Source organism: Monodon monoceros, unplaced genomic scaffold (genome assembly GCF_005190385.1).
Source record: "Monodon monoceros isolate NGI ecotype Baffin Bay Population unplaced genomic scaffold, NGI_Narwhal_1 Super_Scaffold_22, whole genome shotgun sequence".
Lineage (NCBI taxonomy): Eukaryota > Metazoa > Chordata > Mammalia > Artiodactyla > Monodontidae > Monodon > Monodon monoceros.
The window spans coordinates 97602620-97674708 of NW_021703779.1; the positions used below are offsets into that span (position 1 = coordinate 97602620).

Genomic DNA, 72089 nt, shown 5'->3' on the forward strand with positions numbered 1-72089 from the left:
CTAGAGAATCATTACCCCTTTGGCTGGCAGCAAGGAAATCTATGTAATTGTCTTTCCTAAGTATGTTTTACTTCCTAGGATTGAATGAAACTTTTTCAGAAATTATTAATATTTTGACTATGGGTGTAGTCAGATTTTTTTGAATAAAGTGGTTGTCTGAAACTATAAACTTTAAAGAGGTAATTCATAAACACACATTTACTATGAGAGGATTTTTCCAGAAATATATTTCTTTTTCCTGTAGGTAGACTAGTAGGGTTCCTTCTCTTATACTTTCAGCTGGTGAAGTTTAATAGGGTTCTTCCAGCTGAAGTCTAGAAAACAGTGTGGTTACTCAGTAAGGCACTGGGTTTGTGAGATTGTTCAACTGCCTTCTGATTTGTGCAAAATTTTCACATCCAAGTAGCTAGAAGAAAGCCTTAGATAATGATACACTTTTATACTTAGTGACTAAAAATAAGATCGAAGGGACTTCCATGGATAGTGACATAAATTTAATCTCAGTAAGAAGGGGAAAGAATGTGGGATATAACTACTGGATCAGTTTTTATTTTAATGTTTCTTTTCCTGGACAAAGTCATAGTTAGGAGCTGATTTTTAGTTGCTAATGACTTACTACTAAATAAATCTTTAAAATTCTGTCAATGATTTTTTTTTTTAGGCTAAGCAGATTCATGGCTGAGGTATGTGTGTCCTGGAGGAGACGGCCCATAGTTTAAAGTCCAGCATTGCACAACTTGATGCTTGAAGGTCATTCATCATAATTTTGAGGTGTTTTTGCACAACAAAAATGAGTGTACTATGTGTGATTCCCAAGTTTACAATCACTTTTCTATAGCTTACCAGACCATGGTTTAGGCCTGGATTTAAAGGCACGTGAATGGTCACGCTTTCTCTCTCCAACTTTATTTCTAACCCCAACAAACAGATTTGTTTCATGTTCTCCCATACTATGCTCATTCCTACCCTGTGACTGAGTTTATGTAGTTTCGTCTCTCTCGTGCCTGTAACTGAGCAGGACCCTACAGGGCCTTCCTGGGACAGGTCTTTCCCCCATATCCTCTGCTTTAGCTCCTCTCTGAAGTACCTAGATAACAGTATTTAATGCACATTTCCTGAGTTGTTTTACAGATGTGAAAACCCCCCACCAAATGGAAGATGTCAACTATTTGATGACCATGAGCACATGGGCCCAGGCCTAAGGACTGATAATGTTAACCTTTGTGACACAGTCCTGTTACCTCACTAACAGCCAGTCAGAGAATTGTGCACCAGCTGATCACATACCCCATGACCCCCCCTCCCTCACCTGGCTTTTAAAAATGCTTTGCTGAAACTCGGGGGAGCTCGGGGGCTTTTTAGAGCATGAATCACCCGTCTCCTTGCATGGCCTTGCAATAAACCTTTCTCTACTCCAAACTCCGATGTTTCAGTTTGTTTGGCCTCACTGTGCTTCGGGCACACGAACTTGTGCTAACATTCCCACTCAATTTCCACACTTCTTTCAAGTGCCAAATAAATAAAAGAATTCACAAACACAGTTTGTTCATCAGTTAATAAGTCAGACCCCCAAAGAAGAGAAAATGGGCTCCTGGTATTTTATTATCTTTTGGGGATGGATTCTAGACCAGTTGTCTTTTCCCTTCTTTGACCACAAAGTTATTAAATGGCCTTTTCTGAGTCAAATTTTCTAATAAACATTTCCTGAGTGCCTGCTCTGTGTCTGTTGGGTTTTGTGCTAGGCGTTGGAAATACAGGAATGATTAAGACAGTTTCCCCGCCCTCAGAGAATTTGCAGTCTAGAGGACTGTAAGCAAATAATTTCACACAATGTAAAATGAGTATTGAGTAGCATAGGAATCCAGAGGAGAGGCATCTAAACCCAGTTTGTAGTAATAGAGGTGCAACCATTGTGGAAAGATCTGGAGGAGGTAACACCTAAGCAGAGTCTTAAAGGATGAGTTAGCCAAATGAGGATGAGTTAGCCAAATGAGGGAGGCAGGAATTTCCAGAAGAAGACACAGCATGAGCAAAGGCACAGAGGTGAGTAACAACATGTATGTGCATGCACAGGAAAGGACACACAAGCTCAAGAGTTTGAGGCAGAGAATGGCAAGAGATGATACTGAAAAGGTAGGAAGAAGCCATGTCATGGAAAGCCACGCATGGCCATGGGAATAATATACCCGAAGCAAGCAAGTAAACAAACCATACATTCTCTAAAATACCTTGCATCTTAAATTTTACACCTCTAAACTTTCAAAGTTGTTAGAAGCTTCTCTACTGTATAACAGGCAGGGAAAATTGCTGGTTGTTTCCTCTGCTTACCACCTACCCCTGGGATAGATAGATTCCTAGTCTCTATTCCCACGGTTACCATCTGTTTCCAGTGTCCCATGCAAACAGAACTTTGATATGGGACTTTGATAGTTTGGTAAATGCTATTAGATTTGCTTTTTAGCTCATTCTTTCATAAAGAGGTTTATAAGTCTTCCTTCCTCTCTTCTCTTCTGTGTCCAAGACAGGCTAATGTAATTCCTTCGTTTTAGCCTTTAGGTCACACCAGTAGCATATAACGCTAATCGGTCTATGCACGTGCACGTGCACACGCGCACACAGACACACACACACACCAGCCTGTGCTGTGTTCAGGACAAAATTAGATGAAACTTGCTGATACTTTCTCCTTACTACCTTCCCATTTCACTCGTGGACTTTCCTCTGCCTTACCTGCTCAGATTCCCCAGGGCATATTTGTACTGCAAATGGAAGAACAAAGGACCTGCAACATAGGATACAGGATTTGGCTGTAGGCTGGTTCCTCTGCACTGTGCTTCATAGAACTGCCGTCATCTTTTATCTGTCTGATCGAATTTAAATCCTTTGAGTTTTCTGATGAAAAGCTGCTACATTGGTAAATAACATTATAATAATACTTTCCTCCCTGGCCAAGCTGGGACGCTTTCTCATAGTTTACTTTCTAGGCCTCGCCTTTCTTGCAAAGTGAAGTCTTTGGTTAGGGTTAAAATTTCCCGTAAACCTGCTCAATAATTTGTTTTGTTTGGCCTCTTTGAAATCAATCCCTGTAAAAGACAACGTTGTCCTGAAGGCTGAGAAAGGTGCTGGAGACATGGACTCAAAAGTTGCTCTTTTCAGGCAGAGCCAGCTGAGTAATCTTATCTCAACTGGCTACTTTTCAAAGTGCCCGGTTCAGGAGCTCTCCCTCTGGGAGCAGTGTTTGCCCCAGGGGATCAAGTGCTTTCTAGTGAGGGGCAAAACTTTGGGAAATCCGGGAGCCCAGGACAGTACAGTCTGTTCAGGAGAATCTTGGGGAACGGAATGGACCCCACAGACCATGCCCTCCCCACCTCAAGCCCCGGTGGAGATCAGCACTTGGCCTCAGGACAGAGACCAGACTAAGAGAGGAGGTTACGAGGAAGCAGGGAACCCCAGAAAGGAGGTAAGATTGCGAAGGCACCTGCGCGGCTCTGAGTCAAAGGCTGTCAGTCATCTCGGCTCTGACTGCTCTGTTCTCTCACAGCCCAGCCCTTTTCCGGGGCCCGGGGCAGGGGATTGCTACATGCCAGCTTGCCAGGGGATAAACGGGAGCCTCACTTTAGTCCCTTCCAGTAATTGACACGACAGGGTGCTCAGGCGGGGGAGGAGAGAGCTTACCTCCATAAATGGCCCCACCCCTGGGCATGGTGGCTCACTCTGGCAGGTAGCGACGGGGGAGTGTGCACCTGCCACCAGTCAAGCTCCGCCAGACTGCGAGACCGGCAGAGCAGCCCAGGGAGCCAGTGAACCATGGACAAGTTGAAGTGCCCGAGCTTCTTCAAGTGCAGAGGGAAGGAGGTAGGAATCTGGGAGCTATGGGAGGTGTGGAGGGCTTGGGAAGGGAAAACTTAAGGGGAGGCAAGTCTCAGATTTTGCTCTCTGCAGCTGTACCCTGCTTTCCACATTTCTGTTCAGCTGCCTTCATGTGTGCCCAAGATGTCCCCATAGAGTAGAGGAAACATAGAACAGTTCTTACTCTGGTGGCTAGATGTCTTAGGGTCACCTCATCCTTTGCCTTGGGTGTGCCCACCACCTTGTGTTTTCTGTCCCTCTCCAGACTGTGTCCATATGCGGGAGGGAAATGAGAAAATGTACTGTCCTTATCTGACCTGAGGAACTCTCCCCTGTCCTCTGAAGTGGAGCGAGCATTGCTCCACCTGGTGGGACAGAAGAATTTGTCTCTGAATATTATTTTGTGGCTTTCAGAAAAGCACTGATTTTACTCTCCAGGATATGGAGAGAAGTTAAACTTCCCTGACAACTCCAAACATCAAAACTACCAGCCAGTATGAAAAAGAGTCTATGAATTTTTTTTCAGTAGAAACTATATTTCATCCTTTTTCTCAAATATCTCCTCTGATTTCAAGAGCGTTGATTTTACCTAATTCATCTTTAAGACTTTTGTATTTGAAATTTTATTTTCCCACCTTCATTTGCCCATCATGCTGGGTGCCACATGTACCCTTTCCACCAAAATTTGGATGATCTAACCCGAAGAAGTAGTAAAAATATCCACCTACAGAGCTTTTTTCATTTCATGGGATAAACGTTGTAAAGTAAAAGCAGCCATCCTCAGAAATCTCCCCAGCCTTGGAAAGTGTCCTCCTTGGCTATGGTTTTCAGGGTTCATTCTCTCAATCTCTCTCTGTCTCTCTGTCTCTGTCTCTGTCTCACTGTCACTCTGTGGTTTTGTGAAATTATGCGTCTGTGGAATTTTTAATAGTAAAAAAAACCCAAGCTGTTGATATTTTCCCTTTTCTAGAAAGTGACGGCTTCATCTGAGAATTTCCATGTTGGTGAAAATGATGAGAATCAGGACCGTGGCAACTGGTCCAAAAAATCGGATTACATTTTATCTATGGTTGGATATGCAGTGGGATTGGGGAATGTGTGGAGATTCCCATATTTGACCTACAACAATGGCGGAGGTATCCCCCCCCCTCAGTTTATTTCCTCTTCAGTTTTAAGTGTGGTGCTTTATGGCCTCTGAGGATATTATAACAACTGAGGAAAGGTACATGATAATATGGGTTAGTGGGAGGATGGGAAATGAGCATACTGCGTTTTATTATTAGACTATGAGTTTCTAGCTCACGTTGGAAAGCTGGCTTCACAAGATGTTCAGATATAAACTTGATAAAAGTTGTATATTTAGCACTTCTGAGCTTCTGATCTGAAATCCCATGTCATCTTCAACTATGACTTCGTCTTCTTAATTTACACCTTCCTATGATAATCTGTTCACACTCAAGTTGTGTTTTGCCTAATTTATAGCTGAACCTAAGCAAAAGGCAGGGAATTCTCGTTCTCATAAGAAGCTCAAATAAATTGTTTGCTTAAATAAAATAAGGCATTACATTTTGGAAATTTAAGTGTGGAAGGAGTTGATTAAAAAGTAATTAAACGTTTTGTACTTTAAGCTGCAATATTCAGTTACATGTATTTCAAATTGGATTGATCATGTAGAAGGTCCTTTGAAAATGTGATAGAATGTAGATCAAGGCTAGGTGTTTAATTTCTGCAAAATAATGCAGTTTATACCTCATAGATCACTAAGGAAGACTCCATTAGAACAGGAGAAAAAAATAAGTCTGAAGTGACACACAAAAGGAAACAAAATGAATTGTACAATCTTCTAGTAATGTTGAAACCACTTTTCACTTACCATATTTTATTTACTTGTAATTACAGGTTCTGTTAGAAGTGTAGAGGTGACATCCCCTTATATTTCATAATTGGTTACCAGTGAAACGATGTCACTATAAGTATTCTTCTTGGTACAATAGGATTTTGTGTGGTGATATTTCAATCTTATATTCCTTATTAATTGGTTATATTAAACATTCGTACTGGCCTTCAGAGAGTTAAGAAAGGGGCTCTGTTTATCAAACACTTTAAGTGTTGGTGACATAAATTACCCTATCTAGAGCATACATTGTTTAATCATGGGTTTGGTATAAATTTGAGCTGGAAGATGACTCAGGAATCGCAGTCTTTTTGGTGTCTATGTCCTAAGGTCCGTGTAGTGGAGAGAAACATTCAGGCTCCTTTCCAACTTCTTATGTTCTAATTTAGAATAGGAAATTCCCTGTGAGTTGACATCATACATAGGCCCAGTACTTACTATAAATTTCCAGGAACTATATTAAACTTGATTTAATAGAGAATTCTTAAACTTAGCTGAAATAAAATGGCATTATTTATTGTATGCTATTACCTCTTTCACCACTTCCTCTAAAAATTAATATATCATATTGGCTCTCAGTTTTTAAAGATCACATCATTTGGGTAATGGATGATCTAGTCTCTCTCAATTGCTTCTTTCTCTTTTACCCAAGGGTAAAAGAGGAACATGAAATTCAAATTTGTCAAATGTTAATAGATTAGATTTTAAATTATGGTCAGGCTTGAAAGACTTGTTAAAATCTGGAGTCATTTTTATCTGTAGGAACTTTTTAACAGTTTATGAAAGAGGAGTATCAGACTACCTTAGGGTCTAGGTCAGCAGGACTAACAATTGGTGACCACTATACTGGACTGATAATTTACCAGTTATGGTTGTTATTAATAATGAAATAATATAAGGGGTGAAAAGCCTTATACAGCATTGAGGAAAATCCTTTTTTGTGTGTGCCTAAAAACCTATTTACACTGGGCTAGCAAAGCGTTGCTTATTGTTGTGTTTAAACAGGGATATTTTGTATTACTTTTTCTTCATATTTATCATTGGTAGGAATTAAACTTCTATTAATCATAGTAATGATGGTATGTACATTACAACATCTATAAAAACATATTTGTCCCTATGTTCTGGTGACTAGTATGTAACAAGTACTTTATTATCTCCTAATTTTTAAAAATTAATTAATTAATTTTTGGCTGTGTTGGGTCTTCGTTGCTGTGCTTGGGCTTTCTCTAGTTGCAGAGAGCAGGGGCTACTCTCCGTCGTGGTGAGTGGGCTTCTCATTGCGGTGGCTTCTCTTTGTTGTGGAGCATGGGCTCTAGGCATGCAGGCTTCAGTAGTTGTGGCATGCGGGCTCAGTAGTTGTGGCACACAGGCTCAGTAGTTGTGACTTGCGGGCTCTAGAGCGCAGGCTCAGTAGTTGTGGCGCACGGGCTTAGTTGCTCCGTGGCATGTAGTATCTTCCTGGACCAGGGCTCGAACCTGTGTCCCCTGCACTGGCGGGAGGATTCTTAACCACTGCGCCACCAGGGAAGCCCGGTTGTCTCCCATTTTTAGTAGAATATATTTTTAGGGTTAGAAAAAATGTAATTCCCAGGTATGATGTTATAGTACCATAATGGGAAAAATATATGAGGAAAAAAATGTAACATGGCTATATGAAATGTACATAATCCAAAGCCTATTTTTATTCACTTATCTCCACATTTTTTTATTAAACTTTGTTAAGACTTCTAGAATGCTTGAACAGTAAGCTTAATATTCTGTCCCTGCCTCTACCAAAAATCTGGTCATAGTTCTAATGAATAGTATTATGCCCTAAAAGCGGGCAGAAAAAAAGTAAAATAATAAAAGGTTTAAAACAGAAACCAAAAATGGGCCTGAATAATGTAAACGTAGGAGAATTAGTCCTTATGAAATTGAAAGTTAATTCTGAATGCATCTCAATTGTTCAGATTCTTCTACCAAAAATAATATTTCTTATTAACGTTGAGTGAAGACCCTTATGACTATTTGGAGAATACTGAACTTAGCTGTAGTAACTTCCACTTTGAACCACATTTAACATTTGAACCCTAAGTCTTAAAAACTGTTTATTTTTTAAGGAGAAAGGAGGGAACTTAACTTTGAAAATATACTATGTGCCTGCCCATTTCGCCAAGTGTTTTCACATAGGCTCTGTGATTTAACCCTTACCACAAACTAATGAGTTGGCATTGTTCTTCCCATTTATGAGGAACCCAAGGTTAAGAGGTCAGGTAAACTGCCCCAGGTCACATAACTGGTATATGATGGAGCCAGGATATAAAGCTAGGGCTACCTGGCTCCAAAGCCTGTGATCATTCAACTTCTCTGGATTGCTTTTTACGGGCTATTGTTTTTAATAATCACAACAACCTCATTAGGTAATACTAGCATCCCCATTTCATGGATGAGGAATCCAAGATTTAGAGAGTCAACTATTTTCTCACAGACAGTAGTAAATTTGGAGGCTAAACCCAGTACCCTCTGACTCCACTATACCAGAATGCTTTCAAAATGTTGTGCTAGTTGTCAAAGTGCCATCCAGATTTGGGCATATAATAGTGCTTTGGTTCTTTTTTTGTGTTTTCTAGGTGCCTTCTTGATACCTTATGCGATTATGCTAGCACTGGCTGGTTTACCTTTGTTCTTCCTAGAGTGCTCACTGGGACAATTTACTAGCTTAGGTCCAGTTTCAGTTTGGAGGATTCTACCATTGTTTCAAGGTTGGTATTAAAATGTTTTCCTTATTGTGCTTATTGGTCTATTCCTGCATATAGCTGTCCTCATATTAAAGGCAAAAGGGCATACGTTGCTTTTCTGACTATTTGACACTGTCGAATTTAGAAATCAAATGTTACTTTATATTTCTCTTTATCTTGGGCTGCAGGTATGGTAGGGGTTAAGAAGGATATGAGAGAGTTGTTAAGGTGTCATTATTTTCCTGTTTTCACCTTTTGAATTCTCTTGGCAAACAGTCTTGTGCGTTAACTTTATGGCTCTGGCTTTTTTTCTACTTCATATGCGGTCTTTGTCTTCTTGCTTTTGCATATCTTTTACAATGCCTCATTCAGAAAAGTTGAAGGGCAGGTCACTATTTGTTCTTGAATACTCCTAATGGAATAGGGCACTAGGAAAGTTTTTTTTTAATGCTTTGATTGTTATTAAACATCCAATAGCCTTTCTGTTTGAAGATTAGATATCATTTTGGTATGTGCTAGCTGCTGAAAACTACTCGTAAAGGCTTCAGTGTAACATCAAAAATATATTTATAGCGAGGTGGATAGAATATAGTGCTGGAATATTAAGGAAGCTACCTCAAAAGCTAGTCTTTTTTTTTTTTTTTTCTTTCCGGCACGCGGGCCTCTCACTGCTGTGGCATCTCCCGCTGCAGAGCACAGGCTCCGGACGCGCAGGCTCAGCAGCCATGGCTCACGGGCCAAGCCGCTCCGCGGCATGTGGGATCTTCTTAGACCGGGGCACGAACCCGTGTCCCCTGCATCGGCAGGCGGACTCCCAACCACTGCGCCACCAGGGAAGCCCAGCTAGTCTTAACATAGGAGTTACATTCAGTATGCTTGCTGTATTTTGAAACCACTGAGCTAAAGAAATTTCAGAAGTTTAAATTTGGATTGTTACTGAGTTATTGAATTTTCTTTACATGCACTTGCAGAAATGCTGTACACTCTCCTTTTAGGACATTCATTCAGAGGATTTATCTTCTACTTGTCAAAATGTTGGTTTATATATGTCCATGCCACTCTCTCACTTGGTCCCAGTTTACGTAAAATAGCTAGCTAGTGGGAAGCAGCCACATAGCACAGGGAGATCAGCTCCGTGCTTTGTGACCACTTAGAGGGGTGGGATAGGGAAGGTGGGAGGGAGATGCAAGAGGGAGGAAATATGGGGATATATGTATATGTATAGCTGATTCACTTTGTTATAAAGCAGAAACTAATACACTACTGTAAAGCAAGTATAATAAAGATATTTTTTAAAATGTTGGTTTATTGATGAAGAGGGAAGTATTGGTCAGCAAGTCGATAGGATATGAGCTTTGAATAGTTTTTTTTTTTTAATAGTATCCACTCTGACCAGAATTTACAGACTTAATAAGAAAGAATAATGAACATGGTTTTCCCTTATGTGAATTCGATGGCTTAATACAGGTCTTTGATCTTAGAACCTTTTTCTGATCAACTAAAAAACTGTCTCAGAAAGTCAATCATCAAAATAATTTTGAGAAGAAAGCTACTCAGACAGTAGTACTGTCTCCCCCCATCAAAAAAAAAAAAAAAAAAGAGAGAGATAGAAAACATTGTTTGAAATAGTTTTCTCATTTTAAAATAGATTTTGTGGAAATTGAGATGCAGCTTTATGAATTAGGAAAACAAATTTCACTTGTTTTTTATTTTAGTCGTTCTCTTTTCCAGGTGTGGGGATTACAATGGTCCTGATATCCATTTTTGTGACAATCTATTATAATGTCATAATTGCCTATAGTCTTTACTACATGTTTGCTTCTTTTCAACGTGAACTACCATGGAAAAATTGTTCTTATTGGGCAGATAAAACCTGTAGCAGATCGCCTATAGGTAAAATTCATTTATTTATTTAAAAAATATTATTAACTCTGCATCATTCTTTTATATTTTCTAAGAAGATTAAAGGGGTAAATCATTTTCTAACCAATTTAGGTTCAATTTTAAGTGAGACGTAGGTTATTGATAAAAGCAGAATGAAGCATGTATAACCTGAAAATTGATTAATGCAATATGTTAATTTCTGAGGGCACCCAGTAAGGCTAAACCACTACTTGGAGTACTTCTTGCAGGCCTAAGTTGTGGGCAGCAAGAAAAGGAAGAAAATGGGAAAGTGGTAAGAGAGAAAAGCACTATTTATGATAGTAGTAGTGTTTCAGTTGATGGTTGAATGTTGCTATCTTTGGGACAATGTAGCATCAGTATTGTAGACTATTACCACTGGGATTGCCTGTGTATATTGGAGGATAAAGTGATAAAGATTTAACACTTCTTAGGAATTTAAAGGTGTCATTTATCTATATAAGTTAAATAAGTCCACATATGAAAAGTTCCTTAGAGCACTAAATCCCAACTGAAATGATTGTTACTCTATAGCTGTCATTACTATAAATATAACCACAATTTAAAAAGGCAGATATTTTCATACTCACCCCCAGCTTAGTAGTAGAGAGGATTTAAGATGCTGAATGTGCATGGCTTATTCCATTTGTAAGATTTCTACTCCACCTTCACCAAGTAACAATTTAGACAGTACTTTAAATATTTCATCATTAAAACTTTTTTTTTTTCCAGGTAAGTACTCTTCTAAAACTAAGTATGTGTCTGTGTATGTATTCTTTTTTCTAATTTTTAGTGACACATTGTAATGTGAGTATAAAGCTAGGTGAAATCTTCCAAGTGAATAAAAGCTGGTTAGACGCCAACAATTTTACCTGCATCAATGGAAGTGAAGTTTATCAGCCAGGGCAGCTTCCCAGTGAACAATATTGGAAGTGAGTACAGTAAATTATCTACATCTTAAACGGATGTTATTAAAAATGTTTATAACAATAAAATATTGATCTGCTCTTTTCTTAACTCATATAAGTAGAAAAAAAAGGGGGGGTGGAGTCAGAGCAAATTATACGTCGTTTGACTCAAATGTTTACCTAGCCTGTGTGAGTAGTAGTAGCCTGCAAAATTAGCTCACAGTTAACAGATTGTCATTTATAAGTTAGTTATTAAATGGGCACAATGTTGTCAGTGATGATTTATACAGTGCTTATTAGCTATAAGCTAGGGCATTGCTTTGAAGGAAAGATAGGCAACTTTTAGACTATAATGAGCAAGTTCTAATGATAAACATTTGGGTGATGAGTAATATTGGGGGGAAAATTGCTATTTAAGGCTGAGATTCTTCATTATCCATTTTGCTTATAATTGTCATTATATGGCAAAAATAGATGTTTGGGGTTATATTTGCTTTTATTAATTTTAAATGATCTCTCTTTAATCTCCTTACTGTATACCTACCCTTTACCCTTACATAACTTCTTTGACTATTGCTGTAATGAGCTTTTCCTCAGCTCCATGTTGTTGCTCTTTTTTTTTTTTTTAAGATGTTGGGGGTAGGAGTTTATTAACTTATTTATTTATTTTTGCTGTGTTGGGTCTTCATTTCTGTGCCAGGGCTTTCTCTAGTTGCGGCAAGCGGGGGCCACTCTTCATCGCGGTGCGTGGGCCTCTCACTATCGCGGCCTCTCTTGTTGCAGAGCACAGGCTCCAGACGCGCAGGCTCAGTAGTTGTGGCTCACGGGCCTAGTTGCTCCGCGGCATGTGGGATCTTCCCAGACCAGGGCTCGAACCCGTGTCCCCTGCATTAGCAGGCAGATTCTCAACCACTGCGCCACCAGGGAAGCCCCATGTTGTTGCTCTTTGTGACCCTTTTAAAATTTGGACCTTGAAATGTTCCAAATATCAAGCTAAGAATTAAAATCCTAGATCCATATATGTCCCTAGTGGAAATCATGGAATTATACCTTTGAAAAAGGTATAAATAATGGGACCATTTAGGTTTGATAACTACAAGTATGATGAATAAGAAAATATTTAATACAATTTAAATGTTTTCTCCATCATTTGAACTTGAGAAAAAAAATACCATAATAAGTAAAATGAAATAATCTGATGTAAGGTTAATTTCTTTCCATACAGGAGCTTTGAAATATTAGGGGAAAATCATAGCTAAAGGAATGAGTGGATCTTTTATTCTGGGGTTTGGAACTTTGGATTGGCTGCAGTTGACCAGAAAGTTCAGAGCCTAATTTTTCACTGAACTATTTTTGCCCCTCCATACAACTGTATCAATAAAAGAGTCACACAACAGTGATGTATTAATAAAATACTCATGAAGCTTCTCCCTGGATGAAAGATATTAAAAAATTCAATGTATTAAGACAAGTGATTGTGTGTTCATCAAAGGGCTTATGTGTTTTCAGTAAAGTGGCGCTCCAACGGTCAAGTGGATTGGATGAGCCTGGAGTCATTGTGTGGTATTTAGCACTTTGTCTTCTTCTGGCCTGGCTCATAGTTGGAACAGCACTATTTAAAGGAATCAAGTCTTCTGGGAAGGTAATTCAGAAAACACATTAGACAGTGATGTAGCTGTTTTCCGATTTCATTGTAGTTCAATGCCAGGTATTACCAAATACATATTTTTTCTATGATGGGAACATTCAAATGTGTGAAAAGCTTTCTAAGTAGGCAGCCTCGCTCTAAGAAAATACATAAGAACACTGCTATTATTAAAAATAAAAGAAAACAAGCAAAAATTAGTACTACATGTGTGCAATTTCTCTAAACTTGGGCCCTTCTAGCTGATACAGCATTCTGAGGCTTGGGAGTATTTCTGTCCTACTATAATAAAGAAGCATCTTGAATGGAATTATATATTGCAATGTTTGGTTTGGAAAGTTTAGATCCTTGTTATATATGTTATATAGGGTAACAGTGTCAGGATTCCCCTTGTTAGAGAGAGAAGGATAAAAACTATACCATTGTTCTCTTAAAGCTTGCAAAAATTGACTCAGAACCTTGTCTCAGCAGAGTCCTCTTCTGAAAAACATTTCCCACTTCATTGTTTTATCTTTTAAACTTTCAGAGAGCATTGTGGCAATTTCTGAGAACAGTATGAAATTTTCTCTGTGAGCAGTTGTACAGTACTCAGAAAAGTAAATGTGTATGTGTTTGTAACTACTAGACTGAAGCTTCCTTAAAGACAGAGGACAGGAATAACTGTGGATACTATCTTTGTGTTCTGGTACAATATCTAGCACAGTCACTTAATGTTACATTGTAATGAGACATGCTGTTAGATCACAAAAATACAGTGAACATCACAAAGTCAGTGGAAACTTTCCAAAATAATGTTGCAATTGCACATTTTTGAAACCTTTGGTTCCTTTTTGATGTTAATATTGAAAGAATCCATTAAAAGCCATTTACCCACGCAATTAATTTTTATTGGTCTCTGGATGACTTGTTTAAATCATCTCCTTGGACATATTATCAAACATAGGACATCTATGGACCAAAGAAATCATCCACATTAATGAAAAGCCAGCCTCAAAGGCAGTCTGCTCATCTGGAACCATGTATTATCTAGGACACAAGCAGTTCACACGTATATATGTGTGCTATCAAGCTCTCTTAATGGTAGCTTTAAGGATAATAATAGCAAGTGTCCAGTATTCACTTAATCAACTTTCATGGGATTTGGACACCTACTAGGAGATTTTCCTTCTCCTTGGGGATTGAGTATCACTGCAGGGTTTAAAATCATTTCCCTTCCCACATCAATGCAGTAATTTACCAAGAGGTGCTATTCAGTCCCCTCAGACATTTATTAGGATACATTTAGGAAAGCATTCGATCTAGATTCCAAGTTACCATTGCTAACGTATTGTGTATTTACAACACAAACCTGGTAAATATTGCTTCATACATCAGAGTGTTTTGAAAGTGGATCATTTGAGAGTGGTGAGAACAGAAAGAGAAAATTATGCCAACATTGGTATTAGTATTATCAGACATTAATAACCTAATGAAATCTTTGATACTTTATTTTACTAATTTCAACTGGCTAATAACTTTATTTGTATATAATTATACACCATGATTTAAAGAAATAACATTAACTTTTGGTTGTTCTTCGTGGTAGGTGGTATATTTTACAGCTATTTTCCCCTATGTTGTCTTGCTAATCCTGCTGATCCGAGGGGCAACTCTGGATGGCGCGTCAAAAGGCATTTCATACTATATTGGAGCACAGTCAAATTTTACAAAACTTAGGGAAGCTGAGGTAAGACAACTTGGATTTCAAATTATCTGAGGAGGTAAAACTTAAAAGCCAACATTGAAAATCTTTGATTGCCATTGAGTGTCATAACATAGTAGCTTGCAAAAGAATATGTACTTAAGTTTATTAGTGTTTCCGTCCCCTAGGATGTCTGATTTAACTATTTAACATGACACTAATGCTCTCTTATTGGAAGTGAGACAATCATTTTTAGCAATAGGATTTTCAAAGTCATTTTATTCAAACTGATTCTATTTGACCAAGAGGATTTGGGGCTTATTAATCTGAAAAAGAATATTTCATGCATGAATACCCACAAATTGATGACTAGGGCTATGTAACTTATCAGATAAACTCGTAGTAGATTTAAAGATTATAGCTGATGGTTTAATGGTCTAATATAAATTTTAATTGTCTTCAAAAGTTAATATCAAAAGTTAATATTATGAAGTTAAAACATAAATTTGAAATGGATGAAGCATTCCATAAACAAAACTGTTACTTGTACCAGACACATAAATATGTACCATGAATATGAATTGGTAACCCCTTTTAATATTAGTCCATCTCCAGACAATGGCTGTGTGTATCATAGGTGCATAAAATCTTTTACAATTTTGACTGCAGACAGCATTGTCAGTAAGTGTACTCTATATACTATGCTTCTATTGATACAGGCTAATAACACTTTCACTGTTTTAGTAGTCATGTCACATTCTTGGAACACATTAAGCTTCTGGTCAGGTAAAACCCCACGGTATTACATTAAAATCAAGAAACACTATAATATCTACCATATTAGTACTGTTAGCCAAAATGGATATTAGTTTTAGTTTGCTATGGCATTCTTTGTGGAACTCATGCTAATTTCCAGCAATTGTGACTTTCTAAATACTCACAATCTGGATATTTAATTATCTGTTGTAGAATATTACTGGTAAGCAAGTCAAATTTATCAGTTTTTAGTAATGGAAATCCATCCTTTACCTTTTTGAAAATTGAGAGGTCAATCTCTGGCCTTCAGTTACCTTCTGTGTGTCCAATTTTCACTCAATAATTAACCATAAAACCCTAAATTATTTTAGAACTATGAACTTTTATTGTTTATGTGTTGGAGATTAACATAGTTTGATGCGTCTGTAGGCCCCTGTTGATTTCTTCATTTATCTTGGGCCTTGTATCTTTTAATCTTCTCTGTTAATCTCTTTGCAACTAGAAGACCATTTCTGGTAATGGATGAGAAGCAAATAAAATGGAAGCTGGGACTCATCTTCCCTCTGTTAGGTTATTACACAAGATAAAAGACGTCAATGTTCTCTGAAATGGTAAACCGTTATATAAATATGAGCACACAAGTATTTTAATTATTGCTGTCATATAATACTGTATTGTAGATGCAACATTTTCCCTAAGAAGTGGACCCTCCATTTTCTTTAAACCTCATAACTTGGAGCACAGTTGAAAAGCCCCTTTGATATTCCTTTAAGTGGCTTTTACAAGCCTCAGATCACCTGGGCTTTATAGCTCCGTGAAACTATCCTGAAAATTTTATATGACTATTTTATACTGGTCTGTGTCTCGGTGTCTCTATTGTCTTTAAAACATCAGAGCTAAGCCTAAAGCTCCTTATGAAACATACAGTTTAATCATCCTACCTCCTCTCCCCAACACAAACACTACCCTCATGCCTTCTTTGGGTTTGCTGGCAATGAGAATTTTTTCTTAGATGCTTTTTATTCTGCTCCAGTCCATACTCTAAACATGCAATCATAAGTATATATTTTTCCCTTTTCTTTAAGTATTTGAACTCTACTGATACCTCTAGGAGAGTAGAGAACCATAGAAATTTATAGCTAGAGGGGTCTCCAGTGACTATTTTACTAACTCCGTCATTTTACAGTGATGAAGTTGAGACCCAGGAAGAGTCACACTTAATTAAATTTACATACCCTGCTTTTGCATCTTGAATTAAGGTTTCCTAATCACTCAACTAATAATCTTGTATATAGCTATGAGATGGGTAGATATAGAGATTATAACTATGTTTGGAACTATATTTCACTTTTATTTGCAGCCTAGGTACATCATGGTATGCAGTAGCATTCTGACACAACCCAGACCTGCCACACGACCTCCAGCCTCCTTCCCCCAACTCACATATGCATACATAATGTATCAAGTCAAAGCAGCTGAGAGACCAACATAAACATGTTGTTCATTTCTTAATATGTACAACTGCCTAAGAAATAAGAGAGCATTTTTTTCTCACATGATTTTATTATATATAAGGGAAATAACCATGATCTAGCTGTCTATCTATCCATCTATTTATCCATCCATTTTACTTCCTACTGGCTTCCTGCCAGTATATATATTATATATATATTTCACTTATATATAACAAAATCATGTGAGAAATAAGATGTAATAATAATCTAACATCAAGCTGTATTCTGAAGACCTAGTATTTATTTCACTCCTAACAACTTTATTTCAATTGAAATTAGAAATAGATTACATATCTTTCAAGGAGAAAATTATTGTTTTCAACTTCCACAAAAGAAACCGAGTATCAATTTATGTTTCTTTTCCATAAAAACAATAATAGCTATCACTGAGTATCCTACTAATTGCTTTACATATGTTATCTCATTTAATTCTCACATCCTTCCTAGGACACATAATTATTACTACTATTATTATCATCACCATCATCTCCATTTTATAGATGATGAAACAGGCTTGAAGATGTTAAATAAATCAAATTCAATGAAAGTGAGACGTACTGGATTTAGGCTTCATTCTTTTTGACTCCAGAGCAAGAACTGTTAGTCACCATGTTATATGGCCTGCCTTCCACTGACCAGTCCTGTTTTCAGAAGGACTAAAACCACACTTTTGCCTACATATATGCCAGCCCTATTATGTGAAGTCTTCACAGTTAGATTTTTCTTTGGGGTAATGTTATATCTACAGAATTTTACTATTAAAATGGATTTTACCTAGGTTAGTTTCTAAGATTTTATTATTGTCCTTTAGCAGAGACACAGGAGGGGTAGATCGTGAAAGGGGGAATGATAAAGGGGTCGAATTAGATGGAGAGATGAGGCCAGCCACGTGGGGCTCTAATCAAAACATGGAATGAGGGTACTGGATGATTGAGGGGATGCCTAAATGTATCATCATTCTTCAAAAATTGCCTAGTACCACCCTTGTTAAGAATTAATGTTTTTATTGTCCCCAAGTTGATATGTGGAGTAAATAGAATTCCAATCAAATTCCCAGCACAGTTTCCATGGAACTTGAAAATTTACTCTAAAATTTATGCAAAGGAGAAAAGGCAAAAAAGCAAGGTGTTTCTGAAGAAGTGAGGAAGACTTGTCTTACCAGATATGAAACAATATTATAATGCTATAGGTATAAAAATAATGTGGTGTTAGCCTAGGTATAGACATACAGACCTGTGGCACAGAATAGTAATCTCGGAAACAGATTCATGAACGTATGGAACTTGATATGTGGCAGAAGTGGGGATGCAGGTCAGTGGGAAAGGGATTGACTATCCAATTGATATAATTGAAAATATCAATTATCTTTGGACATAATTGATAATATCAATTATCTTCAGATAATTGATATTCCATTTAGAAAACAATGTGTTGAGGGACTTCCCTGGTGGTCCAGCAGATAAGACTCCACGCTCCCGATGCAGGGGACACAGGTTTGATCCCTGGTCAGGGAACTAAGATCCCACATCCCACATGCCGCATGCCACACGGCACGGGCAAAAAAAAAAAAAAAAAAGAAAGAAAGAAAACAATGTGTTGGGATTCCTAATTTAATATGCATATCAATTTCAGGTGAACTGAAAACTTAAGGATATAAGCAAAACTTTAAGTCTTTTAGAAGAAAATATAGGATAGTAGCTTTATGATCTTGGGCTAAGGATTCTTTTTTTAAGTCAGAGAAATCAAGAACAATACATAAAAGCAAAGATGAATACCTTCAGCTACATTAAAACAAAATCTTTGGTTCATCAAAGGACACAATGTTAAGAGGTGAAAAATATAAGCCACAAATTGGGAGAAAAAACTAACATATATAACAGATAAAGGATTAGAATCCGAACTACATAAAGAATTCCTCGAGATCAAGTAAGGTGAATAACCCAAACAAAAAATTGGCAAAAAATATGAACAGGAATTTCACAGGAAAAGACTATGGAATATATACACATAAAAACATGCTAAACCTTATAAAGTACTTAGGGTTATCAAAACTCATTTCACAGCCACTAGTTTGGACAGTATTAAAAATTCTGACCAGTTGGCAAGGATGTAGGGGAATGGGAACTCTCATACCAGCTGGTGGGAGTGCAAAGTGATACAACTACTTTGGAGCATAATTTGGCAATATTTAGTGGGGCAATACAGCAGTGGAAAAAAATGTTCAGAACTACATACATTTAATTGAACCATATGAATTTGCCTATATTCTTTCATTTTTGACTTACAAAATTGAAATTTTATATGGTTCAAATTGATAATGGATAAATCTCATACACTACTGAATGGAAAAAGCAGGTTGTATAAGTTTACATGCTTTAAGAAAACTTTTCTATAAACTCAGAAACATGTAAAGCTAAATGCCATATTGTTTAGGTTAGTAAAAATATAAAGAACATTGAAGAAATGATAAACACAGAAGTCAGGATAGCAGTTACCACTGAGGTTGGAAGAGTGATATGATCAGGAAGGGGCACAGGGAGGCTTTAATAGACTAGTAACAGGGCTTCCCTGGTGGCACAGTGGTTGAGAATCTGCCTGCTAATGCAGGGGACACGGGTTTGAGCCCTGGTCTGGGAGGATCCCACATGCCACGGAGCGACTAGGCCCGTGAGCCACAACTACTGAGCCTGCGCGTCTGGAGCCTGTGCTCTGCAACGAGAGGCTGCGATAGTGAGAGACCCGCGCATTGAGATGAAGGGTGGCCCCCGTTTGCCACAACTAGAGAAAACCCTCACAGAGAAACGAAGACCCAACACAGCAAAAAAAAAAAAATTCATTAATTAATAAACTCCTACCCCCAACATCTTCAAAAAAAAAACAAAACATTAAGTCCCTGGAATTTATAAAAAAAAAAAATAGACTAGTAACATTTTATTTCTTAAGCTGAGTAGTGGGTACTTGGGTATTTATTTTGTTCTTGTATGAATATTTATTCATTTGTATATATGAAATATTTTATATAAATGAAAAATTAAGAGTGTGTTTTTAAATATTATTTTCCTTGTAGGTTTGGAAAGATGCTGCCACACAGATATTTTATTCCTTGTCAGTGGCTTGGGGTGGTTTAGTTGCTCTGTCATCTTACAATAAGTTCAATAACAACTGCTTCTCAGATGCCATTGTAATTTGTTTGACAAATTGCCTCACTAGTGTGTTTGCTGGATTTGCTATTTTTTCTATATTGGGACACATGGCTCATATATCTGGAAAGGAAGTCTCTCAAGTTGTAAAATCAGGTATGTAATGCTATATATTATTAACTTTGATTAAGTCAATATAGCTCATTTAAGAAACACTGATATATTTTATAGCAATTAAAGCACTCAAGATTTAGGGTATTGTGTTTTCTTTCTCATTTCATCTTATATAACTTGGTTGTTTTAATGATTTAATAATTCTTAGATGATCTGAGAAACAACAGTACATTACAGAACACTTGTTTAAGAATATTTTTTCCAAATTTTGTTTAATCCTTAATAAGAACTACTTACTGTACAATTGCAAGTATCAGGCATCATGCTATGCACTTTACATGCATTATCTTCATCTGTGTGTATGTATATCTATATACACATACATATAGATACATGTGTGTGTTAATATGTATATATGAATATATGAGAGACTATATATAAAAATTAATCCACATAAAATTACACTATTAGGTCTGAATTTTTAAAACGCACAAATGTCATACAGATAGAAACACAACTGACTTTGAGTATACAGCTGTATCCAGCTTTAAAGGAATCTGATTTGTGAACTTCCTAACTTTAAAGACATTAACTAGGGATGCTTAATTATCTGGCTAAAGATTCTCCGGAACAGAATTCTAGGGTTCTTTTAAGTAGGACTTTCTTATTAAATTTCTATTTATGGTTAGTATCATTTGATGGAGAGATTGATGAATGAGAATAGAATGTTAGGACTAGAAAGGACTTTGGAGATCATCTAGTATCCAGCTCCTCATTTACAGAGGAGTGGATTGATGCATAGAAATGTTATGTCTCGCAGAAGATCGAATCATTAGGAAGTGACAGAGCCTAGGCTAGAAGCTAATTCTCCTGACTCCTAGGCCAGTCCTCTGGGAGGTTGGAGAAACTTAAAATACTTAAAACTAAGTATCATATAACATGACTGAAATTTTTTTATAAAGCGTCTCTAAAGGTAACATACATCAAATAGAATGAATTGAGTGATTGGGATTGACACGTATACACTGATGTGTATAAAATTGATGACTAATAAGAACCTGCTGTATAAAGAGAAAAAATGTGCCTTCCTGATAAAATGTTTAAAATAAGTAAAAAATAAAAACAAAAAAAACAAATAGAAAATAAGATTCAATTTATAGTTTCATTACATACAATTTTGCAGGTATCCATATAGTAATTAAAAGGGCACTAAAATTACACCCATTACCTTGTAATAACCTATAATGGAGTATAATCTGCAAAAAATACTGAATCACTATGCTGTATATCTGAAAGTAACATAATATTGTAAATCAACTATACTTCAATAAAAAAATAAAATGGCACTACACGGCTGTGAAATGTACAGTGAAAAAAATAAATTAAATGGCACTACATATAGTGATTTGGGGTAAACATTTGGAAAGAGAGTTAAAGACTAAAAAGTTAATTCCATAAAGACTAAAAAGTTAATTCCATGAACATATCTTTTGCGGGCCCCTCACTGCTGTGGCCTCTCCCGTTGCGGAGCACAGGCTCCGGACGCGCAGGCTCAGCGGCCATGGATCACGAGCCCAGCCGCTCCGCGGCATGTGGGATCTTCCCAGACCAGGGCACGAACCCGCATCCCCCGCATCGGCAGGCGGACTCTCAACCACTGCGCCACCAGGGAAGCCCTCTAGTATCTTATTTTGAAAATGTTCAAATATGTGAATTTTCTTGGCAACTAATTTTTAATTAAAATGCCATTTATTTTCTTAGGTTTTGATTTGGCATTCATTGCTTATCCAGAAGCTCTAGCTCTACTCCCAGCTGGGCCATTTTGGTCCATATTATTTTTCTTCATGCTTTTGACTTTGGGTCTCGACTCTCAGTTTGCTTCCATTGGTAAGAAATATTCCCAATGTTAACATATCCCTCTTACATTTTACTCATGTTTCCTCTACTTAAAAACATCCTTTTCTTACCCTTGTTGCCCCCCTCTAGCTTTTACTCTCAAAATCATCTTACTGAAAGTTCTTTTTAACTTAAGTTTTAAATATGGAAAAATACGAAGTACTCATGTATCAGACACCCCAAAGGAGCAGAGATTAATATTTTATATTTGCTTCAGATATTTTTTAGAAAACTAAACTGTTATAGATAAATTTGAAGTCCCCTGTGTTTCTCTGTCTAATACAATTCACATTTCTTCCTTCTTAAAAGCAACCGTCACCATGGATTATGTATGTTATTCAGACCATGTTTGTATACATTTTATATGTATCCATAAATAACATATAAATTTTTAAAATTTCACATAAATGTGAAGTTTCATAGCATACATATCATTCTGACAGTTGTTTTTCCTATGTGTTATGAATCCATGTTGATACATAGACATATAGCACTAATTAATTCACAATCTGTTGCCATAATGATGGGCATTTGGATTATTTCCAATTTTTAAAAATTACACACACTGCTGCAATGACTATTCTTGCACACGGTTCTGTGTACACATAGGGATTTTCCCTAGGGTACCCATCTAAAAATTCTGAATTTCATCATATCGTGCTCTTACATAAACCATTTTAATGGTTTACAGGATAAGGTCCAGCTTCCTCTAGTTGACTTTCAAAGCCCTCCAAAAATCTCGAATATGTTTCTTAATCCTTTTACTCATATATCCTTCTACTTTTAGCCAGTACCCTGTTTCACGAACACATTTATTTCTTAAACCTAGAAGGCCTTTCTGTCTCCATGTTATTTGTTCAAATATTCACCTTATTTAAAAGTTCTACTAGAATTCTTCCTTCCCTATAACCCTCTTTCACACTACTTCAGCCCTCGGGAACCTGTTACCTTATAATTGCTACCAATGAAAAGCCTTATAAAACAGACGAAAAACAACAAATAGGGCTCCATTTGATTTTTATCAGAACTGAGGAGTAGTCACTGCCAAGAGAAAGGACCCCGTGGATTTTTAAAAGTAAGAAGTAGGGCCCAGCGTATATTCTCAACACATATTTGTAAATTTGATTAATAGAAGTTGATTTCTGTGATTAAAATTATTGGCAAATGAGTTGACATGTCATTTTTTCCCTTCTGAAGAAACGATTACAACAACGATTCAAGATTTATTTCCCAAAGTGATGAAGAAAATGAGGGTTCCCATAACTTTGGGTTGCTGCTTGGTTTTGTTTCTCCTTGGCCTCGTGTGTGTGACTCAGGTATACTACAGTATTTTTTCATAGACAAAATATTAGTTGGAATGTACTTTATAATCTAAATGAGGAAGCCAAGGTTTAAGAGGATGTTTAGTGACAAGTCCAAGTCTGACTTGCATCAAGATTTTCTGAGTTTTAGCCCAGATTTTTTCCCCATTATAACACAATTTCAATAGTAAGTATATTTTGCAGAGGGGGAAAAAGCCCAATAATGGACAATTTCCCCAATTACAATAAAGTTATATACTTTAAACATAGGCTGTATTTCTTGGCAGCTACTACAGAGCACACACTGCATATCATTTTGATAATCAACTATTCTAAATGCTTATTTTTTAACAGTGACTCAGTATAGAATAAAAGGTACATCCTGTTTGAGATATTTAAAGCCACGTTTGTGTTTACATTTGAAAACATTCCTTTTCGCATTTTGGCAGAGGTGAAACCAAGGAGCATATGTTAAAATCAAATTAGTAGATTCAATTTGAGTACCTCATCAATCATAGAAATAATTAAAAATATACTTAAAAGTAACTGATTTTTTTTGGTAGGCTGGAATTTACTGGGTTCATCTGATTGACCACTTCTGTGCTGGATGGGGCATTTTGATTGCAGCTATACTGGAACTAATGGGAATCATGTGGATTTATGGTAAATAGTGACTATAGAATTATCTACACATTTTACTAAAATGACTTAGTTTGATTCCTTCTTATTATGTTTACTGTAATAGCTAAGTATAATATACTGGACAAAAATGTATTATGAATAAAATGTAGTTAAAGGTATATATAGGCTTCATTGCTGTAATATTGGAAAATGTTTAGACATGGAAAGATAACTTGGGGCCACAATGATTAATGAATGAAAGTATAAATAAGGGCTGAATGCACTCTTTGTTGTTTTTAGGAGGCAACAGATTCATTGAAGATATAGAAATGATGATTGGAACAAAAAGGTGGATATTCTGGCTATGGTGGAGAGCTTGCTGGTTTGTCATTACGCCTATGCTTTTGACGGTAAGTATTAACATGCCATGAATTTGGTATCAATAATATATATATTTAAACACTTTTAAGGTAAACTTGAATTATTCACACTGAATACAGTAAGGCAAATTAATGTCATAAAGTAATGATTTTCAACTTTTACTTCATGACTGGCGCCTCCAAGTTGCCTAAATTACAATGCCTTTCTTTGTAGTATTATTTTTGAGGCCATAGGCTTAAACAGTTGCCATTTGAGAAAATAGCCAGGCTCCTATAGACTTAAAGGTCCTAGATACTTAAAAATTATCAATAGGATAAATTTTTAAAAACCAGTCATTTGCTCATTCCCTAAAAAATATGCTGAGCCATCTACAATGTTCTTAACCTCTCTGCTTAAGACTCAGTCTCTGCCTTCAAGGAATTCAATCTAAATATACTAATTGCTAAGAAACAACACTCAGTTGTTAATGCATTTTTTTTATGGGAAGTGTTTAGTATCTGAAATTACTAAAAGAAACTCATGTGTGTCAATAGAGGCAATAGTTTATGTTAAAAATTGGTGCTATTTAGGAGCTGAGGGAAAGCAAAAGATGCCTTCTTGGAGAAACATGACATATAGACATGATATCTTTAAATAAAAGCTCAGTAAAAGGCTGAATGCCAAAATAAACACTTAATGGGACAGAGAATTTCTATGGACTAGAAATAATGGTGGGGGTGGGGCAGTGGCAAAGCCTTATAGAGGATGCTTTGGTTCTCACTGCCCCCATGCTTCAAAGGTTTTCCTAGAAAAGGCCATTACATAATTTGATCTAGAATTTGTTTTAGAGCGTGTTTTTAACATTATAAGGTCAGGTTCAAGTAGTGAGCGGTTGGGATTTTCACAGTGCTACTAAATATTGTTTTCCTTATTTCACAAGTCTCCGCAAGTCTCCATAATAATATAAGCCCTTTACCAACTTAGAAAATCTAACTACACTTTTTAGCCAGCTAATTTTCACTGATTACTAGGTTTGACAACTGGATTTACTTTAAAATGCAAAAGTATTAGATATTAAATGATATACATTATCATCTATTTTGTATAAAGTCATATATATTAGATTCCACTATCCCTCAGCCATTCTCTTGTAGTTACGTAAAATTATGGTAATTGTGAAATAAACTTAAATTACTGTAATGAAATGAAAGAAATTAACCTATTTAATTCTAAAATTAAACTTGAATATCTATAAAATTCAAGACAGGTAAATTTAGAGGAACTACTTGATGATCTTTTAGTTTTTGCTCATTTTGTTTTGTTTGCTTTACAGATTTCTAAATAATTAGTTTTAATGCTGCAACATTCTAGTAGGTTTTTTTTAAAATACTTTTTAAAAAACTTGGCCTTAGTTTTCATCTTGAAGAGTCACTGTTTTGCCCAAACATATATTGAGCTTGTTTTTTTCTCAGTAAGAAAGTGAAGTGTGCTTTGGTAATTATGTACCAATGTGTGAATGCGTGTGTGTTTTGGGTGTGGAGTAAGGGGTGCTCTGTGTAGTGGAAAATAATAGAAACAACTGCTAAGCAAGGTGCAAAGCATGTTCACTAAAGTGTACTTTACTTTCTCATTGAATTGATTGATATGCTGGCTAGCTTATAGAACAGAATAAAGCCATGCTATTATAAGTGAAATAAATGTTGTATTTCAGTATTTTATTGAAATACATGTTGTACAAGTATTTGTATCTTTTATAAGTATATGGAAGTGCTAATTTTGGAAGAATCTATTCAGAGCCAAATACAAGTTATTTAGATTCGTTCATTTAGTATTTTATCTTCTGGCTAGTTACCTGATTATCTTAGTTGGCTTGAATGTATTTTCATTTTAATTGCTTTTGATAAGTTATTTCTAAGGAATGGAATCAAATTGCTAATAGTGCAAATGAAATCATTAGTGCAATAAAGTTTAATCTTTACCATTTTCTTTTCATATTTTACTTTCGCAGGCAATCTTGATCTGGTCATTGGTACAATTTCGTAGACCTGATTATGCCAAAATTCCATACCCTGACTGGGGAGTTGCTCTAGGCTGGTGTATGATTATTTTCTGTATTATTTGGATTCCAATTATGGCTATCATAAAATTAATTCAAGCTGAAGGAACCATCCTTCAAGTAAGCATGTTAATATTATTTATACTTTAAAAGTTATGGTATCTATACCCGTACTGAGTTCTACTGAGATGACACAAAGCAAATGACCTTTTTCCTTTATATCTATAATTTTCACCTTTAAAACTTCATCTGGTTATAATACATACTGTAATAGCATGTTAAAACTGGAAAAACTCTGGTAAATTTCTTGAACCCAGTCCAGACCCTGAATTATCCCTCTTCCATGGAGGCCCAGGGGAGTTGATTATGACATCTCAATAGGACAATGACAAGGTAGGCTCAGCAGGCAGATTGGGTTCAAGATCTAGGTGAGTGCTTTGTGGATCTAGATCAATGGTTTGACCCTTTCTTTGGTTATTGAAACTTCCCAGGCATACCTGGTTTAGATCCTCACTTAACCCTCACCCTAAGGCCAGGATAGAAATGTCTGAGAATTCAGTGAAAGTATATGAAGTGATATTGTTGCTTGAATGGGTTCACGAAACACTTTCTTTTGAAATCATTTACATACTCAATTATTTTGGCTTTGTAGTTAATACAATTCTGTTAACAATTGGTTACATTTGAGTATCATTTTTTTTGGTAGACAGTATATTAAGAATTTAGATGATCATTTTTTACTTTTCTATGGTTCTTATTTCATTTTGGTTAGCAAGGAGACTTAACACTCTAAAATTTTCATTTTTTTTCTTTACTTTTCAGCGCATTGTAAGCTGCTGCAGACCAGCTTCTAACTGGGGGCCATACCTGGAAAGACATCGTGGGGAAAGATATAAAAATATGGTAGATCCTAGAAAAGAGACTGACCATGAAATACCTACTGTTAGTGGCAGTAGAAAACCAGAATGAGATCTAGTTTTTAAAAATATGTGGTTGTGTAATGTGATTATTTTAGAATAGAGGAAATTTTTATTTATTTGAATGTTGAGTAGAAAAACGTATATACTAGGTTCATAATAGTGTGATGAGCTTTTTTTTCCCATTTAAGCAGGAATGTAATATAAAAATGTGAATCTACTAATGTTTAGCAATGTGATTATTATATTTCTTTTAAGATTATCTTAACACACACATAGCTGCCTCTATTTCACAATAAAATATTAAAAATAATATTTTTCTAGTATATTGAAGGCTTTATTTTGAACTGGTTATTTAGAAAATAGTTATATTTTCTATTATACAAGTTTTTAAATATCACTTGCTTACGTTTTCTTAGTACATAATCCTTCCTTTCCATAAAGCTGGGGAAAATAAATCAATATATTTAAAAGACAGTGTTAAAATTGAAAGCCTCACTTAATTAGAAATGCCATATATATGAAAAAATGGGCTGTGTATATAATATGATGACTGTAGCTTAATACTTTTGGTTCATATGTCTAAAAACTTCATGTATTCATGGCCCACTTTTTCTAGGTGAACTTAGTGGTTACATTCTTTATTTACAAATAGTGAAGTAAGACAGAAAACTAAGGATCCCATGGCCAGTAAGCGATAAATCTAGAAAATGGAATCCAGAAGCTTTGATTACTTCTAGTTAATAGATCAAGTAGAATGATTTTGTCTTATCTGAATAAGTTACTACTTATGGGTGGTAACTTACTTACATACTTACAGAAGATAAACGTGTGAAACTTGTCAAGAATGAGGGCAGCCAAATTAGAAAGTCCTATGTCCCAGTTTGCTTACAAAAAATAATGAAAACGTATTATATCACTAATAGATTTTTTTTGACAACTCATGGGAGTTCTAAGTTCTCCATCCACTTTTTAAAAATTTAATTTAATTTATTTTTTATACAGCAGGTTCTTATTAGTTATCCATTTTATACATATTAGTGTATACATGTCAATCCCAGTCTCACAGTTCATCCCACCACCACCCCCACCACTTTCCCCTCTCGGTGTACATATGTTTGTCCTCCACATCTGTGTCTAGGTTTTTCTAGGTTCCACATATATGCATTAATGTACGATATTTGTTTTTCTCTTTCTGACTTACTTCACTCTGTATGACAGTCTCTAGATCCATCCACTAATAGGTTTATACATTGATTATATATCACTGACAACTGGTTTACTATCACAGCCTAGGATGGTGAACATTACCTAACTATGTAAGAAACTTTTCATTTATTCTTAAGGTTCTTAACCTGGGCTTCAGAGAATGTATGAAGCTGAAATTACATGTAATATTTTTCTACGTGTATGTGTGTATGCACTTTTCTAGGGTGAGAGTACATAGTTTTCACCAGAATATCAAAAGTGATCTGTGGCTCAGAAAAGTTTAAGAACCACATATACTACTGCTGGCTTTTTGTTCTTGTCAAATGAGGAATAAAAGAATAATTTTAAGCCTTAATTTCTTATACATTTTAAATTCCTTTTCCTCTTCCTTTTGATTGAAGATTAAAGGAGGAACGAATTAAGGTGTTTCTTTAATTTACACTGGTAACTTATTTTGGGGGGAGGGGGCATGAAGGTAGGTAAATAGGTAGGCCTGTAACTGAACAACCTCAGTGAATTATGTACATATATAAGATGAACTTGTGTTAGATATTTTGAGGGTTTTCTTTGAATGTAGATCAAATGCTGTTAGTGAATGTCAACAGATTGTTAATTCCTCAATTATACTGGATTTTATAAAATACTATTTGAAATAGATAACTACAGCTTAGACGTTAACTTTAATCCATATTATATTACATGCATCCTACCCTTATATTTTGGTGTTATTTGAGGTGTGGATTTTTCACCAAATAAAAAAATGCATGCAATTTTCTACGGTGACTCTTGTAGTTCAGGGAAGATTTAGGCACACTTCTAATGAAATACTGATAATATCTAATTGGTGGTAGTGGTGGTACTGGAAAAGAAGTCCACTTCAAGAGCTGACTACAAAGAGTAGTTAAGAGTTTCTGTGACTATCTTTACAATTGTGTAAAGTACAGATCTTAACAGAGTGCCTGGCACATTGTAGGGTGTTCAGTGATAGCTCTTAGTATTATTATTATACAGATTCAACAGTGGTAAGAAAGACTATTCTGCATAATGGAAAGAGTTCCATCAAATCCCATTTACTTTAATGCAAACTTGGAGACATTTACAATATTGTATCGTAAACCATTAGAAAAAACTGTTTTTCACACTTGAGTGAAATTAAAATCACTGTATCTCAATATTCTTTTTAGTGTAGCTTATTAAAAAGAAAACAACTCGAACTGTTTCTTTTTCTATTGTGCTTTCATTCCTTTCCCAGTGAAATATATATTAGCAACATAATCAATTCTTTAAATGTGAGTGAGCAAACTGACAAATGTCTGAAGTTTGTATCTGACTTGGCATCCCCTCCCCCCTTTTTTTTTTTCCGGTACGCGGGCCTCTCACTGTTGCAGCCTCTCCCGTTGCGGAGCACAGGCTCCGGACGCGCAGGCTCAGTGGCCATGGCTCACGGGCCCAGCCGCTCCGTGGCATGTGCGATCTTCCCGGACCGGGGCACGAAGCCCTGTCCCCTGCATCGGCAGGCGGACTCTCAACCACTGCGCCACCAGAGAAGCCCCCCCCTCTCCTTTTAAATAATAATTCATTTGGTATAAACACATATAATCAAATGAATCCACTCAAAGTGCCTTTAATGATTGCCTCCAGTGTCATTACATTCTGTATGCTTGTTAGTGGATTTCCGGTTAACTTAATGCACGATTTAAACCCTTAGTAACTAGGAATCGTTCCAATTCAGCCAGATTGTATTCCATGATGCTGAGGTTTACAAATATTTTCCTCTGCATGGCTATCGAGTTTTGGAGATTAATATCCCATTGACTGTTGACTGAACGACACTTATCAGTATTGCTCTTAGCTGACTGGGTAGAAGAGGATGATCTCACCAGTGCAAGAGAAGTCGATTTGATGACATTTCACCAGTGTTTCTCTGTAAGGGAAGGAAATTATACATATGTAGTTTATTAATATCCAAATACCGCCAAATAACATCCTTAGTCTTGGTCTACAAAAATGAACTGATTGTCCATCCCCAAGATTAAAAATCTGTTGAATGAATACACTGATTTGGAAATATGCCCTTCCCAAACACAGACTGAGAAAAAAAAAAAATTAAAGTAGCCTTTTAATGCCCAAATGCCATACCCTTGGCTTACATTTCTTGGGCATTCCAGTAGGTCTATATTTGGATCCTGTCTGATTCCTGTCTAAAGGCACTTCACTTGGAACTTTAAATATCACCAGGAAGCCCACATTTTGACCTTAATTACTTGTGAATGCCCCCAAAAGCTCTTATGAAGATGGCTGAAAAGGCAAATACAAGGGAGGAAGAGGCAAACAGAAACACATGTGGCAGTAGAAGCCAAAGAAGAGAGAAAGTACAGATTCTTAAAATGGGAGGTGGCGCTGGGGAGTGGGTGCTTTCTGCTGTACTTTTCAAGTGGGTGAAAAGCTGACCATATCACTTAGCGACTTGGGGCTTTTTATAACATACTTCAGCTGTGGAACCACTGGTCAATATGAGAGAAGTGTGTGGGTAAAGAGTCAACATCTGGGGCCCTTTCAAAAGAAACAGGAATGAGGTGACCTCCCCCTTACTCTTATTTTACTATCTTTCTACTCTCTTAAACACGGCCCCTCCCCAGTCCATATATTCATCGAGCTTCATCAATTCCAATTGCTCTTGTACATTTTATCTGAAACAGGGTTTTCCAGAAGACAAACTTGAAGGCGAACAGAACGCAGCTCACTAGCAGGAACAGGAGGCTCATGGCTCCTCTACGGCCTCTTCATTTCGCGGGCAACGAAGCACTCAGCTGGCACCTGGGAAACAGGGGGCTGCTAGCTGCCCAGACCACGGAAGCCGGTGACCAGTACGCTAAGCACGCCACACCACCTGATGCAACTGGGACGCGCGGCAGCGTCCAGCCTTATATACTGGAGTGAGCTTGAGACTCCACAATTAAGCACACGCAGTGGGGCGCTACTCACAACCTGATGACATAACACCGGCTTTCAGGAAACCAGGCAGTGCCTACTAACCACCCACCTGGTTACAGAGTTAGAGACGATGGGAGAGTTTGGGGTTTTCGGGAAGCTGAAACATGGTAGAAGTACAGACTCTAAATTGACTGGTTAAATACTATATTTTAAAAATGTTCCCCCCCTTTTTTTGTTGTTAAGATAAATTTATCTTTGCTGCAACCACTCCATTATTCATTTCAAAAACAAGTCCAAAAACGAATTAGGGCTTCCCTGGTGGCGCAGTGGTTGAGAGTCCGCCTGCCGATGCAGGGGATGTGGGTTCGCGCCCCGATCCGGGAAGATCCCACATGCCGCGGAGCGGCTGGGCCCGTGAGCCATGGCCGCTGAGCCTACGTACTGCAAAAAACAAACAAACAAACAAAAAAAACAAAGTAGAAATGCTGTAAAAGTAGTTACCTGCAAATTGTGAGTCTTGGCCAAATACCTCCTCCCTACCCCCACTGCTATTTTAGGATTCACTCCAACCCTATTCACACTGGGATAGTTAATGTACATTTGTGTCACTGTACAGTTTAAAAAGTAATTCCAGGGTCATTCCTCCACATAGTTCTCACAATAATTTTGTGCTATAGGTATTTTTAATACTGTGTCTACTTTTGGAAATGCAGAAACAGATTCAGATGTTAAGTAAACTCATTTGAAACTAGCAGCAAAACCACGACTTGAACCCACAGAGTTTGAGTCCTGAGATAAACTCTCCCATTCCCTTACCCTCATCCCCTTCCCCAGGACCTCTACCTACACTTGTGAGCCTCAAGTATATACTATTCTCCACCCAAGGAACTGAACAGTATATTTGGATTAGATAGTGAGAGGGGATAGATACAGGAATCATTGTACTAGACAAGTTAGAAGCATTCAAGAAATTCAGGTAAATGTACAAAATGGCACTGAACTAAAACACAGAACTAAAAGCAATAGCCAGGGTGATCTCAAGGTGAGTGTCAAAGTGTAATCCACTAACCCTGCTTGGGGAATAACTCAAATCTTCATATAGACAGGAAGGAGAGGAATTACATTTATACATTTTTTCATGTCAAACTTATTTCCCAGTTATGAGTTCAGAGCTTAAAGATTTATTTAACACGTATTTATTAAACACCCACATAAAGGGTGGGCACTGTGCTGTATTCTGGGAATATGACTTTGAGCAAAAATAAAGTCTCTGCTCACCTGGAATGTGCACTCTAGTGTGAGAGATAGACATTAATCAATCAAATACTCACAGAAATCCTGTAAAAGTATTAATGAGATAAGTGATAACAAGAAGTACATGATGGCACAGGAGCTTATAATAGGATATGAGATGTAAAGGAGACTGAAGGTCCTGGCTTTATGGCCTACTCAATTGAATGGATGGGAAATAACCAAGTATGGGGATGCTGATCATGAATTTGGTGTTGGACATGTTGAGTTTGAGGAGACTTTGAAACATAAAATAATTGATCTCAGGGAAATAAGTGAAAACATACATTTGGGAGGCATTTGCATATAAATGACAATTGAAGCTCTAGATGTGTAAGAAATTCCCTCATGTCAGTGTAGGGCGTACAAACTGAAAGAGAAGTAAGAATAGAGCATTGAAGGATTTAAATATTTAATAGTTGGGTGATAACAGTTCCTTTGGCAGGTAATTGTGGTTATCTTAACATTTAATTTCTTATTTCATCAAATAAAATTGACTGAAGCCCAGTAACATTGTCTCTAACAATAGAATTTTGAATTTTGATCTTACTGGTATCCAAGGGAGCACCTCAAAGATTTTGGAAAATATTCTCATCATGCACTTTGACTGTTGCTAACATTGACTTTTTCTGGCTTTTTTTAAATTGTCATAAAGTATATAAAACATAGAACTTAACCAATTTTAAGTGTACGGTTCTGTGGCAGTAGGTACATTCACATTGTTGTGCAACCATCACCACCATCCATCTCCAAAACTTTTTCATCTTTCCCAACTGAAAATCTGTACTCATTAAACACTAGCTTCCTATTTTCCCCTCCACACATGCCCTGGAAACCACCATTCTACTCTCTGTCTCTATGAATTTGACTATACTAGGTACCTTATATAAGTGGAATTACACAATATTTGTTGTGTTGTGACTGGTTTATTTCACTTAGCATAATGTCTTCAAGGTTCATCCATGTTGTAGCCCTTGTCAGAATTTCCTTCCTTTTAAAGCTGAATAATATTTCACTGCAGCAATAACTTAAACAAAAAGAGTTGATTAAAAGACAAGCAATTCAGTGTGGGCATGGGAGATTCATAAACGTATTGGGAACCCTGGTTTGTTATACTCTGTTGCTTTGTCATCTTCAACATACATCTTCCACCTCATGGTCCAAGTTGTTGCTGAACTGTTCTGTTACCAGGCTGGTGGAAAACGTGAAGAAGGACGTGCCTCCTTTCTTTTAAGGACATTTCCCCAAAGTTGCACATGATACTACCACTTTCATTTTACTGGCCAGAATGTAGATACATGGCCAAATCTAGCTGCAAAGGAGGCCAAGAAATATAGTATTTATTCTGGGTACTGATAAGCCCAATCAAAATTTATGGTTATGCTACTGAGAAAGAGAGGATGAGGAATTATTGAAGGATGTCTATCAGTCTCTGTGACATCTTCTAGAGGAGGGGATTTAGAATTTGTCTCATGATACCAACCATCCTTGCACCCATAAGACACACATGAACTCCATCATTTGTAAGGACTTGGCTGATATTTGAAGATTAGGGAAAACGAGGGGGGGAGGACAGCAATCTGGCTTGTTCAGAACTCCACCCATCTACATCTTCCACCTTGCTTTAATTGAAATTGTCTAAAAATGGTTCTTCCCTTCCAATTGTTGTTCTTCGAGAACAAGTTCCGAGTAGATCACACCTATTCAAGGCCATGTGACTGGGCCTACTGCACTAACCATTTATATGTTGATACTTTTTCCTATTAACTGACATAATTTTGTGCTGATTGCTGTAAAAACAGAAGAACATAAAACGTTTATTTTATGAAATTCAATTAGGACATATTTTAGAGAAACTAAACAAAAATGAACTAAGAAACATATGCTGAATTTTTTCTTTCTGATCATGCATTCTCTAGTCACATATTTCATCAACAGAGGGCATTGTAGGTTTATTTCACTTTTTTGGTTGCTCTGTACTTTTCAATTACAGCTTCCTTTCATTTGGAATTGCACCATATTATCCAGGGCCAAATAAATAAGTGGTATGTTGTATTTGTTAAATATAGCACAGATCATTGATCTGTGACACCATAATCCAGACGTCACTACATATAAATTGCCATAGAATTTTGCTGAGAACATGCCCTTTCAAATTAATCATATTTGAGTCAAAATTACTAGACCATATTTCTTTTATTTGAAAAGAAAAAGGATAAAGACTGTGCATGTTATGATCAACCCTAACCTGAGACATTTTTTGCTCCTCTACCCCCATATCACCTCTGATGTTGTAATATAGGCAAAATAAAAAGATTATATAATCTGATTGATAATGCTTAAATCTGGTATTTTATTTTCAGTGGCATTGTTTTACTTTAAGTGACATTTAGAGCTTATTTTAAGTGACCTTTAGAACTGTAATATGTTCTGGAAAGTATTATGGGACTTGGAAGAAAAATTGCTTTTAGCTTTTTTGCTAAGAGAATGAGCTACAATGTCCATCTCAAATTGAGACTTTAACAATTCATTATGTTTGTCACTGAAACTTTGAAATGCCAACCTGAAAATTTTATTAAAATATAATTTGCAGCTTTTTATAACTTGTAATAATGGAAAATATAATAATTGTTCTTAATGTCAGTGGGAAATTTAAGTATAATACATGATTTTTCTAGTAATACATATACTTGAGTTGCCTAAAATAAACCAGTGTTTTTTTTTGAGGGGTGGTATGTATGTGTGTGTAAGTGATGCCCTAGAAGAGCTTTATAGAGCAAAACACGGGATAAATCAGAAAAAAGAAACCTTCTAAACAACTCTACCAAAGGTCTGGGAGACTATTCATTACTTTCCGTTTATTCAACAAACGTTTACTGAATACCAGGTACTGTTCTAGAACAGTAGAGATACAGCTGTGAACAAAACAGACAAAAATCCTCCTTGCAGCTTATATTCTATTGGGAAGCTATATTCAAATTCTCAGACTGATTATTTATGGGTTTTTTTTCAGATTTTCGTGTAATATTTAATTAGCCAGTAATTTAAAAAGTCAGATCTTGGCAAAAGGGGGAAGGCTCCATAAAGCATTTTTTGAAGCTAACATAACCCTGACATAAAATCTTGCCAAATATAGCACAGAGAATTTAAAGACTGATTCTCTTAAAATGAAAAAAATCTAAAATAAAGCACTAAGCAAATAAAATATGGACAATATTAAAAAAGTAATATCACCAAATATAATTTATTTCAGAATGTTAGGATGACAACATTAGGAAATCTCTTAGTATATCATTTCCATAGGTAAAAAAAAAAAAAGACGATATTATAAGACTATCTCAATAGACGCCCAAAAGAGGCATTTACTAAATTTCAACACCCATTTCTGGATTAACAAACTAAACATTAATTTTTTAAAAACCTGGGCATGAAAGAATAGGTCCTTAATATTAGGATATTGAGATGAAAACAATAACCAACAACATCTGTAACAGCGACACACTGGAGACATTATAATCAACATCAAGAAAAAGACAACTGTGCTCCATCACTATAATCATTTAATAATGCTATAGAAATTCCAGTGAATGCAGTAAGAAATATCTGCATAGAAAATCTAAACGATTCTACATAAAAAATCTTAGATCTAATGAGTTTAGTAAAGTGCCTGGATGCAAAGTAAATGAACAGATTAAAGAGCTTTCTTATATACTGGTAATAACTAGTTAGAAAATATAGTAGGAAAACAAGACCACTTACAATGACAATATAATATACAAAATACCCAGAAAAAAAATTGGCTGAAGGAAATTATAAAACTTTACTGGGAGAGATACAAGATTTACATAAATGCAGAAGAATAACATGTTCCTGGATAGGAAGACTAAACAATATAAACATGCCAAGTTTTCAAAAATTCAGATGTAATTTTACTGTAATTCAGATCAAAATCTCAAGAGGATTTTTGAAACTTGAGAAAATGCTTTTAACATTCATCTGGAAGTTTTAAAATATAAGACAGCCAAGAAATTTTTGAAGAACAAAAATAAAGAGAAGATACTTGCTTATATACAAATGTATTAAAGAAACACTTTTTAAAACAATGTGGTGTTAGAACGGGAATATGTCGACATGGAAAGAGACTGGAAATCTCAGAACACAGATGAATATTCTAGTAGAAAATTGGTAAGAACATAAAAAAAGAAGTAAAACAATTGACAAAAAATAATAATAATGCTCAGTCTAATTAGCAATCAAAGAAATAAAAGTTAAAGTGAGGTGTATATTATGATATTTGACTAATATTTTAAAGAAACTAATCCTCGATGATAAATGTGGATATTCATTCTTCTTTTTCCATTCATGGTTGTTTTCATATCTTGGCTATTGTATATAATGCTGCAGTGAACATAGGGGTGCATTTTGCAAATCAGACCCACAATGAGATATCACCTCATATCTGTCAGAATGGCTATCATCAAAGAAACAACAAATACTGGCAATAATTGGAGAGAAGGGAACCCTCACGCACTGTTGATAAGAATGTAAATTGGTGCAGACACTATGGGAAACAATATGGAGGGTCTTCAAAAAATTAAGACTAGAGGTACTGTATGATCTTTCATATGTTTATTGACTATTCATATTCCTCCTCTGTGAATTACTTGTCCATATTCTTTGACCATCTTTTAACAAGTGTTTTAAAAAAACAAATATATAGGAGTTCTTTGTGGATTCTTGACCCCCGCCAACCTGGTTTTGGTTATACATGTTGGAAATGTCTTCTCCCAGTTGTATCTTCTAATTTTACCTCGTCTTTTGTCATATGGAAAAATTTAAATTTTTGCATACTCAAATTTTGACATTTTACTGTATAGTTTTAGCTTTGGGTTCTTGTATGAGAAAGTCATTGACACCCACAAATCATACAGATAATCCTCTATATTTTCTCCAATAGTTTTTTTTTCATATTTGGTTTTTACATCCACTTGGAATTGATTTTTATTATTATGTGATGTTGGGTTCCAATTTTATTTTTCTTCATATATACTCAATTGAACCAACACCATTTATTGGAAAGCTTGTATTCTAATTTTAACAACATCTCTATTATATGCTGATTTTTCATATATGTACAAATGTATGCATATACACTTGGCTTCATTTCAGTTTCATTAGTCTGAAGGCTCCATCAGTATCACGCTGTTTTAATTACTATAGTTGTATAGTAAATTCTCACGTGTAGTATTTTTGTGATTATTTAATTCTAAATATATAACCATTTCCTTTATGATTTCTTCTTTGAACCATTGATTAAGAAAAAAATGTTCTTTTTTTTTTTACAAATCCGTGCTTTCATCGTGGTTTTCACTTATTTCTATAATCTCTATAATCATTTTAGATATTTACAGTCGCTTTTCTATTGTTCTATTACTGTATTGTGTTTGGAGAATGAAATCAGTCATTTAGCATAGGCTTTCTTTATGGCCTAGTAATTTTTTAAAGGAAACTTTAAACTTTAGAATAGCTATACATTCATAGAAAAATTGCAAAGCTAGTACAAAGAGTTCACATATATCCGTACCCCTATTATTAACATCTTACATTAGTATGGTAAATCTGCCACAATCAATGAACTAATATTGGTACATTATTTTAAACTAAACTCCATATTTTATTCAGATTTCCTCAGTTTGTTTTTTTTTAATCTAATGTTCTTTTTCTATTCTAGGATCACATCCAGGAAATACAATACATTTAGCTACCATGTCTCCTTACGCTCCTCTAGGCTCTCAGGTATTTTGTAGAATGTCCCTTAATTACGGTTTCTACTGGTGTCCTTATTTTACCATTCTGAGTGAAATATTGAACTAGTACCTCCCTTTATATCCCTTTTCCCTCCCTGTTTTGTAATATAGTTGTCTTAAATATTTCTTCTACATACATTTAAAACCACATCAAACAGTTTTACTTTTTTTTTTAAACCATCAAATATAATTTAGAAAACTCAGGAGAAGAAGAAAAGCATATCGTATTCACCAATATTTTTGCTTGCCATGCTCTTTCTTACTTCCTGATGTTCCAAGGTTCTTTCTTTTATCATTTCCCTTTGGTTTAGAGGAACCCTTTTAGCCATTCTTTTACAGTATGTTTGTTGGCAAGAAATTCTCTTAGTTTTTCTCTCATTTGAGAATGTCTTGATTTTCCCTTTATTACTGAAGGGTATTTTTGCTGGATATACATTTATGGGGTTGCCAATTTTTTCCTTTTAGCTAATTCAACATCTCTGTCTATCCTTTTGGACTTGGCACTTACTGATTGTCTATTCTTGTTCTGTTTGGGATCATCCAGCTTCTTAGTATGATGAGTGACTTTCTATTGAAATTTGGACATTTTCATATTATAAGATTCTGGATAGCATTGAAACCTTCAGGATTTTTTGCTGATTTGCTCTTTTCTCTGACAATGCTCTGGCAGTGAAAGAAGAGATGCTGCCTCATTACTGTCAGTTTGAGTAGAAGTAAAGATTCCCAACTTGACTTCCATTGACATCTGAGTGTTGAAGAAGGGTGAACTCATTTCTGCTGTTAGGAGTGGACTTCCAGCTCCCCACATGGTCTCCACTGACACCGTGGTAGGGGTGACTTCACTGCCTCTCCGTAATGGTAAAAGTCCTGACTCTCCACTAGACCTCCTTTGACACAACCTCAGCAGGGAGGGAATATAGCATCTCATTAATGGTGGGTGGGAAGTAAGCTCAGGACCCCCATGTAGTAACCACTGATGCCATGGGAATGGGATTTGTTGCAGGGATTGGTGTTGAAAGTCCCTGTTTTCTATTTGACTTTCTCTGAGCCACCTAATCAGGGGTGTTGGAGAGCCTTATTACAGCCTTGTGAGTGTAGATGTCTAGGTTCCCCATTTGGCCTTTGCCATCATGGGTAGGGGTCGGGCCACATTTTTTTTCTGTGGTGTCTTAGTGTAGTATTTAGGTTCTAAGATGAGGATCAGAGCTCACTGTTTCTATTGTCTGGAAAGCACAGTTTCTACAAAATGTCAGATGATGTTTTAGACACATACATTCTACAGGTTTTGCACAGTTCATTATTTTTTCCATGAAAGCCTGCTCTGGACAGAAGAGGTTAAGGTGGATCCAATGAAGATATGGTGAAAGCTCTGACTGAAATCACATAAATTTGAAAGGAACTGCTGTCCTCTAGTATCCACATTAATCTAGCCCGGTAACTATTGGAAGATAGACTGAATGTGAAAAGTGGTTTAAAATATGGGTATTTTTTGTTTGTTTTTTTGTCCATTTTTTTTAGAATATTTTGTTTTATACAGCAGGTTCTTATTAGTTATCTATTTTATGCGTATTAGTGCATATATGTCAATCTCAATCTCCCAATTCATCCCACCACCACCACCACCACCACCCCCCCACTTTTCCCCCTTGGTGTCCATGCGTTTGTTCTCTACATCTGTGTCTCTATTTCTGCCTTGCACACCAGTTCATCTGTACCATATTTCTAGATTTCAAATATATGCGTTAATATACAATATTTGTTTTTCCCTTTCTGACTTACTTCACTCTGTATGACAGTCTCCAGGTCCATCCACCTCACTACAAATAACTCTACTTCATTTCTTTTTATGGCTGAGTAATATTCCATTGTATATATGTACCACACCTTCTTCATCCATTCTTATGTCGATGGGCATTTAGGTTGCTTCCATGACCTGGCTATTGTAAATACTGTGGCAATGAACATTGTGGTACATGACTCTTTTTTAATTATGGTGTTCTCAGAGTACATGCCCAGTAGTGGGACTGCTGGGTCATAGGGTAGTTCTGTTTTTAGTTTTTAAAGGAACCTCCATGCTGTTCTCCGTAGGGGCTGTATCAATTCACATTCCCACCAACAGTGCAAGAGTGTTCCCTTTTCTCCACACCCTCTCCAGCATTTATTGTTTGTAGATATTTTGATGATGGCCATTCTGACTGGTGTGAGGTGATACCTCACTGTAGTTTGGATTTGCATTTCTCTAATGATTAGTGATGCTGAGCATTCTTTCATGTGTTTGTTGGCAATCTGTCTATCTTCTTTGGAGAAATGTCTGTTTTGGTCTTCTGCCCATTTCTGGATTAGGTTGTTTGTTTTTTTGATATTGAGTTGTGTGAGCTGCTTGTAAATTTTGGAGATTAATCCTTTGCCAGTTGCTTTGTTTGCAAATATTTTCTCCCATTCTTAGGGTTGTCTTTTCATCTTGTTTATGGTTTCCTTTGCTGTGCAAAAGCTTTGAAGTTTCATTAGGTCCCATGTGTTTATTTTTATTTCCATTTCTCTAGGAGGTGGGTCATAAAGGATCTTGCTGTGATTTATGTCATAGAGTGTTCTGCCTAGGTTTTCCTCTAAGAGTTTTATAATGTCTGGACTTACATTTAGGTCTTTAATCTATTTGGATTTATTTTTGTGTATGGTATTAGGAAGTGTTCTAATTTCATTCTTTTACATGTAGCTGTCCAGTTTTCCGAGCACCACTTATTGAAGAGGTTGTCTTTTCTCCATTGTATATTCTTGCCTCCTTTATCAAAGATAAGGTGACCATATATGTGTGGGTTTATCTCTGGGCTTTCTATCCTGTTTCACTGATCTATATTTCTGTTTTTGTGCCAGTACCATACCGTCTTGATTACTGTAGCTTTGTAGTATAGTCTGAAGTCTGGGAGCCTGATTCCTCCAGCTCTGTTTGTCTTTCTCAAGATTACTTTGGCTATTTGGGGTCTTTTGTGTTTCCATACAAATTGTGAAAATTTTTTGTTCTAGTTCTGTGAAAAATGCCATTGGTAGTTTGATAGGGATTGCATTGAACCTGTAGATTGCTTTGGGTAGTAGAGTCATTTTCACAATGTTGATTCTTCCAATCCAAGAACATGGTATATCTCTCCATCTGTCTGTATCATCTTTAATTTCTTTCATCAGTGTCTTATAGTTTTCTGCATACAGGTCTTTTGTCTCCTTAAGTAGGTTTATTCCTAGGTATTTTATTCTTTTTTTTTGAAATGGTAAATGGGAGTGTTTCCTTAATTTCTCTTTCAGATTTTTCATCATTAGTATATAGGAATGCCAGAGATTTCTGTGCATTAATTTTGTATCCTGCTGCTTTACCAAATTCATTGATCAGCTCTAGTAGTTTTCTGGTAGCCTCTTTAGGATTCTCTATGTATAGTATCATGTCATTTGCAAACAGTGACCGTTTACTTCTTCTTTTCTGATTTGGATTCCTTTTATTTCTTTTTCTTCTCTGATTGCTGTGGCTAAAACTTCCAAAACTATGTTGAATAATAGTGGTGAGAGTGGTAGGCCTGGCTCTTTTTATAGGCAAAGCATCTGTCTAGTTTGTCACATGATTTGAGGGATTCAATGGTAATTATCCCTAAATATTTCTTCCATGGATATAGGCGTAGTATTTAAAATTTCCATATTATATTTACATACGAGCTATTGAAGGCTTATTTAAAAATGTTCATTTTTCTGAACAAGGTAAAATTCTGAGGACATTATTAGGTAGTAAAAGTTTATGAAAAACTTTTTCTGTCCCCTAAAACCTTGATATTCAGAGTGCTGTACCCAAACAAGCACGTGTGGGCTTCACCAAGGAGCTCGTTAGAATTGTAAGCCCCAACCCAGCCCTACTGTATAAGAATTAGCATTATAACAAGATACCAGTGAGTCGTATGCACATTAAAGTTTGAGAAGCACTTATCTGAATGACTTCTGGAGAAATGGGATACCTTTTGAGATGAGAAAGTGGTTCAAGTCTGGGCAGGAAAGAAGACAATTACCATAGTAGAGGGAGTGAACATTCAGATGAGAGCAGGAAGACAAATACCAAGGAGAGAAGACAGAAAGAGGGTTGCAGAAGGGACATGCAACCTATTTCCCAACCCCTAAAGGGATGTATCCTTCAGGACAAAGAGAATTAGTAAACTGAAGAAGGAAAAAGAAAAAACAGTGAGAATGACAGAGAGAGTGCTCCAAGTGCTACAGGGACAATTTTCATTTTTATTTAAATCTTTATCAGTTCAAAAGAACAATTTCTTCTAGGCTAGTAAAACATCCTAGAGGCCTTGGAACCATGAGCAAATTTACATGTTAGTTCACGTTCATCCTACAAAGCATAAAATGCCTGATAACTTCTGGTACATAAATCTAAGACATATTCTACTCTAAAGCCTTATTCCTGAAAACCCATTGGCTTTGAGCCCACTTATGAAAAGGTACTTGATTTCATCCAGTCAATGAGATCTATGTCTTTGTATAAATCAAAATCTTTCTGAAGTTTTAATAATTATTCCACTAATTGTAGAGCAGGGTCATTTATTTTTTCTTTTTTGAATTTTAGTCCACAACGTGAATTAATTCATCGGATGAGAACACAAGTTAAAAATAACCAAACTTTGGCTGTGACCTCTGGAAGGAAGTGCCAAGAAGTTTCTGCTCCAGTGCTGTTTTCTCAATGATTCACAGCATGGCATCAGCAGCATTGCTTCTGGAGAAGGCATGTCATCTCGTTTGCTGTTTGAAAAATGGATGAATTAGAAGTCAGACTGTGAGGTAAAATTGAGTGAATGACAAAAAGGACTTGGGACTTTTTTAATGAAAATAGTGTATATTGAAGCCATATGAGTTCATATATCCATATGTCTAATACCTATAGCTATATTTACTTTTATGAAAAACATTGGTTGGCAATGTATATTTTAATAGCTTTTGTAGTTAAGGAGGAGATGTTCTGATAGCAGTATATTCACAGGTAATCTTACTCTTTGCAGAATAGTAAAACTTGTTTCATTTTTTCAGCAAATATACCCTGTATCACTTGCTTTACCCAAAGAACTAAGCCAAGCATTATGGTGGTTACAGATTGTCTTAGAAAAAGACTTTTTGCGATTATGGTCTAGTAGGGGAGACAAGACATTCTAATACAATGCATAAGTGCTATAAACAAAATGTTTCTGGAGCTCTCAAGAGAGTGGGAAATCAATTCCAGCTTAGGAGAAGTCCCAAAGCCCAATAGAGGAAGTGGCCTTGGAATAAAACCTTCAAAAACAAGGATTGTAATTGGCAGACGTGTGAGGCGAATGCATTCTAAGCAGAGAGAACAGTACAGTATATACAAATAAACAGGAAAGGCAGATGGTATTTAAGGAATTGCTATAGTCTTGTTTATGTGTAGTGCAGCAGAAGGAGATAGGACTGGGAAGGTGTGTTGAGAAGATGGTTTTCAAACAATTCTACACATCAAAATCTTCTGGAGAGCTTTTGGTAATATCAAATTCCTGGGCCCCACCCTAAGAGTTTTTGATTCAAGAGGTCTGGGATGGGGATCCCAGAAAGTTTTCTATTGGAAAAGGTCTCCCAGGTGATCCGAGGCCCACTGTGTTGAAATCACGGAGTTAGGGACAGATTGCAAAGGTAGACACTGAGGTAATTTAAGAAACATTACTCTGGCCTCAATGATTAGAAGGGAGTGGAGAGTGGAAAGGGTACAGGCAGGACCAAAGATTGAACACCGAGGTAATAGTCCAGCTGTAAGACAATAGCCAATAACTGGGCAGCAACAATGGAAATATAAAGAAAAGCCAAGATGTGTGAGATATTGTTCTGAAGAAGGATAGGATATAGGGACTGAATGGGGGTAAGAGAAGTCCAGGAAGAAGGTTAGATCAATGATGATTGTGAAATTCAAGTTTAGATGACTGAATGAACAGGAATACCATTATCCAGCTTAGAATATAAAAATTAAGTGATGCTTAATGTGTCACTTATGTGTCATTATGAAGAGATAACCTAATGAAAAGCATTTCTTGACACCCATGACTTTAGGTTAATTTCCCTGTTATACAATTTCATAGCACCCTGTACCTTTCCTTGTAGCATGTCTTAAAGTGTAATTTCATATTAATTTGCATGGCACTTTGATTAATATCTACGTGTCCTATTAGACCACCAAGTCCATGAGGGCAGGGAAACACGATACCTGGAAAATCATAGGAACTCAATACATTTTTAGTTGATTCAATTTTTCTACATGAGTGGTTGAATAGACAAAAAAAAAAAGAACTTTTCAGTAACTCATTAAGATTAGTAGTATATATTACTGGTACAAAAATATTTACATATGAAGGATTAAATGGTAACCGTACATATTTTTATTCCAAGTATTTCATAATACATAATGGTAAATTTATGCATTTTCTCTCAAGTTAGGGGGACAAAAAATTGAGTAAACTAGTTTTGATGAAAGACTCTTTAGATGAGTTTATGTATGCTTACTTGAACAAGAAAAATTCCAAACATTTTAGAAGCTCCATCTATATGTTTGGTTATTGTAAGAAAGGTATGTGCACAATAGATTTGCTTTTATAATTCAAGGTCATAGCATATGATTCTATGTGAATTTTGGAAATTCCAGGTTGCCTTTTTATAAAATAAAACAAAATTACATAATGAACCCACTCTCCATTAAACCATAAGGATTTGGGTCTGTACAATACTGCATCCTGCATGATCTAAAATAAAAATAACCCAGAGGAAATTTACAGAGATAAAGTTCTTTTTTTGTTCAAGATCTGCCCAATCTTCTGTCTTACTTTTTTTTTTTGTGGTACGCGGGCCTCTCACTGTTGTGGCCTCTCCTGTTGCGGAGCACAGGCTCTGGACGCGCAGGCTCAGCGGCCATGGCTCACGGGCCCAGCCGCTCCGCGGCATGTGGGATCTTCCTGGAACGGGGCACGAACCCGCGTCCCCTGCATCGGCAGGCGGACTCTCAACCACTGCGCCACCAGGGAAGCCCCCTGTCTTACTTTTGAATAATAATGCTCCATTGATCTTCTTCCTCATTTTACTCAGAAGAAATGGAAGCTAAAAGGATTAAAAGACTTGATGAAGATTCTACATTTAGTTAGTGCCAGAACTAGACAATTAGGGATAATATTTATCGAATGTGTCTTGTATGTGACAACACTTTAAACATATTTCTATTTAAATGTCACAACTCCACTACATGATAGATGCTACCCCATTTTTATAGACAAAATATTGAGGCTCAGGATAATGCACTTTTCCTATGCCATATAGTAAGTTGTGGAGTGTTGATCTATTTGATTTCAAACCCCATGATTTTTTCCCCACAATGCTTTATTTTCAATTAACTAGCAAAACTAGAATTAAATAAACCAGGCGCTGCATTGTAGAGCCAGTAATATTTTATAATTATGATTATTTGGCAAATTAAGGCAACAGACCAGGTAGAATGGCAAAAATAAGCTACCTCTATTTATATTATAATTACAGTATTCTCCCTTATCCAGAAATCACTTATCCAGAAATAATTAGTTATATGAAAAAGGTCAGAAAGCTAACAAAATTAACATTTGTACCATTTTTAAAACTGAAATATAGTTGATGCACAATATTACATGAGTTTCAGGTGTACTATATAGTGACTTGACATTTACATACATTATGAAATGATCACCATGATAAGTCTAGTAACCATCTGTCCCTATACAAAGTTATTACAATATTATTGACCATATTCCTTATGCTGTATATTACCTCCCTGTGGCTTATTTATTTTATAACTGGAGGTTTGTACTTCTTCATTCCCTTGACCTATTTTACCCCACCACCCCTCTCCCTTCTGGCAACCACCCTTTTGTTCTCTGTATCTGTGAGTTTGTTTTCATTTTGTTTTGTTTGTTTTGTTTTTTAGAATCCACAGTACTTGTCTCTCTATATATATCATATATATATGACATATATATGAGACATACTTTCTATAAATATAAAGACATATATATATATATATATATATATATATATAGATATATATATATATATATATATCTTTATCCAGTCACCTAAACCCCAGGCTTCTTTACAGCATGCTGTGTCCTAATTCTGCTGATTTCCACTACGGTGTTCCATACTGATATCTTTCTGGGAAACACAGAACAATTTCAGCGGGAACATTTTCATCCAACTGTAAGCAGAATGAGAACTTATGTGATTATTGGCAAGGTTGAGGAGATAATGCAGGTGTCATCTGAGTGACATGTAGCACTGACTCAGCAAGACCAGACCTAAAAGAGGCAGAAAAATGTAGCTCTGGGTAGACAGAGCATAGCAAGAATCATCATGCAATTAGGGAAAGGTAGACTGGAAGTTGACAGATGAGTTGGAAAAGGGCAATTGTGAGTCACCAAGGATGACTTGGTCTTCTTTGTAATTTTTGTCCTGTTCTTTTTTTCCAGATTCTTTTCTTTTTTTAATTGTTGTGAAATATACAACATGAAATTCGCCATTTCAAATTGTAAAATTCAATGGTGTTTAGTACATTCACAATGTTGTGCAACCAACACTACTATCTAGTTCTAGAACTTCATCATCTTAAAAGAAAAATTCATACCCATTAAGCATAGATTCCTTTCTTTTTAAAGTCAAGTTAGAGAGCAGCAGTTCAGGCTGGGATAAAAGCACTTAGCTGTAAAATAGCAAGCTTTCTGCTGAGAAAATATCAGGACCATCTCCAAGTTTCCCAGTCATTCAGTTTCTTCCCTCTGCTGCAATATTCAGGGTGGAACTATCTCTTGAAATCCAGCCCTTAGATCAAAGGCAGCCATCAGAGAAACCATTCTCTCTGGTCAGTCCATAGGCATAGACTGACAGCTGGAATTTAATAAACCAAGTTGGTTACACGCTCATTCTTGTCGTGAACAAAGAGAATACCATTCAGAACATGATATAAGACTCCGTTGGGACAGTGCACTTTGGTCATTAAGACCTCCCTTACCACCATGCACATAAAAACCCTGACAAAACTTGGTATGTGTGGGTAGGGGTGAGGAGGAATCTTTTGTAGTTATTGCTTCAAAGGAGAGAAGAGAAGTTTGTGATAAAATGTTAGCACGTGATTTAGTGTTTCTAGACGAAAAGAAATAAGGAAAGCACCTAAAATGTTGAAGAAATATTGCACAGCAGTGTATAAGAGGAACAAATGGAATGAAGACAGCATTGAATGAGGAAAGCTGAGGCGTTAGAGCTTAAGTCTTATAAAAGCTTTATATAATGGAAGCTACAACATAGTTCACTGGAAGGTTTCTTGAATGGAACAGAGCAATCCAGCCTCCAACTGAAAGAGAAAAAGAAACTGATAATTGATTTTCTTCCCCAACAAGCAATGCTCCATTCACAGTAACTGGGCAGGGTATTGTCTGCAGAAACCCACCAGATGGTCTGAGGAGAGAGAGAGAATAAGCAAGATGATACGAGGGAATACAAATCAGTCACTTTTATTGCAGCATTGCTTGGAGTTTGATGGGAATGGCAGACGGCAAGTTTTTTAGTATGCATTTGATATCTTTCTTTTGGGAGCCAATTTATTTTGATATTTTACCTCAAACATCAAAATGATACACAGAACTGCAAGCTCTCAGCAGGCTTCCTTAGCTTGTCCCCAGAATGGGGTCAGATTCAATCTCCCAGCCTCTCAGGTTACAACTCATTAGAAGGGAGAACAAGACGACTAACAATTTGAGACAAATGGACCAAACATTTAAAAAGAATATTCAACCATTCTGCATACACTTCTTGGAACGTTTCAGTAGGCAGAGGAGAGAATAATTTTGACTTTAACATGGCTTTAATACACTTTTCCTAATGGACAAAATAGTCTTAAATATTCTGCTTTTAGAATACCAGCAAGGAATGTATTTATATCTTCCCAGAAAGAATCATGATATAGGAATTGAGGTAGTCCTCAACTAAAGAAAATGGGTGGACTCCAATATTTCATTGTATGTTGGTTGCTTAGAATTTGTAATACGTTTTTCTTTAAAGACAATTTCCAAAATAAATACACAGGTCAACTTCCAAGCCCGGACTGTAACGCAAAACTAAGTGTGAGGTCCTGGTTTTGGGTCATGAAATAAAGGAATGAGATATGGGAGAAAAAATAAGAAATTATTTTACCCTCTTTCCAGGGTGAATGATCAGTTCAAGGTAAAATTTTAAAACAAGCAAGTTTGGTCTTTGATTTGGGGCACATACCAGTGTCTTCAGAGCCACATAAAACTCAATGCCCTCAGGCTGCCCTACATAGCCCTCTGCCCACTACTGTGGGATTCCAAACAGGCCTGATCTGCTTCTTAAAATGCTGCAGGATCCAACATTATCTATTTTGTTTGCCTCTAATAAAACTGCCATAATTTCCTTTCAGTTAATTCATTTTATATCCCAGTGTTAAGAGGAAAACAATCTGCTTTGTCCCTTTTAATACGTGTATGATCAATGATCCCTTTTTTATTGGCATCGATGCTTAAATTGCTCAAAGAGAATTTGTGTTAATCCAAAAATATCACTAATTAACAGACTCCCTTTGTGTTAATAACATGAGGTGAAACTATTCAAGCAGTGCAGGCAGAATTTTTTTCCAAGCCGGAGGCCACCAAACAGGTTAGTTATTCCTGAATGGTTCTCTCTCTCAGGAGACATTTTCTCTAAGATGTTTCTGATTTTTAGCTTCTTCCTCTTTTATTATTTTTGTGTTAACAACAACAGAATACCTTTTTACAGTGACATAGTGACTCCTGAGGCAGCGTTGGTGATGACTCAGTATCAGGGATTTTAGCAGAGATGAAGCAGGGACAGGAATAGCGATCCTGATTTGTGAGGTATAGGTGTTTTAAAGTGGAGAAATTGACTGAAATCCCCTCTTATGATCAAATTCACTAGTTTTCAAATACTAGTTTTCAGTTCACTCTTGTCTACAGCCCAATGAATCATCAGCAGTACAAAAATAGTACACACAGGGGGCTTCCCTGGTGGCGCAGTGGTTGACACGGGTTCGTGCCCCGGTCCGGGAGGATCCCACATGCCGCGGAGCGGCTAGGCCTGTGAGCCATGGCCGCTGAGCCTGCGCGTCCGGAGCCTGTGCTCCGCAACGGGGGAGGCCACAACAGTGAGAGGCCCGCGTACCGCAAAAAAAAAAAAAAAAAAAAAAAAAATAGTACACACAGCATTTGACAATAATAAACTGTAAGATGGTAGAATAACTTACTGTACATCTTGTGTGAAAGAGTTGTTTTTCCTCCATGGGGTGGTTTTTGCTGTGATGCGCTGGGGAAAGTCATGAATAGGCAACATAAACATTAGCACCTAAAAACTAAATTGCAAGGCTAACGCAGATTTCATTCATGGTATGTGTTACTGAGCAACACAACTTGAAAGTTTATTAAAAAAAAAAAAAAAAGATGAGTGAGCCATTACAATTTCTAGAAAAACACGATTGAAATTCATTTACTTACTGTCCTAACCCTCGCCAAATCTTCAAAATTTCTGTATCAAATAAAAAGTATAGATGAAGAATAACAAGCAAGTATAAATTTACCTCTCTGGGAAGCATCAACCAGGCAATAGACAGGCCAGAGAAGTAGATATCTCAGAAAGTAAGCAGTAATGAAAGTATTCTCTTCACGGACCAATAGATTTATTCACTGTGAACTCATCGGTTCCCTAAGTATGGCCAGTTTGGGAGAGAGTCCCATCCCAAATGGCTGTCCTCTGAGGACAATTCCAGCTAACGTGTAGTAGATATTTCCCATCACTTTTCAATGACACATTTCTGGAGATTCCAAACCTACAGAAGTAATCTTGCTAATAATGGATAAAATATATCATGTATTAATTATGTGCTGGGTTTGGTGGCAATTATTTTATGCACGTTATCTCATTTAATTCTCATAACTCTATGTGATAAACATTTTAACATCTTCATTTTACAGATGGGAAAAATGAGACAGTGAGATCGTGTCTTCCCGAGGTTACACAGCTAGTAAGCGGTGGAATAGAGATTTGGAACCCAGATCTGCCAGAGCAAATCCATGCTCTAAATCCATGGTCTTAAAAGTGGGTACACACATGCTAGCAAGTGTACAAGAAGATTCACTTGGGTGCTGGAAGTTAGTAATAAATTGTATATTTAAGAAAAAACAAAAAATGAAAGTTTACCAAAATTTAGTATTATAGGTTGACACAGGCACCTTCACTAGATCTGCATGTCAGATGGTCGAATACCACATGTGGTACATGACATTTTAGGGAAGTGCAGACATTTCATTATGCAGAGGGGAAGGCAGTGGTGTCCTGTTGCTTTTGGCATATTGCCACATGTAACAATCCGTGTGCTCATTTTAGTGCATTTATGGATTACATTATGCACTTCTGAATGGAAAATTATGTATTTATTTAAGAAAACATTGATTATGGGTAATACCAATATGTAAGCACGAACGAACAAAAAAAGATGGGGCAGTTCCCTCTGGAGCATTATTTAACATATAAGTGAACTTGTCTACTATAGCATGTTTGTAAAATCATATATTTTTGCCTTATTGTCTTTACTTATTTATCTCTTGGAGGTTGGTTTCCTAGGTTTCCAACCCTATGAAGCACTTACCAGCTGATTTTCTTCAGCAATTGTGAGATAATTAGATATGATTGGTACATTAATACTTTTGTGTTACTATATCAAATATATTTTAAAACATAATCTAGGTCATGTGTATTAATTTCCCTCCGTCACACATGACAATAGAACCTCTTGAGCCAATTTCATCTAATAGCGTTGGTGCTGTCATACACCTGGTGGCAGCTCCTTGAATTGCAGCAAAGATGTAGAGAAGAAATGCCTGGGTCACCAAAACAGAGGAGGAAGAGAATTCTAAAAAGGAAGGAAAACAAATGAAAAAACAAGATACAATATAGTTTATATTTACCATTTATAAACTCAATGGCTTTTTTTTTTTTTTTTTTTTTTTGCGGTATGCGGGCCTCTCACTGCCGTGGCCTCTCCCGTTGCAGAGCACAGGCTCCAGACGTGCGGGCTCAGCGGCCATGGCTCACGGGCCCAGCCGCTCTGCGGCATGTGGGATCTTCCCGGACTGGGTCACGAACCTGAGTCCCCTGCATCGGCAGGTGGACTCTCAACCACTGCGCCACCAGGGAAGCCCTCGACGACTTTTTATAAAAGCTATACAAGTAATTCCGAAAGTAAGTTGACTCAAACTGCAAGACCACAATTAATATTTACAAACTATTTAGAATTATTTTATAAACTAGAAATAAGGAGCTTTAGGGAATTCCCCGGTGGTCGAGCAGTTAGGACTTGGTGCTCCCACCCCGATTCCTGGTCTGTGAGGCGTGGCCAAAAAAAAAAAAGAAAAGAAAGAAGGAGATTTAGTGTTAAAAGAAAATGGCAGGGTATTGGCAGTGAATACTTAGTTTAGATTTATTTTATATTACAGCTGGAGTCTTTTCAAGGAGTACACTAGATTCAAGAATATGTTTTAATCCCTGTGAATAAATAGAACTACTGCACTGTGAAATGACTAAGCAAATTGAAAAGTTCCGTACAATTTTTTTATTAGCTATAATGAGAGATTTTTATTATCTGTTAGGATCCATAAAACCTTGCCCTAAAATCACATGTCATTTTGAGAGTAATCTCAGCTCGGATAGGACCAGAGCATGTGTGTGTGTGTGACTCGGGGACGGAGTCGAATTCCTAGTTGAAAGGATTGATAAGAGGGGCAAGAGATACACATATGTATAGAGAAGGGATAGTTCAGGGAGCTGAGATGCATCTTAAAGGAAAGAGGCAAGTTCAAGGATATTCCATACTGAGGCTGTGCATGCCCCTGAGTTGAGGAGTTTTTCTGAAATGATGGGGGTGGGGGTGGGTGGAGGCGGGGTGGTGAGAGGCAGATTCTCAGGAAGGACAACATTTCCTCAAGTATCCAAGGAGATGAGATAAATAGCTTAGGCTGCCACATAGAAATAGAAGTACATGATCAAGAGAGGACAGTGTGAACCCACATATGAGGCTGAAAGGAAAATCTCGAACAAGAACCAAGTATTAAAAGCAGGAAATGTTGAGTAAGTATTTACACTAAGTCAATTGAGCATAAATGATGAGATTTGTACCTGTAATTTGACTATTCCATAGATAGTCTGCATCCTGAGATTCCCCTGTCCTCTAGTAAAAGATGTCATAGACATTTACTTAGACATGATGTAAAAAACACTGGTGGGCACTGTGGAGTTTCAACTGAAAAGGTTTTCATTGGAGGATATATTGTTTTAATACTTCTGAAATTAGGAAAGGGAAAGCTATGAATCCTAAGGATATTGTTTTTGGAAAAGAAATGGAAAAAAATCATACATATTCTTCAGATGGTAGAAGCAGAAAGGTACCTACTATTTTTCATTCTCTCTGTATATAGTGTATTCTTGAATTTTGTAGGAGATGTAACTGGTTTACTGTTCGCGATCAGTCTGATCTTGGTGGGTTACAATTATGGAACTTTTGTTCTCTCTCATCATTGCTCCCAACTATGCTACTTCTGATATCCCTTCTATAATAGGTGACAAATACCTTAACACTACCTTGACCAGATGCCATAGCTTTCTGGTCACTGGCCAATTTCAGTTATTTTAATAAGTTATCTAATTTGAATACTCCAATATTGAATCTCATATTGGATTCAGTTCTTTCCTCAGAATGATATCAGGAGACATCTCTCCACCACTGACAGGAAACCCGATCTCTTCCTCTTCAAGCAAAACTCTTATAGGAGGGACTTCCCTGGTGGTCCAGGGTTAAGAATCTACCTTCCAATGCAGGGAACACAGATTCGATCCCTGGTGGGGGAACTAAGATCCCACATGCCGCGGGGGCAACTAAGCCTGCACGCCGCAAGGAAGAGCTTGCGCGCCACAATGAAAGATCCCGCCACAATGAAAAATCCCACGTGCCACAACTAAGACACGACACAATCAAGCAAAAAAACAAAACAAAAAAGACTCCTATAGGATTGGGAGTTAGTAGAAAGAATAAGAGAGATTGCAGGGATCATCTTACATAACTAGTCTTCTGTCAGCTGCTGGTGACTTTTGCTAGTATGTCGTCATTGATGGAGTAACAGGATTTTTGAGGCTCTGTTACAGTAATAAACAACTCTAAAATCTCACTGCCTTGCAAAAAAAACCCTTTTTCACTAATCTTACAAAGTCTTCTGGAGTCTAGGTGACTCTTCAGTTCATATGCCTCCATATGCTGTCTCAGTATTCCAGGATGCTTCAGTCAACATAGCATCTCATCAATAAATGCTTCCACAATCACTGCAGTTGGCAAAAGTAGGCTGTAGCACCAAACACTGGCAATTAAATCCTTCAATATAGAAGTGATGCATGCTACTTCTGCCCACATTTCATTGGTCAATGCAGTTCACACCTCATGGCCACACCACACAGCTTCAATGGGCAATTGCTCCATGTGTACAAAGATAAAAAGGCTTTGAATATTGATAAATAATGGTAATGCTTACCACAGACGTTTTTGTTGTTTTTTCTTTTGGTTTTGTGGAGGTTGGGGCAGTGTACAGAGTACAGTGTAATCTCAGTGAGCCTCCTATTTGGCTGATGATACGTTATAGAGTCACATCCCAAGCCCTTCTCTGATTGAGATGTTTCCTCATTTTTTGGCTGCCTAGGTAGCCCCACTGCAGCTGTCCCTCCCGTATCATATACTCCTTCGTGTGGATTCAGGGGAACTGCTGAGGTCCTTTTCTGTACACTCCAGTGCTATTGAGTACTGGGTAGTGTTCTGTGTGAGGATTCTCCCCTTCTTACCAAGGACACCACACGACATCCCCTCCTTGCTCTGGCTGTACTAGCAAACTCCTTGCCTCCAGACATTTCTAGTAGAGAGACAGGCAACAATAGCTATGTCTACATATACCACACACACTCCAGGAGGTGCATGCCGTGCTCTCCCATAAGCTCCCTCACCACCCTCCACTACACTCCTACCACAGTGTCACAGGCAGGCCATAACTAGCATTATGCCAAGGAGTGAGATACTTATCCTCCTATACCTTCAGGGAAAGGAGAGAAAAAAGCTGCTGTAACTTGCCATTAAGGTGCTTACTAAATGCTGACTTGCCTTACCTCTCATTAGTCTTTTGCTCTTATAGATTTTGGCAGTGGCCTGCAGAGGTATTTTAGGCTCACAGAGACAATTCTGCAGCTTCTTTATAGTAACCAAGGGAGATATCTGGCCCCAGTTATGGACTGGGCCTTGGAGGGCCTCCTTAAAATGTGGAGAGTTTAACTGTCCTTTCTTTCTCAGCTTTGGGCTGCAGATACTTATTCAAAGGCAGAAAGAAAAGTCACCCTCAATGTCTTCTTATGTTGGCAGTCTTTGTTTATATTTTGCTTGCATAACCCTTAAATTTGAAAAAAGTAGGTACTCTCACACATTTTTAAGTTGATATCTAAAAATTTCCCCAAGTTTAAAAAGTTAGAAAGGATTCCATTTCTGGCACATTGTAAATGTTGATTTTGAGATTTTAGGAGTTTATATGTGGAATCTAAAATAATGGGACAAATAAACTTATTTACAAAACAGAAATAGAGTCACAGATGTAGAAAACAAACTTATGGTTACCAAGGGGGAAGCGGGGGGAGGGATAAATTGAGAGATTGGAATGACATATACACACTACTATATATAAAATAGATGACTAATGGGGACCTGCTGTATAGCACAGGGAACTCTACTCAGTACTCTGTAACGGCCTATATGGGAAAAGAATCTAAAAAAGAGTGGATATATGGACACGTATAACTGATTTACTTTGCTGTACAGCAGAAACTAGCACAACATTGTAAATCAACTATACTCCAATAAAAATTAGTTTAAAAATAAAGTTATTACAAAATAATAAAAGAAAATTTTAGGAGAAAAATTTCAAGCCTACATGAATAAGACAATGTACTCCCTATGCCCATCACTTTTTTTTTTTTTTTTGCCCATCACTTTTTTTTTTTTTGAGGTACGCGGGCCTCTCACTATTGTGGCCTCTCCCGTTGCAGAGCACAGGCTCTGGACGTGCAGGCTCAGCGGCCATGGCTCACGGGCGGGCCCAGCCGCTCCGCAGCATGTGGGATCTTCCCGGACCGGGACACGAACCCGCGTCCCCTGCATCGGCAGGCAGACTCTCAACCACTGCGCCACCAGGGAAGCCGTGCCCATCACTTTTTATAACAGAAACATAATGTAATTCTCAGCGAACAAACCAACAATAGTTCTGTGATAATCTGTTTCAGTTCTCTACTGCTGTGTGTGGTAGTCAGCCTCTGAGATGACACCACATGATCCCCACTTTCTGATATTCTTAGATAGTACCTTCCCACATGCTACCAAAGTTAGCCTATGTGACCAATAGCATACAGCAGAACTGATGATATGTCACTTCTGAGATTAGGTTAAAAACACTGTGGCTTCCGTCTTGTGTACTCTCTCCCTCTAGGGTCACTCACTCCAGGAAAAACAAGCTGCCATGCTATGAGCTGGCCTATGGAGAGGCCCACATAATGAGGAACTGAAACCTCTAGCTAACAGCCAGAAGGAGCAGGGGCCTGCCAACAACCATGTGAGTGAGTTTGGAAGCAGATTTTCCAATCCCAGCTCTGGCCAAAACTTGACTCCAACCTCATGAGAGACCTTGAACCAGAAACACTCAGCTAAGCTGCTCCAAGACTCCAGCCTCTCAGAAACTGTGTAATGTAACAAATGTTTGCTGTTTTAAGTTTCTAAGTTTTGGAGTAATTTTTAAATAGCAGTAGAAAACTAATACACTATGTAAAAAGTAACCCCCGCCCCCAAATTTAGTGACTTAAAACAGCAAGGTTTTATTTATTATTTTTATGAATGTGAAGTGACTGGGCTATTCTGCTGTTCTTGCCTGGGCTCACTCATGTGGCTGCATTCAGCTGACAAGTTGTCAGGGGGCTTGACTCATTTGGAACATCTGGGATAGCTGGACCTTTCTCTTCACAGAGACTTTAATCCTGGTCTTTTTCAACAGCATGTCAATTTCAAGACAGCATTTTACGTGATTGAAGGCAGAATTTTCAAGGCTTTTTCTTTTTAAGCTTAGACTCTGGATTACATACGATGTCCCTTTTATCATATTCTGTTGGGCAAAATAATAGGGAAGATCAAATTCAAGGAGTGGGGAAAAATATGCCAACTCTTGATAGCAGGAGCTGTAATGTGTTGTGGCCATGTTTTCCAATCTACCACAGTTTTCTTCTAGGCACAATTACTTATATCCCTCCCTTGTATAAAATAGTTTATCCTCTCTCCCCAAATTCAAATCCCATTATGACATTTAGCTCAGGCTCAAAGTCCTAATTTCATTATCTAAATCTGATCTAGACATAGATTAGACTCATTAGATATAGTTCATCTAGTACATCTCTGGAGGTGCAGATCTTCTTGATTCTGAGACCTGTCAAATAAGAGACATGTTATCTACCTTCCTCAGATATACCCAAAGGTAAGACAAAGATAGGGTTACTACAATGAGTACTCCCATTCAAAAAAGGGACGTCCAAAGGTAAACAAAGTAGATAAATCTTTAGCTAATCTTACCAAGAAAAAGAGAGGACTCAAATAAAATTATAAATAAAAGAGGAAAGACATTACAACTGGTACCACACAAATACAGAGGATCATAAGAGAATATTATGAACCATTATATGCCAAAAAATTGAACAACCTAGAAGAAATGGATAAATTCCTAGAAACATATGACCTATATGGAGACTAAATCATGAGAAAATAGAAAATCAGAACAGGCCAATTACTAGTAAAGAGATTGAATCTCTAATCAAAAACCTCTCAACAAACAAAAGTACAGGACCAGATGGCTACACTGGTGAATTCTACCAAACATTTAAAGAATAATTAACACCAATCCTTCTAAATTCTTCCACAAAATAGAAAAGGAAGGAACACTTCCAAACCCATTTTATAAGGCCAGCATTACTTTTATACCAAAGCCAGATAAAGATACTACAAGAAAAGAAGATTACAGGCCAATATCCCTGATGAACACAGATGCAAAAATCTTCAACAAAATATTAGCAAACTGAATTTGATAGTACATTAAAATGATCATATGCCACCATTAAGTAGGATTTATTCCAGGGATGCAAGGATGGCTCAACATCTGCAAATCAATTAATATGATACACCACATTAACAAAATGAAGGATAAAAATCATATGATCATCATGATAGATACAGAAAAAGCATCTGACAAAATTCAACATCCACTCATGATAAAAACTCTCAACAAAGTGGGTATAGAAAGAACATACCTCAACATAAGAAAGGCCATATAGAACAAACCCACAGCTAATATCATACTCAAAGGTGAAAAACTGAAAGCCTTTCCTCTAAAATCAGGAGCAAGACAAGGATGCTCATTCTTGCCACTTTCATTCAACACAGTACGGGAAGTCCTAACCAGAGCAATTAGGCAAGAAAAAGAGATAAAACGTCTCCAAATCAGAAAGGAAGAAGTGAAATCATCTCTATTTGCAGATGACATGACATTATATGTAGAAAACCCTATAGACTCTACCAAAAAACTGTTGGAAGTAATCAATGAATTCATCTTTCATTTCCTGCACTTTGTCATGCATAGCTAGGAGAAGCCAAGTGTCATATTCAACGTTCTACAGAGACTTGTCCTTAGCCGGAGCTATACTTCTTATTTTCCAGGTTTACTCTAGTGCTGTTTTGCTGATTGTTCTGCTACTCCACAACATGAATTCTCTTTTTACCAGATTCAAATGGCAGTTCTTCACTGCCTTTACATTCTTCACTAGCTGTTTAGCATTCCTCAAGTCTTTGCCAACAGATTCCTCACTATTTTTCTAGCCTCTGCATGCTTCCTGATCCCATAGACAATGTCATACCTTTTAGTGTTTTATTACAATATCACCATGTTTCTACATACAAATTGCTGTATATCTATTACTAATAAGCCACCCTAAAACTTAGTGGTTTAAAACAACAATATTTTATGTGACTTCCATCACATTTAAGACAGAGAACATCCCCAAATATACCCTTGTTCCCCTTTCCAGTTCATTCCCATCCTTGACCCCAGATAATCACTGATCTTTAACTATAGAGTGGATATGTATTTTCTCTTTTCATGTAAATAGAATCATGTACTATACACTCTTGTGTCTGTAATCTTTTTCCCAGCATGGTTTTGAGATTTAGCCCATTTTTTTTTATGTTCAAGAAGCCCTATGAACACAAAGTAATATAAATACTAATGAAACTACATCTAGGTGCTATAAAACTGATGAAAATGATGGAGACACAGCAAGCCTTAAACGCATCCAGAGGAAAATAAAGGTAGATTGCCTCCAGAGGAATAACATTAGGTGATGGCTGAATTCTCAGTAGAAACAATGGAATTTGGAAATCATGAAGATCATATTATCTGATCATAGAGCTATTGGACTGGATATATTAAAATTCAAATAGATAACTAGGAAATATTCATATATTTAGAATTAAGAAATACAATTATAAATAATCAAAAGGTAAAAAACTGATTGTAAATTAAAAATATTTTGAGCTGAATAAGAAAGAAATGTCAACATTTCAACATGAAAATTTGTAAGATACAGCCACAGCTGTTTTTAAAAGGAAATTGATAGGAGTGACATCAGTGGGAAAGGTGGACAAAAGACTGCTCAGGATGCAAACTGGTATATATAGAATGGATAAACAATAAGGTCCTACTGTATAGCACAGGGAATTATATTCAATATCCTGTGATAAACCATAATGGAAAAGAATATGAAAAAGAATGTATATATATATGTATAACTGAGTCACTTTGCTATACAGCAGTAATTAACACAACATTGTAATTCAACTATACTTCAATAAAAAATAAATTTAAAAAAGAGACTGCTCCTCCATAAAAAATAACAAGAATCCTGGCAAAATTTTCAAAATAAATTTTTTTGGAACTCTGGAAATTAGCCAAAGGCTTGCAACAATCACAACAGTGCTTAATCAAAGAAAGTGACTGGGTCTTAATAAGAACAGTGAGCTTTGTAGTGTTTTAACATACATTATTACCATCCTCCTCTCCCTAGCTCCATGATAGTTTTGGAAATAAATGACCCACAATCATGGTAAAAATCAGCAAGCTATTGGTTGATGAAGTGGTCAAAATGGAGTTTAAGCTTTTTCGTTTAAGCTTTTTCAAGTCCTCATTTTTAGAAAATTGTCATTATTTGACCTGGGAGTTCCCTAGAAAACTCCATATGAAAGGCTTACTTTTATTTGATTGGATACATAGATATCCCAGTGACAATAGCCTTTGTCCTGGGAGTATTTGTCTAAAACAAGAAGTAGCAATGGTTTAAAATCACAGCTGCCTCAGAGTGTGATAATAGTTGAAGCAAACAACAAGCTGACCGAGAAAAAAAAAGAAAAAAATGAACATAGGAGGCTTTAAAAATATTTGACTAATTCCTGGAAATCTAGAAGGCCACACACATGTGTAGGACTGTGTGAATTTTCACAGCAGCACATGCTCAGGAAAGGCCCTAAGTTCTCACCTCTGCTAATCTTGAGGAAGTGAAGGCTAAGGCAGAGTTGTCAACTGCCTGACTGAGTGTTGAAGGTATGCCTCAGTACACACAAAGAGCTCCTAAGCAAGAGCATGGAGACTTACTAGTTCTAGGCATATAAGGAAATCTATCTAATCATTAATTGACCATTAAGATAACAAAGCAGAGACTTCAGAGGTCATACTCAAAAAATAATACATGCTTTATGGAATTAGTTCTGGAAATGCACTAAACAAACAACTAAAACAATAACAATAATAAAGAGGGAGGGAAGAGAATCTGATATTCAGGATTACCACATTGTAATATTCAAAGTGCACAGTTTCCAATAAGAAAATTATGTGACATTCAAAGAAACAAGAAAGTATAGCACATTCACAAGAAAAAAAGAAATTAATCAAAACTTCCCCAAGGAAAGCCAAACATCGGACTTATTAGACAAAGACTAAGCTGTCTTAAGTATGCTCAAAAATTAAAAGAAACCTTGGACACAGAGCTAAGGGACACCAAGAGAACAATATATGAACAAATAAACAATATCAATAAAGAGAGAAATTATGAATAGGAACCAAAAGGAAATTCTAGAGCTGAAAAATAAAACTAATGAAAAGATCATTTTGGGGGTATCCAATTTGCCAATCTCTGTCTTTAATTGGTGAATTTATTCAATTTATATTTAAAGTGTTTACTAGTAATAAAGTACCCACTTCTGTCATTTTGCTATTTGTTTTCTATATATCTTATATAGTTTTTGGTTCTCAATTCCTCCAATAATGCCTTCTTTCATGTTTGATCTTCTCTAGTGTGCCATTTTATTTCCCTCTTCATTTCCTTTTCTGTATATTTAGTTATTTTCTTAGTGGTTCCAAGTGGATTACAGTTAACATCCTAAATTTACAACAATCTATTTTGAATTGATATGAATTTAGCTTCAATATCACTTTATTTAGCAAGTACTTATTAATCTCTTCATGTTCGCCCATCACTCTTTAGGTACTGGGGATATAGAGGTTGAATAAGGAGACAAAACCTCTGCTCACATGAAACATATGATGATAAGCAAGACAATAAACAAGTATATAAATACATATAAATTTCAGGCAGAATTAAGTGCTTTGAAGAAAAATAAAGCAGACTAAGGAGAGTATGGTATTTTATTTTAGATGGAGTGTTCAGGGAAAGGCTTTATAAGTGGGTAACGTTTAAATGGCGATCTGACCTAAGTAAAGGAGTGAGCCATGCTCACTGTCCAGGTAATAGTAAGGTCTTTACGTGGGAATGAGTTTGGCATGTTCAAAGATTAGAGAAAATGCTAGTGTGGCCAGAGATAAATCTGAGACATAGGGTGGCATTTTAAGCTAGTGAGACAGTTTGTATGTTTCAATAAACTCAGTGGAGACATCTGGAAAATCATGCCACATGAATTCCACAGGAATTAAATGTTTCTTTTAAATTCTAGAAGAGAATACTGGTAGACATTGAAATTATAATGGGATGGGCTTTCTAAGCATTACATTACAGCTTCAGTTCATAAGGGGTAAGACTGATAGATCTGTTTAAATAAAATCTCACAACTTCTGTAAGTCAAACACTGCATAAACAAATTGAAAAGCAAATAAACAAGAGAAAATATTCCCAAACATGAATGACACAAAAATCACATCATGAGTACAGAGTAAGTAAGCTCCTACAATTCCATAAGTAATAGACAAGTACACCAATCCAAAACAAAAGGGCAAAGGACACAATTGATGACAATACAAGTGGACATCAAAATGTGAAAAAAAGCGTAATTTTCTTTTTTGACCAGGGACCACTGTACAGAGACACCATACATATCGCTAAGCAATGGTTCAAATCAGCACAATCTTTTTGGAGAAACGGTTGGGAGTAGTGTTTACCAAAGGCCTTGAGACTAAGAGGCATATTCCTCTTTTTAACAGGTGGTGGGAAAGAAAAAGCTGTGAATAATCAAGCAGAATTTATAACTTACCGTATTATGAATTTGTTGTGTGATTTTAAGAAAAGTCACATAACCTTTCTGCTTTCATTTTCTCCTCTGTACCTATTCACAAGTATATATGTAAATGCAAAATGAAAAAAAAAAGGCCTTTTAAAAATGCTATACAAATGCAATTCAGTTTTATTATACAGAATGATCCAGGGTCAAAACCGGAAATGCTTTAAAAACATTTTTATATAAAATAGTTTCAATCTTTAATGACCAAAAATATTAGTAATGGTGAATGTTCTTATATAATGGTTGGTCTGGGACCTTCTTTCTTGAAAATATTAAAAGTTAGAATTAAAATCATGAATCCTTTATTACTTATGCAACGTCTAGTTCTTATTTGACCTTTAAAAGTCTGAAGGCTTTAAACAATCTTCTGTGATTAATTTTAAAACATTATTTACATTCCCTACTAAGCATAACTTAAAACCGTGTTTTCTTTGTCTTTCATAGAATCTGTAATAATGTATAACTTTTTTTCAACTCGTTTAGATTTTTTCTGGGATTTGGTGCCATCATGAGAGTTAGGCATTTTATCATTCAAGATCCTGAGAATGACTTTCAAAGAATTAGTCATCTGAAGTGATACATTAAACTTCAGAGAAGATCGATTTGATTACATTTGGGACTAACTAAATAAAACTAAACAAAATATGAGCCCCTAAAAGACCCAGAGCAGCAGAAATACCAGAAAGCTGTGAATCAGCAAAATCCTTACCTTTCTCCTTTTTACTCTGCAAGAGTCAGCAGCACCAACCTCATTAAAAGAGCCAACAGACAAAACCTTTGATAGAGTGGGATCTCCATCTGCTTGGAAAGCAGAGGGATCTCTGGAGTTTTCTATAAAGTGATATATAGATACTATGTTCTACATTTTCCCTACATTTTTTTTAAACTGTACTTCTGAGTTATTTAACAGGGTGGTGTGGTTGAGGATTAACTCTTGAATTGCTATTGAGAAGGATGCTCCCATCAGCTTTCCAAAGATCTACGCCTCTGAAAAGAGTTGTGTGGCTGAAGGATGAATCATCCAGCTGGAGCTCTTTGTGCTGATTTTCCCAGACAACCGTATGTAAGGGAGGAGGAAAGGGGAGGGAGGAAGTGATGAGTAGATATTGGTTAAGCAAGGGGAAGGATCTTGAGGGTTTTATCAAACCAAAATTAAAAATAGGAGAAGCCAGAAATGTGCCTTTAACTCCTGAAATGGAAGAAAATTTTGGCATGAGAAGAGACAGTTTTTCTGGTACGTGCAGAGGGGTATGAAGTAGGGAGTGAGTGCTCAGAAGTGGCAACTAGAATCTCCTGCTAAAAGCCAGAAGGAACTGGCAAGAAAGCTACTGGCTTCTTTTCTTACTCGCATCCATGAGTTCTGTATTAATCCGCAAATTAGCCTTAAAATAAAATTGTTGTTTCTTTAGGCTTATAGGTAAAGGTGCAATCTGCTCTTGTATTTCCTATTCTAAGATTAAGACATTTCTAACTTAAGTACTATTCATATCTATAGTTAAAATTCTTCATAGTTCTAGTTCTGGCTAAACCACAGAAGCAATGTCACCCATTTTATAATTTATGAGAATGCTGAAAGATTTAATTTCATTAAGCAGATCATAAAAATCTGCTGTCTGCCTCCTAGAGAAATGGAAATAAAAACAAAAACAAACAAATGGGACCTAATGAAACTTAAAAGCTTTTGCACAGCAAAGGAAACCATAAAACAAGATGAAAAGACAACCCTCAGAATGGGAGAAAATATTTGCAAATGAAGCAACTGACAAAGGATTAATCTCCAAAATTTACAAGCAGCTCATGCAACTCAATATCAAAAAAAAAAAACCAACCCAATCCAGAAATGGGCAGAAGACCAAAACAGACATTTCTCCAAAGAAGATAGACAGATTACCAACAAACACATGAAAGAATGCCCAACATCACTAATCATTAGAGAAATGCAATTCCAAACTACAGTGAGGTATCACCTCACACCAGTCAGAATGGCCATCATCAAAAAATCTACAAACAGTAAATGCTGGAGAGGGTGTGGAGAAAGGGGAACCCTCTTGCACTGTTGGTGGGAATGTAAATTGATACAGCCACTATGGAGAACAGTATGGAGGTTCCTTAAAAAAAGCTAAAAAGAGAACTACCATATGACCCAGCAATCCCTCTACTGGGCATACACCCTGAGAAAACCATAATTCAAAAAGAGTCATGTACCACAATGTTCATTGCAGCTCTATTACAATAGCCAGGACATGGAAGCAACCTAAGTGTCCATCGACAGACGAATGGATAATGAAGATGTGGCACATATATACAATGGAATATTACTCGGCCATAAAGAGAAACGAAATTGAGTTATTTGTAGTGAGGTGGATGGACCTAGAGTCTGTCATACAGAGTGAAGTAAGTCAGAAAGAGAAAAACAAATACCGTATGCTAACACATATATTTGGAATCTGAAAAAAAAAAAGGTTCTGAAGAACCTAGGGGCAAGACAGGAATAAAGACGCAGACGTAGAGAATGGGCTTGAGGACATGGGGCTGGGTAAGGGTAAGCTGGGATGAAGTGAGAGAGTGGCATGGACTTATATATACTACCAAATGTAAAATAGATAGCTTGTGGGAAGCAGCCGCATAGCACAGGGAGATAAGCTCGGTGCTTTGTGACCACCTAGAGGGGTGGGATAGGGAGGGTGGGAGGGAGATGCAAGAAGGAGCAGATATAGGGATATATGTATACGTATAGCTGATTCACTTTGTTATAAAGCAGAAACTAACACACCATTGTAAAGCAATTATACTCCAACAAAGATGTTTAAAAAAAAATCTACTGTCTGAAGATACAATGCAGTAAAGTTTCAATGTAATTTGAAGGGAATTAAATATGCATCCCTGTTATAGCTAATAGATCAGGGATAGCAACAGTTCTTTGCAGGCTATTAGGAATGAACTTGAATACATCTTACCTTTAGAATTCTGAAACACAATGGCATTATTCTACTGACAAATTGACTAAATTACTATGAAGACATTTGTGTTTTTTAAAGTCACACTATTTTGCTTATGTCCTTTAGTAGAAGGGAATAATATTTTTATAAAAATGGCAGAATGACTATTGGGAAGGGGGGACATTAGCCCAAGATATGTGGGGAAAAAAATTTAAAGACCACTTCTTTCTTCTAAATAAATATACAACTCTTGATCAAGGGGCATCACACACCAGGGCTCTAAGAGATTTTATAGATGAGATTGCTCAACATGTCTGTTGCTTATTGAGAATGGGGAAATATACCAAAAGATTAGAACAGAGAAATGTCAGTCCAGTAGTCAATAAGGAAAAGAAAATGGGTCCTTTACAGACTGATGGATATGTGTTCAAATTTGTGCATGAATTGAGGAGTTATGAAAGTCTGCAAGCTCTTATTAGAGAAAGCAGTGATCCATCAAATCCGCTAGGAGGTCACCAAGAAAAATCATAACAGACCATTCCTTTCCTTGATAAAAGAGATCAGGGAAATTGTGTACACATAGACTACCCAGACCACAGAATTTCACTTCTCCTCCCAACTATCCTTTAGTTGTATTTAACACAATTGATTATTCATTCATTACTTCTTTTTTTAATTGATATTCTTTATTTGATTAATTAAACCTTTTTGTTTGATGATTATATGACTTTTCTCTTAGGTGAATTGGCTTATTAACTTTGTACTTTTTATTTAAAATTTTTTAGAAATTGCAATATCAATTGAAATATTGATATATAATATTATGTTAGTTTTGGGTATACTACATAATTTGATATTTGCACACATTATGAAGTGATCACCACAATGAGTCTACTAACTGTCTCTCCTGATACAAAATCATTACAATATTATTGACCCTATTCCTTATGCTGTATATTACATCCCTGTGACTTATTTATTATATAACTGGAGGTTTGTACCTTTTAATCCCATTACCCTATTTCACCCACCCACCTGCTCCCTCCCTTCTGTCAATCACCTGTTTGTTTTCTGTATTTGAGTCTGTTTTCATTTTGTTTTGTTTGTTTTGTTTTTTATATTCCACATACAAGTGAGATCATGTGGTATTTGTCTTTCTCTGTCTGACTTATTTCATTTAGCATAATACTCTCTAGATCCACCCATGTTGTCACAAATGACAAGATTTCATTTTTTATGGATGAGTAATATTCCATTGTATATATATACCACATCTTCTTTATCCATTCATCAATTAATGGACACTTAGGTTGTGTCCACATCTTGGTTATTGTAAATAATGCTGCAATGAACATCGGAGTGCATATATCTTTTTGAATTAGTGTCTTTGTTTTCTTCAGGTAAATACCCAGAAGTGAAATTGTTGGATCATCATATGGCAGTTCTATTTTTAAATTTTTGAGAAACCTCCATACTGTTTTTCATAGTGGCTGCACCAATTTGCATTCCCACCCTTTTCTCCACACCCTCACCAACACTATTTTGTTGTCCTTTTGATGATAGCCATTCTGACAGGTGTACGGTGATATCTCATTGTGGTTTTTGACTTGCATTTCCCTGGTGATTGGTGATGTTGAGCATCTTTTTGTGTGTCTGTTGGCCATGTGTATGTCATCTTTGGAAAAATGCCTATTCAGGTCCTCTGCCCATTTAAAAATCAGGCTGTTTTTTTGATGTCGAGTTGTGTGAGTTTTTGTGTATTTTGGATATCAACTCCTTATCAGATATATCGTTTGTAAATATCTTCAGTAGTATCATGTTTTTGATAGCATCCTTTGTTGTACAAAAGCTTTTTAGTTTAATGTAGTCCCACTTTTTAATTTTTGCTTTTGTTTCCCTTGCCTGAGGAGCTATCCAAAAAATACTGCTAAGACCAATGTGGAAGAGTACAATGTCTATGTTTCCTTCTAGGAGTTCTATGGTTTCAGGCCTTACATTTAACTCCTTAATCCATTTTGAGTTTATTTTTGTATATGGTGATAGTAGTCCGGTTTGATTGTTTTGCATGTAGCTGTCCAGTTTTCCCAACACCATTTATTGAAGAGGTTGTCTTTTCCCCATTGTATATTCTTGCCTCCTTTGTTGTAGATTAATTGACCATATAAGTGTGATTTCTTCTTGAAAAACTGTTGCTCCATAATTCTACAAACTTTTTTCTATCTCTGACTGCTCCTTACAACCTTTACAATCTCCTTTCTCTAAACCTATATAAACTATACCCTAAATACTAGTATTCCTAAGCATTTGATCCTCTGGACGATTTCACTATTTAAATTCTTACCAATTAGCTAATGATTCGCAGAGCTATATCTGAGTCCCAGACCTCTTCTCTTGCATTTGCACAGGGAGCTCAAGCTCAACACCTCCAAAATAAACTCTATTCTTTCCCCTACATCGGGTCTCCTTCCTGAGTTTCCTATCTCTAGGAACTGCATTGCTCAGTAACCAAAATCAGAAAACTGGGCATCATCCTTGACTAGTCTCTTGACAGTCTGAATCCAATAAGATACATTTTTAGCAGAGATAACCATAAGATACTGCACTAGGATTCCCAAGCCTCACCTAAATGTGTGAGGACACATTCCTCACACATTACAGGAAGTAATGTGTGAGGAATGTCAGTTCCTGACATTACAGGAAGTGTGACTTTACAGCTATACACAAAAATCACTTTAAGTGCTTTTAGCTAATTTTTAAATCCAATATGCATCAATAGTTTGATGTGGCTGCTGGAAGAGGTAATACTTTCTTAAGCTGCATCAACAGAAGAAAATCTAGAGTGAGGAACCAATAAGTTCTATCTGCTCTTGATGCCACATGAGTAATATTGCAGGGAAGTAGGAATTGCTGTGGAAGAGAGCAGCCATGCTCACTCACCATCTAAGAAATGGCAGGAATATTTTAAAGACCATTAAAGATCAAATAACCTTCAGTAGCCCGTTTAAATTTTATTTTCTATTGATGCATTTTAGATTTAAAATAATGATATTTAATGGAAATTCATTCATTTTAGATGTTAAAAATAATCATTATATTTTGATTTTACTCAGAGGTATATGTGTGTGGTCCAAGTTGCTACTAATAAGAATTTGTTAGTTCATTTGTTTCTTGATTTGGGATCCATGCAAGGACCCCTAAATGCACTACTGAAAGGAAGACAGCTACATTCATGACCTTCCCTTCTTAACCCAGTTTGCTTGAAGGCTGGATTGAGGAGGGGATCTAATCAATATAGACCACTTCCACGTTACCTCATTTAACGAAATACAGCACAATAAATGGAAGGGGATTGGGTTTGGAGTTAGTCCTGACTCACTTGCTCTTTATTCCGTTTCTTAGTTTCCTCATCTGTAGGATAAGGGCTCCAGTACCTGCCTCGAGGGCTCTTAGTCGTCAACAAAATGACACAGCTGAAAGGGCCTAGCATATAGCTGGCATTTAACAAACGCTGTGCTGTCTTCTTTGCTTAATGGCCACAACAGCACTGTGAGGGGTGGGAGACAATCTCCTGGTAGCAGCAGGAAGCTTGGAACCTGGGTTAAGATGGGTCAGGTGCTTTGTCTTTGGTCCTTTGCCTCCTTCTATGTTCCTTCTCCTTACACTTTCCCTCCACTCCACCTCTATTTTAAAGACAGCAATTTAAAAAATAATGGAAATGCCTCTTCTATGGGCTTATTGTACACACCTGTGCTATTTCCACTACAAGCAGGGCAACTGACTGTAAAGACTAATTGTGAAATTATAAAATATGAGATAAGTTGGTGGGGTTGGGACAGGGGCATAAAAAAAAAAACAATAGGAAGAACTTCAATTTGAGTCAACAGATGAGTAGAAAATGTTGTAGGTTATTTAAGATGAGAAGAAACTGTCGTAGGTCTCAAATTCTGTGATGGATTTTTGGTCTTTTCCATTAAAAAGTACTGATTTTAAAAACGAATGACTTAAAATTGCCACACACAAAACAAATGGTCCACAAAACATTCTCCTTTCCTTCTGAAGGTTTTACGATGCATTGTTATCATTAACCAGTCTTTTACTATTCAACTTAAAAGGCCAATTGAGACACACAGCTCTGAGACTGTTCTTCCACCACTGGTTAAGACTGGGGTAGCAGGTATTGGGGATAATATTCATTTAGCCTTCTGAGCTTTCTGGGATAAATCAAAAGAAAATGACATTTGGTAAAGTTAAATATGGGAATAGCAAACAAGATTGGCTGGGGCAGAAGGTGAGATGCTAGACAGGGAGACCCAACAGAAGGCTGCTAGAATCATATAGGCAGGGGATGACGCCAGCCTGACTGAGGACATGGCTGTAGAAATGAAGGTTGAGGACAAGGTAAATAGGATACTCTCCCACTGAGGGGGAGATTGAAAGATGAAGTGAAGTATTATTTCGGACACTTGCTTCTAACACCTGAGAGACTGACATGAATGAGGCAACCTCCTGCAGACATGGTCTGGTCTCTTCTGTTTTCTTTTGCTACCCTGAATTCTTTCAGTTTTATCCTTTGTGCTCACTTGAAGGCTTCTGAGGAAGAAGAAAGTGACTCCTTTTGCCCCTTTTGCCAGTTTCAATGGGTCACCCCCTGTGTCACCAGTCAGGCTGACCCCGTTATTTCCAGCACATGGAGTGGCAAATAGACCAATCAGCCAATATAGGTCACGTTGTATTGTGTCTGGCTTGGGGGCAAAATTGCATTGTCCCTGGTACCCAGGAGCTGAGGTCTGATTAATGGCTTCTATATTCAGTGCAAGCCCATGGGGATGAAAATGATTTGAAGGGCAGGAAGTCCAAAGCGAATTTTGGCTTTGGGATATAGTAAACTTCACTACTCTGTCACTCAATTTTTTATTTTGGGAATTAAAAAAAATTCTTTCTTTAATTTTGTTGTTTTACATAGAAGGGTGATAACATATACAGACAGAAAATCAGCATCATGACACAATATATAAATAGCCTCATTGAAAGCCGAGTTATCACAAAGCAGCATCTAAAATGAATGAAAAAAGTTGGAGGAAATACTTGCACTAGTATTTATACTTGAGAAAATCATTTTTCTGTTTCCAAAGGGATAAACAGGTTATGTTTCATACATAGGCAGACACCTCATTTGGGGCAGTACTTATTACATAGCCAACATAGCCACTGGGTCAGAACTCATTTTTAACGATGAGGTCGATAAATAAAGTTAAGCACGGATGTAGGCAATAGGTATGAGTGAAGCTGTTTCTTCTTTTTCTTCTTCTTCTCTTCCCCCTCCTCGCCCTCCCCCTCCCTCTCCTCCTTCATCTTCTTTTGCCTTTGTGATTTTATGGGTCCTCTTGGCCAAGAAGGGAGGAGTTTCTGCTCCCTGTCTTCTCTAGGATGTCTGATATGGCCATAAAATAGAATTTCCAGCTTTGTGGGAACAAAAATACTAAACAAGCATGTTTAGGCTTTCGCTGAACACCTCATCATAGGATAAGGATTTATATGTAGAAAATAGTCCACAAACTTAATTGTTCCCCTCAACAAGCCAAAAAGGGAAACAGTCAAAAACCACTGTTAAACCTAAGACCATATAAACAGATATATTGTGAAAGGAATTGCTGAGGTGAAAAGTCTGACACCAACTCCTTTGGTTCTACCTTTGAGATAACTTTGTATGTATGTTATCCCTCATTTTAATTCATATTGTTGCTGTTCCATTGTAGGCCAGGCAGAAAAGTTTTAATTCTTTAATTTAGGCAAGGAGCTTCAGATTAAAAGTGGCAGAAGCCAACTCAAACTAGTGCAAGCAAAAATAAGGAACATTATTACATGGAACCAAAGTCAAGGATGCATCCCAGTCTACTTATCTTGCCAGATTTTTATTCCCTTCCCCACCCCAGTCAATGCATTCTATGCTTTACTCAAACTCTATTACTTTTTATTTCCCTAATACAAGATGCAGTGTCTGGCACATATTAGGTGTTCAATAAATATTTCTTGACTAAATTAAGGAAGCAAGTATAATGTATAGGTATCCTGATACTTAGTTCAAAGCTGTTTTTGGCTATTATCCTGCTAGTTATACAGGGCAGATGACTTAAGATTTTATATATTTTTCCTGCCCTGCGTCCATTTTGCTGCTCCTTAATGAGCATACTTCAAAACCAAAACAGTCCTCTACCTTTGGGTCTTCGGTTCAAGGCTCATTTGTCTGCATTTATCACCTCCATTCAAACAATACTGAATGATTAGCCTGGAAACAAGTTATGAAACAAGCGCATCTCTTTGATCAAATTGTATTATCATATATAATTTTCTATGTCTTCTGAGTTAGCATCACTTGAAAGCTGTGCTTTTGCAGCATAAATAAGATCATTCTGATTTGAGCAAGTTCATGACTCAAATTACCCCAGCCTGTTTGTTAGCCTGGGAGAACACTGGAGAGAGCTGTCTTCTGAACTTGAGTTCAGAGATTTCTGCACCTCGTCACCAACTTCTGCTACATTTTCTTGTGAGACTTGCCACTAAGAAGGTCTGTGAGAATGACTTCTTTTCTTCTAGTGAAGGAGTTTAACGGTCTTGCACATTATTGACTGATTGCACATTATTAAACTTTTTCTACATATTGAAAATGTAAAATGGAAATGACTCTCAAAAGGCATTTCTTTTTCCTTGTCTTCACAGCCCGTGACCATTGACTAGCAATCGTGAATGTGCATGGCAATGCAGGCTGCCCACTGTGCTGTACTTGGCTTTGCCTCCCTTGCCTTCCCTCCCAACCATCTTCTCATCCCTCCTTCCAT

At 36.7% G+C, this 72089-nt stretch overlaps 2 protein-coding genes across 2 annotated transcripts; one reads left to right on the forward strand and one right to left on the reverse strand.

The window, feature by feature from the left end:
* Positions 1-3679: 3679 nt before the first annotated feature.
* On the forward strand, positions 3680-27749 carry SLC6A14 (solute carrier family 6 member 14). Its single transcript, XM_029240746.1, has 14 exons — positions 3680-3855; positions 4820-4985; positions 8356-8487; positions 10195-10356; positions 11159-11297; positions 12783-12915; positions 14504-14644; positions 19937-20165; positions 21885-22010; positions 23217-23335; positions 23884-23983; positions 24242-24351; positions 26310-26477; positions 27180-27749. The coding sequence occupies exons 1-14, from the start codon at positions 3808-3810 to the stop codon at positions 27324-27326; spliced, it is 1920 nt and encodes a 639-aa protein (XP_029096579.1). The 5' UTR covers positions 3680-3807; the 3' UTR covers positions 27327-27749.
* A 2413-nt stretch (positions 27750-30162) lies between these two features.
* Positions 30163-30646, reverse strand: CT83 (cancer/testis antigen 83). Its single transcript, XM_029240221.1, is given in 3 exon segments — positions 30163-30380; positions 30383-30407; positions 30623-30646. Coding segments are annotated over 3 exon segments (267 nt in total).
* Positions 30647-72089: the final 41443 nt, after the last annotated feature.

Coding starts and splice junctions, on each gene's coding strand:
- SLC6A14 (XM_029240746.1), top strand. CDS start 3,808: ATGGACAAGTTGAAGTGCCCGAGCTTCTTCAAGTGCAGAGGGAAGGAG. Junction 4,986..8,355: donor GACCTACAACAATGGCGGAG/GTATCCCCCCCC, acceptor TGTGTTTTCTAG/GTGCCTTCTTGATACCTTAT. Junction 24,352..26,309: donor TTACGCCTATGCTTTTGACG/GTAAGTATTAAC, acceptor TTACTTTCGCAG/GCAATCTTGATCTGGTCATT.